General features: G+C 35.4%; 3 protein-coding genes and 1 long non-coding RNA gene across 4 annotated transcripts; 2 read left to right on the forward strand and 2 right to left on the reverse strand.

Moving 5' to 3' along the window:
- Nucleotides 1-4473: 4473 nt before the first annotated feature.
- Nucleotides 4474-8414, reverse strand: LOC120082614 (S15/NS1, RNA-binding protein). Its single transcript, XM_039037869.2, has 5 exons — nt 7296-8414; nt 6721-6803; nt 6222-6333; nt 6047-6099; nt 4474-5040 (listed from the first exon to the last, which is right to left on the reverse strand). The coding sequence occupies exons 1-5, from the start codon at nt 8269-8271 to the stop codon at nt 4897-4899; spliced, it is 1368 nt and encodes a 455-aa protein (XP_038893797.1). The 5' UTR covers nt 8272-8414; the 3' UTR covers nt 4474-4896.
- A 2136-nt stretch (nt 8415-10550) lies between these two features.
- On the reverse strand, nt 10551-15876 carry LOC120082624 (3-isopropylmalate dehydrogenase, chloroplastic-like). The gene is made up of 11 exons (XM_039037880.2): nt 15422-15876; nt 15167-15296; nt 14941-15052; nt 13500-13575; nt 13303-13391; nt 12617-12703; nt 11867-11983; nt 11648-11755; nt 11478-11531; nt 11240-11392; nt 10551-10823 (listed from the first exon to the last, which is right to left on the reverse strand). The coding sequence occupies exons 1-11, from the start codon at nt 15636-15638 to the stop codon at nt 10749-10751; spliced, it is 1218 nt and encodes a 405-aa protein (XP_038893808.1). The 5' UTR covers nt 15639-15876; the 3' UTR covers nt 10551-10748.
- A 2193-nt stretch (nt 15877-18069) lies between these two features.
- Nucleotides 18070-26210, forward strand: LOC120070186 (uncharacterized). The gene is made up of 3 exons (XR_005479809.2): nt 18070-18402; nt 19358-25450; nt 26076-26210. It is a non-coding gene; the product is annotated as an uncharacterized LOC120070186 (long non-coding RNA).
- Nucleotides 26211-43312: 17102 nt separating this feature from the next.
- LOC120080129 (putative UPF0481 protein At3g02645) lies at nt 43313-45190 on the forward strand. Its single transcript, XM_039034701.2, has one exon. It carries the CDS (start codon nt 43554-43556, stop codon nt 45159-45161), a length of 1608 nt encoding a protein of 535 aa, XP_038890629.1. The 5' UTR covers nt 43313-43553; the 3' UTR covers nt 45162-45190.
- Nucleotides 45191-72089: the final 26899 nt, after the last annotated feature.

Below are 72089 nucleotides of genomic sequence, written 5' to 3' on the forward strand. Positions count from 1 at the left end.
TTAATTGTATATTATATAATTGACACAATATATATAGATACATTATAATATAAAGTTATGTTTGAATAAGATTTATATTAAAACTATAGGTTACGAGAGAGATGTGCATTTAAATATTATTTAAATGTACAATTAATTAAATACGAGATATTTAATTTAAATATTAATTACTTAATTGGATTAATTATTTACTTTAATTAAATTAATTTAATTTTAATCAAAATTAAAGCAAGTGGAAGTTACTTTTAATTGATTTCCACTTCAAGTACTCAGAGATGGGGAAGTTTATTTTAAGGGTGTTGGTTATTGTAGAGAAGTAATTTGTTTCACTCTTTCAATAACTTTCTCACTCTCAATTCTCTCAAAAAAATTTGATAGAGAAAGTTCTATGTGAAAACTCTTCTTCACAAAACATTATTTCTTTCCTCTTTCAAAAAGTCTGTTCCTACAAATCGGTCCTTGTCAAGAGAATATCGGAGAAGATCCAATGACGGCGTCTTTATACTGTTCATGGAAGATCAGTTCTTTGAGAAATTGTAAAGATCTGAAGAAGTTTGAAGAACGGTTCTACAAAGATATGTTCCTTTTTCTCTCTAATTTCATGCTTAACTTACTATATATCGATGTATATTTCTTCTTTTATGTGTTGTGATGTTAAAACAAAATCAAAGCAAAACAATCACTCGCTTTTGTTGTGGGATTCGATCCCTTTCATAAAGGTAGCTACTAAAAGAAAATTTGTGCTAGGAAATATAGTTTCTTTCCTTTATTTTATAAGAAATCAGTTGTAGCATTGATATGGGTTTATACATCTTTTATAACCCATCTCTATTCTGCCTCCGTTAAGTTTTGGTGTTTTGGTCTAATTCATTTTGAACTTTTGAATGTATGTTGTAGTATGTTTAATTTTAATTTTATTTACATTTAGCTTCATCATAATATAACTATAGTTTTTTTTTTAATCTTTCTTGTAGGGTTCAAACTAATTGCATTTTTTCTCCAATGATTAGTTTGAGGTTCATTAGTTTAAATTCATAGTCTACTTTTTATAATCTAAATTTTGTTTAATTGTCGAGGAATAATTTGTGATCTTTTGAGTGTTATTCATTTATATGCATTTCTTTTACATGTGCATAAATATTTTTGTGGACATTATTATTTATTTGTAAGTAGCAAATTAGACTTTACCATAAAAAGTGTTAATAACAAAAGAATGTTTGCAAAAATGGAGTTTGCACAAAAAAGAAAATCATTTCATTGTACTAGTGTAAAATGTAAAGAATCAAATGTGTGTAAGGAATTTGTTATGTTTTAAGAATGAGAAAAAATTAAGCATGTATATTAATCTTTTTTTTTAAAAAAAAATGTGTAGAATTACTAATTAAAAAAATAGCAAAATAATCCTGGTAAATAGTCGCTCGGGCCTGGTCACTACGACCCCTTTTGTGAGGAGACGCCACTTCTCCCGAAGTTATGGGGCTATTTTGCCGAGTTCTTTAAAGAGAGTTGTCTCACGCCCCTAGGTATTCTCTACCTACCCACTTGTATCGATTTCGTTCCATTCTTTTTCCGAAATTCTTTCTTCAAAATCCTTCTTTTCCCTCGTATTTCCCAAGTGCGTCACTGTTCAGGGTTTGGCTTCCCTTATGTGCTGATCGCACAACTACCGAGGGGCAACAAAGGATGGAACTATTATTTCTGCCAAAAACAAAGGACCTATTTCTCATCCTAGGAGTTCGCAGGTAGTTCAACCTGTATTGGGCTTTAGTTAAGCCCACATCCATTTTAGGCGTTACTACAAAAAAAAAAAAAAAAAAAAAAAAAAAAAAAATTGAGTCTTAGCAGTGTAAAGTCGTATCTCTTTGGTTAATAAGATCAAAAAGGTGTCGGAGCTGCTACAATTAATTATTTCAGTGGGATATGCTGTCAGTACTAGAAGCCCCAACGAGGAAAATGTTAGTGGTTTCTTATTGGGTCAATAATCCAAATCCCTCTTTTTGTGCTACACTTACTCCTAAAGCAGGAAAAAGATAAGAAAGTAAAATCATATTTGTTTAGAAAAACTGCATCAGATATTCAACTCACCTCAACTTAACCCTGCACTCTAACACAAACTTTTCGACTCAAATCAACTCATCACTCCAAATACAGACATTCCAACTCAATTCAACTCAACTATGTACCCCAAATACAGATAATCTAACTTCTCATATAATAATTACCAACTCAACTTGAGCGCTAAACACCCCTTAATTCAACTCAATCCAACTTTCTCTCCCTCCAATGTGTTCAATGGCCCCACCTGTTGGCTACTATTGTTGACTACCACTGCTGCACTTCGACGACCACCTTCACACGACCAACTTTGGGGATCAACTTTGGGTTCAAACAACCATCTTCGACAACAACTCCAATGACAAACACCTATGACGATCAACGTCGACCAACTCCAAAACCACCAACTTCGTCGTTTATCTCCAACGACTAACTCAACTGATAATATACTAAAAGGAAAAAAAAAAACTAGATTGGCAAGTATTTTTAAATATAAATTTGAAATTATTAGTTTATAGTGTTTAATAATCGTCTTTTATACTAAATTGATATTTGGAGAGTTATTTGGTCATCCTTATGAACCGATTTGTCATAAACTTCTAAAAGATCAATTGTTTCTTAACAGTTCCACCACGGTCTACGAAGAAGTATCGTTTGCGTCAACTTGGTAAGACTGACTAGCATGACTATCTTAAGGAACAATATTTTTTTTTTTTGTATACATAAAAAAAACTCATTGTTGGCTATGTTTATATGTGTGTGTATTATGAACATGTAAATAGACACTTATACGAATCATATTTTTTTGTGTATGTTCAACTTGTATGTTCCATGATCGTTAAAGTATGTTGTAATTGTTTATTATATAAATAATAGTATTTTGTCTCAGTTAAATGTGGTGCAGTAATTACATGCAGAAAAGTATTAAATATATTTTTATTTATTGAGTTAACATCTTCATCGAAGTGTCAAGATTTTGGGAAAGCATGCATGGTCAAATAGTAGAATAAAAAATTAAGCAAAAAAAAAAAATGAAGAAAAACCCATAAAAAATGTGTTTTCAGATTATTAAAAAAAATTGCACCACAGATTCACAACCCAGCCCAACTTAACTATGCACCCCCACAACTATTACCACCTTAGCACCCAAAACATAAACAATTATTACATGAAGACAATTAAGACTACATTTGGTGTGTCAAAAAGCCATTTGTAAAAAATCTTAACCATTTTTGTATTTGGTAAAACAGATTTAAATTAAATCGATTAAAATCGCTTTTGAAAACTTGTTCATTTCACATTTGTTAATAGGAATTTTAAAAGCAATATTCGATTAGCTTTTAGATTCTCTTACAATCACGTAGATATATTTTTTTAAAAAATGATCTATTTTATATATTTATATATTTCTCACCTAATCAAATCTATTTTTTTTTAACTTTTCATGAGTTAAATGTATCATTTGTTTTAAAGTATACTGTATTATTTTTTAAATAATTTTTTCCTTAATATTTAAAAATTAATCTATAATAAACAAAATTTATCATACTAAACAATTATCTAAAATTTTAAATTACAAAAAAAAAAATTAAAAAAAGTTGATTGTACATCTATTTTAGCTATTATATATAAAATAGAATATTTTTGTATTTATTTACCAAACACTTCAACCTACATTTTCAAGTTTAATTTAAAATTTATCAAACACTAATATTTTACTAAAAGCACAACTGCCACCCATTATTTTAAAAACTACAATAATTCCAATAAAGCCTAAATATTATATGTAATGTTATAATCGTTATTTAATATAATTATGTATTTTAAAATTTAAAATTTGAATACAATAAAAACATTGTTTTCAAAATTTATGCAGCTTTGATCATAAAATTCGAAAACATTTTTTAAAAGTCAAATTCAGTTTGTTTACCAAACACATATCTACCAAATACAATGAATTTGTAAACATAAAACGAAATACAAATGGCAAACCAAGCAACTTTGTAATAATTAAACCATAGTAATAAATTCCATCAAAATTAGAGGTCAATTTTGATTATTCCTCTACTCATTTAAGAAATTCTATTAAAACCTACAACAATTTTCACATTAAAGACCAACCATATAGTTCTAAAGAGGAACTAAATCGATACAATTACTACAAAATTGAAAATTTAGGTCAAATTCAGTTTGTTATATCGTTACGATTTAATTGTTTTTAATGAAAAACCAAGAGGGGAATATCACTTCTTATCAATGGATGCACTGTAAAATTTAGTCAAAGATAGAAATAATATAGGATTAAATAAACAATAAAGTCGAATTACAATTTAAAAGGATTTTCAAGTAATAATCAAAGGTTAGAACATCTTCCAAACTGAAGTGAAAAATGAATTGCAAAGATAAAAAAAATCAATCTGGAAAAGAAAGGGAAGATTTAGTATAAAAAGTATAGGTAATGAAATGAAAATGGTTCAACTGCAGACTACTTTACTTTCAAATCCATTATTTGCCAGCAGGAACAGGGCAGTTCATTTTGCAGCTAAAAAGGAATGAATTCCAAAAAAAAAAAAAAAGTATTATATCAGATCAGGATTTGCTCTATTGAAATAAAACTGAAACTTCTGCACTTTCCCGTTAGCAATGAACTATCTGACATCTACAAGCTTCCAATGCCATTTTGCCTTTCATGCCAACAAGATGAAAACATCTCTCTTCATGATATGATGATATGAATGAAATAAATTTTAATATTACAGAACTCTCTCCAGCAAAACTCAGTGCAAACCTCAGGAAAGACATTTAAATGTATGCAAGAGAAGAACAGAGATCCACCTGAACTCAGGTCTTGTAATCTGGGTTGTCTCGGAGACCAAGTTTATTAAGAACCATACAGTAAGATTCCCAGTCGGTTCGTCGAAGATACTTCAGTAGCTTTTTCCTCCGTTGTACCATTGCAAGAAGACCTTTCTTAGAATGCTTATCCTGAATCATATTGACCAAATTTTCACATTAATGATTGAGGAAGATGTGACCAAAAATGGTAAAAAAGAAAACAACTTCAGAAACCATCTAAGTCAAATGGCGTGTCTGTAGTAAGCAATCATTTGATAGCACAGAAATATTAGATGCAAAAAGAATTTTGTAAATTAGTAAGGGAGAGATGTGGTTCCTAAAACCATATATGAAAATTCAATACAACATAAAATGGAATCAAGAAAAGTAACTATGATCCTAAAATGTTGGTGGAAACTTTTTTCTATTTTCAATATTCGGTGGGTCTTCTCCAATTCATTTAAGAAGAATGTCTTAACATTTATTGGTGGGTCCAGCCGTCATCAAAGTCAAAAGTTTTATAGGCTAATTCGGTGAAGGCTTTATTATCAGAGGGTTTGGTGCAATCAAAGAATTTTCCCTAATAAATGTTAAATCACCAATTGACCCATAAGTTTAAGCCAATGAGCGAAGGCAAATTTCATATGATATCATCTAACACTCCCTCACTTGTGGGCTTGAAATATGAAGACGACCAAAAAATTAGAAATCAATATTAATTGGAGTAAATAACATTACATGGTTTTGATTACAGGATCTCTTTGGTCCACTTGCTCTGATAGCATGTTAAAATCACCGATTGACCAAAAAACTTAAATTGATGGGTGAAGACAAATTTAATATCATATAATCTAACTATAAGTCTTTATTGTGGGGTGATCAATTCGATTCTTCTCTTCTGAAGGTCTCTTCATGGTGCTCTCTCTCCAAACTATCAAGATATTTGTCTTAATTGAAATACTTCTACGTTACCTTCTTAAATTAATTTTGCATTACGTATATTTTATTTCTTGGTCCCCTCATGGGGTTCTAATACTTTTGAGTCTTAGTCTCTATTCATTCTTTCAATGAAAAGTGGCTACTTGTTTCCCTTTTTTTTAATTTAAAAAAAACTTTAAATGACAAGTGGATGAAAGTAAAATATGGTTTCATTTACCTTCTTGTGCAGGACGGCAGTTAGATGATTGATTTTAGTGGTAAGTTGAGCAACTGCAGAATACACAGAGGACAAAATTAAGCATTATTTAAATCAGAGATAAAAATAAAAGGCATGTCAAAATCTTTACTATGAAAATGAAACCTCCCAGTCTCATGTCTGTCAAAATCTTTACCTTGAACTTGAGCAGATCCACAGTCTGACTCTGACATTTTAAATTCATCTCTAACTTTTGCTAACTCAATTTTCATCTTTTCGGCAGACGACATGTTATCTGGATGGAAATACTGCATGAAATTACTGGCTTGAGTAAATGACAATTCAAAGTCAAGTAGTTCAACTTTAACACGAACAAGCAGAATGAAACTGCAGCGTGAAGAATGCAACTTTAAAAATCAGGAGCTTGCTTATTTTTAAGCATTAAAGGAAAAACAATCAGGAAAACAATTACCTTAGACAATTTGAAGAACAGAACAGGCAAAAATGCATATTTTCATTACCATGAATCCAAAAGGTAAAAATGAACAAGTGTCGAGCAAGAAATGAGAGCTAGAATTGTAGCAAACAATAGGACAAGCAAATATGCGTAGTCCAGTATCCATTACTTTCGAGGGCTATGATAGTTTTAAAAGGAAAGCTAAAACTAGTCAATATTACTTAACGGAATCTCATACCTTTTCAACAAGATGTTCCTTTGGAGGTTGTAGCATATGCTTTGGTGTTCGAACTAGATGACCCAAGATATCAAGCCGCTGGACTGGGCAACCATAAATGAAACAATTTCAAACTTTCAGTGACTCTAGAAAAACTGCATCACTACCCAGAAGAGGACCAAGATAACAGTTCTAATGAATTAAGTCCAAGAGAGATGCTTCATCATGAAGATTTTGATTTTAAATTAGAAAGGGATGATTCATAGACTTACTCTACAAAACCAAATAGTACAAGCATGTGAAGATTATATTATCTCAGTCTCTCCATTTTGTAAACTCTGAATTAGAAAAATAACTAAAAACAGCCCTTAATAGTTTATATGCTCTACATAGCTTCCTTACTAAATAATGCACTTAAGATGGCTTCTATTCTTCCTTGTTAAAGTTCCAGCGTTTAAATGGGTTATTTTATTTTGCAAGATTTTTAGTCAACTTCCCCTTCCAGACTAGTTTCAATAACACAAGCAGATTTCTTTTAAAAAGTTCTAAAGAAAACTAGTTATAATTCATAATCATACACAAATTTATCGACTCACCTGTCGATTTCTTTGTCTTTTCCTCATCGGAAATCTTCATCTGAATCAAGCTCGCTCTCAAATCCTGGAATGAAATCCCCCCAATTCTCGCCTCAGTCTCCTTCTCCTCCATTGTCCTAAGCTTCACCAACCTGTCATTCAACTCCGTCAATGAAAACCAATTCTTCCCTTTTGCTTTATCTGGCCTCAGAGCTTTCAACTTGGTCCCCAATTCCCCATAGCTATACATCTTCACAAACTCCGTCTTCATTTCCTCGTTTTTCCCATCTTTTCTGTCACTCATCTCCTTCCCAAAAACCGACGCTGGTAATCTCCCTGTCCCATCCAGCACCGGCGTGGACGACGGGTCCGACGGTTTCAATTTCAAGCTGTCTTTAAACGCCGATAAAGACAATGAATCCCCAGTCTTTGGTTCATTTTTCCTCGCTCTCGGCTGCCGCAAGCTCTCCCGAATAGAATCGTATGACATCCTGAAACGGCCACCTCCCATCGAATCCGCAGGTGCATTATCATCCTCGCCCTTTCTCATCACATTTTTCTTGTAAAGCTCTTGAAATGACATACCGCGCTGCCAAGACGAAGAAGCAGAAGAGGAAGGTGTAGAACCGAGGTCGGAGGGAGGAGGCACAGACGATCGGCTGCGAAATTCAGAGAGATTCTTTCTGATTTCTTCAAGTGAAGCGGCTTTCGAAGCCGGAGAAGACGACCGATTGGGAGGAGAAGTGAATGGGGAGGAAGGCCCTCTAACAGTGGATGGAGATGAAGATTGCTGCTGCTGCTGCTGCTGCTGTTTGAAGCGGGCTTTGACATCGCTTAAGTAAGAGGAGATGGGAGATTGAGCTGAGGCAGTGGAAGTATCGGCGGTGTCGTCATTTGGATCAGATGGGGCGGAGGAATTGGTTGAGAAGAGGTGGATGAGAGAAGGATTGGTGAGACTTTTAGGGTTTTTGGGTTTGAGGCTGAGTTGAAGCGCCATTGTAAGAAAAACTGAAGAAGGTTTAGAGTGAGGTTTTGGTAGAGAAGAAGAAGCAGAAGGCGAAGGCGCCCAGGACTAGGGTTTGAGAAATGAACCTCTGAAGTTGCCCATCAAAACCGGGTCGGGTCGACCCACACCAATATTGTTATTTATAGTTTAATTTATAAATTTTTCATATTTGCGTTGGTTTGATTTCTGAATTTAAAAAGGGTATAATAAATTTTAATACTTTTCATTTTATCTCTAATAAGATTTTAAACCTTCTATGGTGTGGTGAACTATAGATCCACTTTCAGAGCTCTAACAAAAAAGAAAAAAGAAAAAAAAAAAGCACAATTTGATTTGATTAAGGAACAAATGATACTCAATCTAATTGTATTTGAAAATTACGTGGGATACACTATCTTTACAGTAATAGGTAAATTATGAATCTATCACTTTACCTTTACCGATTGACCCTAAATGATAGAGGTAAAGGTGTCAGGAAGAAAAAGATGCAAAATATTTTTACCTCAATCATAATCATATTACATTTGCAAAATACCTAAACATGTTTGCGATTGAGACCCATTATGATTAATTATAAATGGGTAAACATGGCCTCAATATAAACATGATCCTAATGTCTAATATAAGCACAAATTTATTCAACTTCGTAATCTAAAGGATTTGAAAGCTCAAGAACTAAATTTGTAATTTTAAAAATTTATAGATAAAACTAGGGTTGGCAAAAGTCCCACAGATCAGGTTCCCACTTCAATCGAGAATCCTTGGTTTGACCGAGGATGGGGTCAAATCGAGGACACAAAACGGGTCCCCACCCCCGACCTCGACCATGCCCCCACCCCCGAATATTTTATTATTATTATAATTTTAATATATATATATATATATATATATATGCACACACAGTAGCTAGCTACTGTTTTAATTCTTTTTTTATTTAACTCATTTCATAATATAATTTTCTTCAAAACTTTTTATCAAATTTACAATAAAAAAAATTAAACAATTAAATTAATAATAATAATAATAATTTATTACATAAAATATTTGAAATTGAAATATAAAATCTTAATTGATTTAAATAAAAAATAATTAAATACAAAAGTATAATCAAGGATTTTTTTCCTAGAACCCAATCCTTGAATGAGGATCCCCAATCAAGGAAGGGAATTATAAATCCACACAGGGCACTCTCTGTCCTCATCCCACCCTAGACAAAACTGACGTCAACTTCAGGGCTTCAGAACTAAATTTATAATTTAGCATTTATTTATTTATTTTCTGTTAGAGCACCTTTTTAAAATTTTTAGATTACATTACATGTTTAGTCCTTAAATTTTAATAATATGAATCTATTTGTGATAGACTTTTAATTGTGAAGTGATAATCTCATTCAAATAAAGCTATTCTAATGGGGCAAATAGACTTTTTTTTTTTTTTTTTTTTAGACCTTTAACTTAGATAAATTCAATGTTTGTTCTATTTACAGAATAGTTTAAAATTTTACTATATTTACTAATTAGTTGATTTTGCTACACATGTAACCAGACTTCTTTTATTTATTTATTTATTTATTATTATTACTATTACTATTTAGTTTAGGAATATGCAACCAGCCATTGTATATAATAGTACCTTTTAAACTTAAACAAAATTTAAGTTCTGTAAGCTACGGCAAGGGCAATGTATGAATTTCTAGAGTTAATTTTCAAAATCTGAGTATTAAAAATAAAAACCCTATTTATTTTTAAAAATTAAACCAATATCTTGTCGTATAGATTTTAAGAATGTTTTCAAAATTAAAACCAAATTAAAAAAAAAATAGTTTTCAAGAATTTGTTTTTGTTTTAAAAATTGGCTTATAATTCAAATAACATAGAAAATATGAAAATCATAAAAACTAAAAACAAAGTAGTTATCAAACCAGACCTACATAGTTATCAAATGGAACCTTTTGACTTCGGTTCATTTTGTTCCTGGATTGTTTTGATCGGTTAAAAATGAAAAAGGACAAAATTTGTAACTTAATAAATGTTGAGGAACCAGGTTGAAGATAAAAGAACAAAAATTAATCAAAGTTTAAACTAAACCAGAAAATATAAGTACCAAACTAGTATTTAAACCTTTTGTATTATATATGTATGAAGTATCTCCGACTAGCAGAATCCTGACTTGCAATCTTCATTCCTTCCTGGTTATAGTCATTCTGTCTCTGAACCTTTCTGTTTCAAATTTAGTCGATGACAATGGAAAATTGGGAAAGAGGCAGCAAATTGGCCTGACAAATAACTTGTTCTTCTGATTATCAAAAATGTCAAAATGTTTACACCCTAATATGACAGTTATTCAAAGTTCTGAGGAAAAATGAAGACCTTAAACTCAACTTTAAGAGTGAATTGAAACCGACAATTAGGGCACATTTACAAACCAACTCCAAGAGGCAAACAAAGGATCTCTTGCCCGTGTTCGACTCAAACTGCAGCAGGTGTATGGGACTCTATTGACTTTAATAGCTCCTCACCCATCTCTTTGCATCCGACTCGTTTCTGTGCAGTCAAGCAAATCATTAGAATGATGACCAAGAAGAGGGATTAAAGATAATAGTTATCAAAATTGGCAGTAAAACAGATCATACAAACAACCCCAACTATGCAATACGTTTGATCATATAAGGGATGTAGATTGAAGCCTAAGAGTTAATGAAACCAATAAAAAACCAACTCGATTTGATCAATACAAGGACAAAAACTACCTACATCATTCATTGTCTTGTCATGATATTTAATATATATTGGTTGAGGTGATTTGATTACTACTGGACAATTCAATCGTCAACTCATTTTTTCCCCGGATGTTTTGATCTTATTGATGTCAGTTAGATTAGGTATTTGCCTATACTTTTACTTGATTCAAAGAATAAAGAAAGAGAGAGCGAGAGAGATACTCGAGATAGAATACGTACACATCCAGCTGAGTATATGTCACCAGTTCTAAATCCTCTGTCTAGAGTATCCAAAACTGCAGCCTCAATTCTTTTGGCAGCATTTTCTTCACCGAGGCCATACTTAAGAAGCATAGCAGCACTGAGAACTGTTGCCAGTGGGTTTGCCTTATCCTACATATAAAACCACGTCATTTCATTGCATAAAAAAAACTTTACATCCTTATCCATATGATTTTTATCTTTTAACATCTCAAACCTGTCCAGCAATATCAGGAGCCGAACCGTGTATAGGTTCAAAAAGTCCAGGTCCCTGTACAAACGATTGATTTCATAAGAAGGGAATTGGGAAGATTTGGATCACAAGATAAATGCATAACGTATTAAAAAAAAACCAGAATAGCAATGCAAGAGAATAATTTTGACTACCGATTCACGAAGACTTGCAGATGGAAGCATCCCAATACTTCCAGTAATCATGGATGCGGCATCGGACAAAATATCACCAAATATGTTGTTCGTCAAAATTGTATCAAACTGCAAATTTCCACATTCAGTCCAAACAAAATTCAATTATCCTATCACAGGAGCTATGAGGCTTCACTTCAATAGCCCTCCTTGAAAAAACGACTACTTTTCAATGCAAACCTGTTTTGGTTCCCGAATTAGCTGCATTGCAGCATTATCAACGTACATGTGCGAGAGTTCGACATCAGGGAATTCTGCAGCTATTGCTGTCACTCTTTTCCTCCAAAGTATCGACGCCTACAAAATAGTCAGTTCCAGTGTGAGGTTTCTATATAAAACACACATGACCACTGCTTTTTACTGTTGCAGCTCTTACACTCATGGACCTTACATAACATAGTGAGCTGAAATTTACGACCATATTTAAATAAAGTAGGGAAACCCTGAACTGAATGAATCTTCAGCAAAACTTAAAAGAAATCTGGAGGTCGCAGCAACACATTCTCAAAATTCAACCTATTTCTAGCAAAATAAGGGAATGGTCAGAGGTTGTTCTCTCAAATTCCTAATAAGTTCTTCTAAGAGAGAAATAACTTTTTCAGAGGAGAGAAATGAAATAGACGAGAAGGTTAAGCCCTAATTTAAGGTTACAGAAAGACTTTCTAATTGGCACGATGAGAAAATTGCTATAATTACAGAGAAAAATAAAATTTAAACAAAGTTGACAAAGATGACCAAGAAGAAGAAAGAGGTATGATATTATCCCAAACTTCCTCCAATAACAGATTCCGTAGAACGCTCCCACCATCCTTCATTAAGTAGGAAGTGCTTGATATTGGATGACAAGGTTGTTTTTATGGATCACGATGACCACAATATCAATGAATCAAGAAAAAAAAAAAAAAGATCAAAGTTTTAACTTCTAAGCACCTCCAATACATTTGCTTTGTCTACGGAGCAAACCCTTCCTTGCCGCTTCTGAGCATTTTTAAATGCCACTCGAGCAACACGATCAATCTGTCATAGAAGACATTAACAAACTGAAACATAATCGTTCAAATAGACACAATATATAGTATATAAAATAAAAGAGGATTTTTTAGATATAGAAACAAATTAAGCATGTAATCTTAATTTCAAGAAAAATGAAATATGGAACATCTGATCTTTTTTTTTAAAAGGGAAACAAACTTTTCATATATAATGAAAAGAGACTAATGCTTGAATTACAATGAGACATAATAATCCATATAAATATACAATCAAGAAGACGAGGGAATCAGCAGTTGCACCCGGAACATCTAATCGTTCCAAGTTAAGATTTATATAAAATATCAATGTTTTTTATGCTTTAAGAAAAAAGGGGGAAAGAACAAGAGGGAAAAAAGAGGGGGGAGGGGGAGGTACAGCTTTTACATGCATGCGTGAATGAACACTTTAAAGAATGGATTCGTTAATTAGCATGAAATTGTTGAGTACGAGGCATACTGATCTGAGTATTATTTAATCATTTTATAGCAAAAGATAAGACTTGAGAGCATGTCGTATAAGGCTACAAAGTTGAATACTGTATATGCAAGTTCACAAGGAAGTGGAATTAAAAATAAATAAATTACCTCCTGTGCTGCATACACTTCAGTATTAAATCCAATTTCTTCCCCATTTTCACTGGTTTTAAAACCTCTTGGTTGCCCAAAATAAATACCTAATTCAGGTGGAAGAAATCATGGCACCTTTATTCAAAATCCCAAAATTGAGAGATGGAGGGAAATCAAGACATGCAATGTCATATCATTTGGAGGAAATTATTTACCTCCAGTGAGTTCCCTTACGACCATGAGATCAACACCTTCAGCAACCTCTCTCTTCAAAGTTGAAGCATCCACCAACTGAAGAAATAAGAAATGGAGTAATCAACAGGTAATAGAGTACCACATATAAGACTTCAACCTCATATTCACGGGTGCATCTTTATGAAATCACAGGATTGTACATGAATTTATGCATCTCAATTAAAATCGTTACAGGGAAATTCTTTCAGGTTTCATTTAGGACCCATGGAATTTGAAGGCAGGAAAACTGGGATGCTCTTTAATAAGAAATGCAAAATGCAATTTGAAGTTTCACCCACACTTCTAAACATAATGCAAACCATTGAAAGTTAATCCTGACAAGTAGACCACTGAAATTACCAGCATAATTTTCTCTATTTTTTAGATATCCATGAGCTTTCGGGTGAGCTTGCATGCACCTCAACTATTTTTCTTGGAGTACCATCTAGCCCTTTTACATTTAATTGCTAAGGTAACTCTTAAATATTAAATCTTAAGTAGGTAGTCACCATGACTGGAACCATTCCTTCTCAGCCTTTTATTATTTACATAACTTTATTGACTAATAGGCCAACCCACGGTGATTACTGCGACCATTAAGAATATATTTGATTTAACTTTTCAAGTGTTTAATTATGAAAATAAGTCATTTTAGAAAAAAAAAAATTGAAGTGTTTGGCAATCACTCAAAATAGTTTTTGAAACACTTTCAAAGTGTATTTTAAACAATTTTTTATCAAAAGAATTTAAATAAAAATTATTTTTTTAAAAAATATTTTTTTCTAGTCAATCCAAATAGGCCCTAAGTCATGCCGCATTAATTTAGAGGTCTGAATTAACATGAAACAAGGCTGTCTGTAGGGCTTCAAATAATAACTCATGGTGGTTATAAAAATATTAGGGACAGTTACAAGTATAGATATTAGACCCAAAGTATTAGCAGATATAACATAATATTAAAAAAATTGCAAATATGGACAAATTTAAATAGTCTATTAGTGATAGACCATATTATTGGTAGAAGTCTATTAGTGATAGACCATATCACTGGTAAGAATCTATCAACGAAAGATAGACAAGTCTATCGCTCTTCTATTGTTGATAGATTCAACAATGGACGATAGACTTTTCTATATTTACAATTTTTTTAAAATGACGTTATACACTTGGTTATTATTCCTACAAATGCTATCAATTGCAATTACTCTTAACTATCCTAGTTAACATGAGGCTAGTTTAAAATTAAAATGAAACACAGCTATCTATAGGCTCCAAATCAAGCAACTTTCCCGTCTTCAAATAATCCAAACACCTATTTGTTGCATCGGGGGCTTAACACGAAAATGAACCTTGGGCTTGCAATTTCTTTATAAATAGTTTGGTATGGTGGAGCCGTGGAGGGAGGATATTGTAGAAGTTTACCTGGGGAAAGACAGTTGCAGGCCGCAAATTAGCAAATACTCCAAGACCTTTCCGGAGTTGAAGCAACCCAGTCTCCGGCTTCAAATGTTTTGGATTGTCATCCCATTTGTAACTTGATAAACGAAATGAACAATGAGATTATTCAATAAACCACGTCATTTAAGTAAATAAAACAAAAGATTAAGGAAGAAATCGATGTGATAGCACAAGCTGTAAGTAAAGATACCCTCCAATTGCGCCAAATAGAATGGCATCAGATTCCTTTGCTGCTAAAAGCGTCTCATCTGGCAACGGAACCCCGGTTAAATCAAGCGCAGCTCCACCCACGGGCATCTCTTTGTAATCAAATCCAATCCCTAACGAAACGAAATCCAATCTCGTCAAAACTCAAAACGAAATGTACAATCTCACCAAAGAACTCAGTAGCGTTCCGACAAAAAAGAAAAATAAAGGGGAAGAACCAGAGATGGATTAGAGGGACCTTCAAGAGAAGCAGCGAGGTTGAGAACATCCTTGGCGACAGCGAGAACTTCCGGGCCAATGCCATCGCCGGGAAGTAAGGCGATATTATAGCGCCGGGAAGGGGAAGTTCCGGCAGAGCACCTGACTCGGAAAAGCGTCGGCGATGGCTTTGAAAGGTTGATGGATCGGGAACAAAAATTGAAAGGCTTTGTGTTGAGATGCAGAGCCGCCGCCATGGATGAAGGCAGCTGAAAGCTTGAACTGTAAAGAGTAGAATATGTGCCTTAAAATTATGCCGAAATTCGGAATGGCTATGGCTTCTCTTTTCTTATTTATTTGCTTTTGGTAAAATTTCATTCCCAAAATCGGTTTTTATTATAAATATGTTAAATTAGGTGTAATATAAAGGTTCATTGTTAGTCTATTGGTCATGTATCACTTATTTATTACGATAATCCATGTGTTTTAAATTACACATTATTTGGTGGATTCGGAAGACGTTGGGTAAAGTCATGAAAATTGGAGAAAGTCTAAGACATGTGTGTGAAATTAAAATAAAAAGGTAAATGTAATGTAGACTAGGAGTCTATCTAATTTATAGAGCAAGAGAGAGTTTCTTATGCAATTTATTTTCTTAGGCATCAATTAATTACACTGAATCTGTCAACCCCTCAACTTATTAGAAAATCTAATAGCCCAATTAGCTAAATTTGATGTTAAACCAAATTAGCCCTAATTCAATTTACAACTCTTTCTTCTTAGCCATATACAAGTTAAAATTGAATTGCATTACGAAATGATTCAATTGTTGAGACATACTACAAGTCGGAAAGCCATATCTTATAGCATTATTTATTTGAAAAAGATTATATTGGGACATACATGTATTTAGTCAGAAAAAGTCTAGACTTTACACATGCGATCCTAATATGCGCAACTAAATCAACCAATATATGCATAGGCTATAACGATTTTGCAAACAGAATTTCGATAAACTAATTTGTCAGATCAATTTATAAAAATTCCATTAAGATTCAATCAAATCATCCCAAAGAGTTCACAACAATTTAGTTAAATTAATTAGAAAACCTTAAGGAAAATAAACATAAGGTTTTTACTCAAATAAATTAGACAGGAGTTACCTCTTAACTCATATACAAATTCCAGATACACACCCAATCCATCGATTACAACCCAAAAAAAAAAAACTAACCTAAAGATACTAAATTATGAAGAAAAAGGAAGAAGAATGAAGTTTTACTTCGGCCTCCAAGATTCAACATATTTCGACCTAAAACCAAAGAGAGGTATTTATAGAAATCTTCGCAGCGTTGCAATGCTAGAAACAACATTGTAATGCTCGATAGAAGAGAGCCATGAACGTTAGGTAAAACGTTGCAACGCTAAATGTTCTGTCAAAAACTCGATACTCGATGCAGGATGATCCCTTACTCAATACTTGATGCTCGATTACTGAATAACATTTTACTCATTACTCGATGATACTCGATGGCAATTTACTCGATTACTCGTTGGTTGATTATACTTTATTATACTCGATGCCATTAATAAAAATATAGAATACTCGATAGAACTTGATGGAAAATTGGTAATTTTAACTCCTTTAAAGCCTAGATGCTCAAATCAACTCCAAATTGCTTCAAATTAACCCCGATCGGCTCCAAATCACCAATACTTTTGGTTACTCGATACCTACAAAATAGGAAAATAAACACGTAAAATTCAATAACGAGCCCAAATTAAACTAGGAATACTAGCTCTTTTTTAGAGCTATTAAACACCCCTAACTTAATTTTTGCTCGTCCCAAGCAAGCTAGGAACACACAAAATAGAGTATAAATTGATTAAACACATGCTAGCTTAATTCATAATGTTGTTACTCTAGTCTCAACAGTCAAATCGAATGAAATTTGAAATCAAGAACGAAAATCAATTATGATCAATCAATGAAGCACAAGTTCAAGAATGATTCTAAATCTATTCATGCATGAGTGAGCCTAGAGTCTTGCTAGTTAAGGCACAACCCAGAAAAGTTTTAAAAGGTCCTCATCTCGTTTTTCCCCACTCTGGTTTGGTTATCAACCACGGACATACCACACTTGCAAAAAAAAAAAAAAAAAAAAAAAGCAACACTAAGACAAAGGTGCCTAAACTCATACACACAAAACATAAATGACATTTATTTTACCTAGAGGGCTAGTTTTCACACCCAACCGCCAGGAACTTATCACTTTTTCTCACGGGCCCTAACTAGATGTGACATTCTAAATTTGTTCGTCATTTAAATTCAAATTTCGAAGGATAAATAGAATTAATGTAAAGGACGATTCAATTTAAATATTCACTCAGAGAAGAATTCTGAAATTTAAATTTGATTAAAGGAAAATTTACGACTTATGTCTAATTGTTTCAATTTTTAATTTAATTTGAAAAATCAAATTAAATTTTGAAGTTTCTGAGTTCCTCTTGAATTTTCTATAGAAGTTAATTAAATTAAATCAATTTATTGTGATTTGGTTAAAAAATATCCTTTCCAAAAAGGATCTGGATTCTAAATCCAAAAGAGAATTGGATATTTGGATTTTTTAAAAAGAAAAGGAAAGGGTTCAGGTTGCTTTAAATAAGTTAAGTTTCACTTGAGGGTTTAAAGAGAAATAAAATAAAATAAAATAAGAGAAAAGAAACGTTTTTTTTTCTTCTTTTCTCTCTCGCGCGTCCGGTCGTCACCGCATCTAAATCCAATTTCTTTTTCTTTCTTCCGATATGCAAACCCTAGCCGCTGACAAGTGTTGAAGTCGTCACCGCATCCTAGATCGCCGCAGACCCTTCGTGCCGAGCACTGATCAGCTCCGTCGCGCTAAGCCTATCCATCCGTCCCTGTCGTCACGCTCAGCCACGAACCGCGCGGCGTCGATCTCCACGCCCTATGTCGATTTCCATTTCATCATCCGACATTCTATCCGTCAACCTTCAGCAGTGGTAAGTCGCACGTCACCGCCAGTCATCGATCAGCATGGGCACCACTGCCTTGGTCCTTGCTAGAACCTTGATTTTTTTTTTTTTTTTTTTGGGTAAGATCTGTTTTCTTTAGATTTTGAGGGGTTTAATTTATCCATTTGATTTTGGGTTAAATTGGTAACCTCTTGAAAAGAGGCATCGTTCATCAAAGTAGAGACCATTCTTTTCGACGGAAAATTTTTGGAGTTTGGTAGGTTTTGGGTAAGTTGTGGTTGGTCATCCTTTGGATTTAGACCCCGAGGATTTATTTAAATCTTGGACTCACTATTTTAGGCCATAGTTGCTAAATTTGGTTAAGTCATAAGACTCATTCGAGTTTAACCAAGGGTTTTTAAGAAGATTATTTGCGTAGACTTTTGTAACCAATTTGAGGTAAGTGGTACTATTACCAATGTCTTCATGACAGGTGGCCCATATTAGATTTATAAGTAAATTAATGGACTTTAGAAGCATGGTTTTTGTCTTTATGTTGCAATTGTTGCAGGACAGTTATTTGTATTAAGAGCATGTTTGATCTTTTATGTTATGTTATGATTTGTGCGACGAGATCAATAAAATTTTGTATATGATGCATGATTAGATCAACATGGGCAACTTATTTCAAGGGACTGATGGGTCTAGACATGTCTTGACGGTGTGCCTTTAGGCCACTAGACATGCGTGAGCCAACAGGTTAATTTGCATGTTACGATTTTGTGGTTCACTTTCATGTTTATTTATATGTTTTGATGGTGTGTCATCAGGTCACTAGACATGCATGTTAAAGCAAGATAAGTTGTTCCCTTGGTTTGTCTTTCAGAAGCAGTTATAGTTGTTGACACAAACATTCTCTGTTTGTGGATGCATAGTCTGATCTCGGTAATGGGATCACTTACTGAGTATTTTATACTCACCTTTATCTTTTTATGTTTTTCAGGTAAGGGCAAGGATACTCGGGCGACTGATAAGAGGAATCTGTGACCGTACCAAAGGAACTAGGAACGCTTACACATTTGAATTTATACGTCTTCTCATGTTTTTATAGTTTTCTTTTCACAAACCTTCCTTGACTGGGTCTAAGGGTTTGTGATTTCTTTTTCAGTTAATATTTTCTTTCGTTTTTTTTAAATTTTATTTTCATATTTAAGGGGTACTCCGATTCAAGTGATTTGAAATCTTGAGTTAAAGTCTGACTAGATTCTATATTCACTTAAGTAGTAACGACCCCTTCTAGCTGTCTTAAGAAGTTGAGTTGTTACAATTGGTATTAGAGCCCATGTTTTGGGTTCTGTAGACTAACTTACTATGTAAGTTCAGGTTGTTCCTTTTGGCCAATAATGGATTCTTCGTCATCGCCAGGTATGTCCCTTATGAAAAGTATTTAGGATAATATACACTCAAATATGTAGCACTTATGACTGCATTTGATGTGTTTTACTGGTAAGAGGAGTTGTTAAAAGTTGGTTGCGAACAATTGCTAGGAAATAGTACATGTTAGGGGAAGAGGCAGTCACAGAATTACCCGAAGGGGGTGCGATCCCAAAGGGCAGAACCTGACAGTTCAAGATCAAGATCTTCATGGTGAGGATCCATAAATTCAAGATTCACCAATTCATGTCCCTCTAGTACCAGAAGATCCCTTGCCGCCTAGAGACCCCTCAGGGTCAGGGTAGCAGCAAACCCAGACATGAAGCCAAGCCCAGCACACGGCTACGCCCCTATAGACATAGGCCCCCTTAGTTGTCCCAACATAGTTCACTGATTGGGCAACTGTTATAGGGGAAGCAGTCACATCAATCGTGTTGAGTAAGATGAAGGACATGCTAGATGAGAGAATGGTCCAGTTTGTCCAGTCCCATCAGTTACCACTGTCGCAGGTTCAAATTTCGCAAGTTTAGACTCAGAACATAACTCAAAATTAGAGCATGTCAGACCTTTCATTAGAGGCTAAACATTTGCAAGATTTCGGAAAGTACAACCCCAACACCTTCAACGGGTCACTAAAGGATCCTACCAATGCAGAGTTATGGATATCAACGATTGAAACGATTTTCTGTTAATGGTGGCAGTCAGCAGAAAGGATGTTAGGTGCAAGGGGGAACCTGTGACATGGGAGCAGTTCAAGGAAAGCTTTTACGCGAAGTACTTCTCTGCCAACTTAAGGTGTACAATAAACAAAAAGAGTTCTTGAGTTGAGGCAGGGGCACATGTCGGTGGAGGAGTTTGATACCCTGTCCCGTTTTGCCTCAAAATTGGTTGCTACGGAGGCTATGAGAGTGGAAAGGTTCGTTCAAGGTCTAAAGGACAGTATACGAGGTATCGTGCGAGCCTTCAGACCAACCATTCATGCTGAAGCACTTCGCTTGGCAGTTGAGATGGATTCATAGTCAGGGGATGAACACTCTCAAGCATTTAGGCTAGGACTTTCCTTAGGTCATAAGAGGAAGGCAGATCAGATGGCTTTCGAGCTTAATCATATTAGAGGAGTCAAAGCTCAGTTAAACCACTTCGACACTTTAAGCAACAAGCCACTGAGGCGGGTATGGTAGAAAGAAGGCTAATGTGTAACTCGTGTGGGAGAAGTCATCGAGGATGATGTTTGGCGAGCACTGGGGTCTGTTTTCATTGGAAACAGGAGGGGCACTCGAGTGATAGATGCCCTAATAGAAACACGTCAGGTTACGGGAACCAGTCTGTAGGCCATAAACAAAGGAATTCGAATAGACTTCAGCAACAACAAGGTCTGTTTACTCAACCACCCAACAGGAGGCCGAGAAGTCAGGCATTGTTATAATAGGTACGCTTCCAATCTTGGGACACTTTGCATTGGTATTGTATAATTCGGGTTCATCCCATTCATTTATATCATCAATATTTGTTAAACATGTCATGTTAGAATTAGAGCCTTTGCGCTATGTGTTGTCAGTATCCACTCCGTCTGGAGAAATTATGTTAGCAAAGGAAAAGATAAAAGCATGTCAGATCGAAGTAGCGAGTCATATACTAGATGTGACTTTAATAGTCTTGGACATGCGTGATTTTGGGCATGGATTGGCTAGCTGCTAATCATGTTAGTATAGACTCCTCTTGCAAGGAGATGCTTTTTAACCTTCCCACGGAAGCTAGCTTTAAACTTAAAGGGGCGGGACCGTGGTCCTGCCCAAAGTAATTTTAGCTATGAAAGCCAAGAGGTTGCTTAACCGAGGTACCTGGAGTATCTTGGCTAGTGTTGTTGACACTAGAGAGCCTGAGGTCTCCTTAACTTTGGAGCCAATAGTAAGAGACTACCTAGATGTTTTTCTAGAGGATTTCTCAGGTCTGGCTCCGCACCAGGAGATAGATTTTGCTATAGAGCAAGGTATAAATCCTATCTCGAAAGTTCTGTACATAATGACTCTAGTAGAATTAAAGGAGCTTAAGATTTAGTTGCTAGAGTTGCTGGATAAGGATTTCATCTGCCCTAGTGCGTCATCATGGGGTGCACCAGTGCTTTTCGTGAAAAAAAAAAAAAGATGGGTCATTGTGTCTTTACATTAACTACTGGGAGTTGAATAAGGTGACTATAAAAAAATAAGTATTCACTCCCAAGATTGACGACTTGTTTGATCAATTACAAGTGGCTACAGTATTTTCCAAGATTGACCTTCAGTCAGGTTACCAACAGTTGAGGATAAAGGATAGTGATGTTCCTAAGACAACTTTTTGTTCGAGGTGTAGGCATTATGAGTTCATCTTGATGTCGTTTGGTTTGACAAATGCTCCTACAGTATTTATGGACCTGATGAATATAGTGTTCAAGAAATTCCTTGACATCTTTGTGATAGTTTTCATAGATGATATTCTGGTTTATTCCAAGACAAAGACAGAACACAAAGAGCACTTATGAAGGGTTTTAGAGACTTTGAGGGCGCATAAGTTGTATGCCAAGTTTTCCAAATGAGAGTTTTGGTTGAGGCAGATATCCTTTCTAGGGTATGTGGTTCAAAGGAAGGTGTATCTGTTGACCCCGCAAAAATTGAGGTAGTCACGAGCTGACCTCGCCCTACCACAGTCAATGAGGTGCGTAGTTTTTTGGGGTTGGCGGGCTACTATCGTCGTTTTGTGAAGGACTTTTCCCGCATAGCCAGTTGACTCGAAAAATAGCTTTCTTTATTTGGAGTAAGGCTTGTGAGGATAGTTATTAGGATCTTAAGCAAAAGTTGTTACTGCCCCAGTTTTCACTGTACCAGATGGAACAAGTGGTTTTATTATTTACAGTGATGCCTCCAAGAAAGGTTTGGGAAGCGTACTGATGTAGCAAGATAAGGTAGTTACTTATGCCTCTCGTTAGTTAAAGAACCATGAACAAAACTATCCCACACATGATTTGGAATTGGCAGCCGTGGTTTTTACCTTAAAAATCTGGAGGCACTACTTGTATGGAGAAAAGATACAGATTTTCACGGACCACAAGAGTTTAAATACTTCTTCACTCAGAATGAGTTAAACATGAGACAACGTAGGTGGTTGGAGTTGGTGAAGGACTATGATTGTGAGATTCTATACCACCCAGGGAAGGAAAAATGTAGTGGCAGATGCTTTAGGTAGGAAGGCAACCCATTCAACAGCCCTTATCACCAGAATACTCAATTATGCAAGGACCTGGAGCAGACCGAGATTGTAGTGGTGGTGGGGGAGGTCACTGCACAGTTGGCATAATTATCGGTGCAATTAAGTTTGAGACAGAGAATTATCGATGCATAACCTGGTTGAAATAATGCGACAGGTGAAGTCAGGGAAGGGTTGAGTTTTCTATGTCCGCAGATAATGGTCTTACTTTTCGGAGACGCTTGTGTGTACCAGCGAAGGGTGACCTCAAGAACGATATGTTATTGGAGGCTCATAATTCCCTATTTTCGATACATCTTGGCAGTACCAAAATGTACCAGGACCTAAAACGTTGTTACTAGTGGAATGACATGAAAAGGGAGATAACAGAGTTTGTCAGTAAGTACTTAGTGTGTCAGCAGGTGAAGGCCTTGAAACAAAAGTTAGCAGGCTTGTTGCAACCTTTGAGTGTTCCAGAATGGAAGTGGGAGAGTGTGTCGATGGACTTCATTGTAGGGTTGTTGCGAATCGCGAAGGGTTTTACAGTGATTTGGGTTGTAGTAGACAGATTCACTAAGCTAGCACGTTTCCTTTCAGGGAAGTTTATTTTTTTTTGGTAAGTAAGTGGGCGCAGTTATACAAGAAAGAGGTAGTGAGGTTGCATGGAGTGCCTGTGTTCATTGTGTCGGACAGAGACCCTTGCTTTACATCTAATTTTTGGAAGAGTCTCCAAGTAGCGTTGGGTACTTGTTTGGATTTTAGTACAACCTTTCACCCACAGACGGATGGTTAGACAGAGTGTCTAAACCAAATGTTGGAGGATATGTTACATGCTTATGCGTTAGATTTTCCGGGGAGTTGGGACTTTCACCTGCATTTGATGAAGTTTGTTTATAATAATAGTTATCAGGCTACCATTGGCACGTCGCTGTTTGAGGCCTTTTATGGGAAGAGATGCAGGTCGCCCGTGTGCTGGGATGAGGTAGGTGCACGGAAGTTGCTAGGACCTGAGTTAGTATAGACCACGAATAAGGCAATAGAAAAGATCAGAGCACGTATGCAAACAACTCAAAGCAACAAAAAAGTTACGCCGATGTTAGGTGTAAAGACTAGAGTTTAAAAACTGGTGACAAAGTGTTTTTGAAGGTGGCACCCATGAAAGGTGTTATGAGATTTGGAAGAAAAGGAAGCTAAGTCCACAATTTATTGGGCCTTTCAAGATCTTGGAACGGATTAGGCCTGTGGCTTATTGGTTAGTAATGCCACCGTCTCTCTCCGTAGTTCATAATATTTTTCAGCCTCCATGTTAAGAAAGTATATAGTAGATCGGTCTCATGTAGTGGATTATGAGCCATTGCAGTTGAACGAGAACTTAAGTTATGAGGAGAGGCCTGTTCGAATTCTTTCCATGGAGGTGAAGACTTTATGCAACAGGAATATAGCTCTTGTGAAGGTTTTGTGGTAAAATCACCAATTCGAGGAGACTACATAGGAGCGAGAGGAGGAGATGAGAATCCAATACCCTAAGCTTTTTCAAGAATGAACTTTCGAGGACGAAAGTTTCTTAAGAAGGGAAGAATGTGACATTCCAAATTTGTTCGTCATTTAAAATTTGTATTTTGTGGTAATTGCGAATATTTTAAATCTTGGAGGATAAATTGAATTACTGTAAAGGACGATTCAAATTAAATATTTTCTCAGAGAAGAATTCTGAAATTTAAATTTGATTAAAGGAAATTTTGTGACTTGTGTCTAATTGTTTCAATTTTTAATTTATTTTGAAAAATCGAATTAAAATTTGAAGTTTCGAGTTCGTCTTGTATTCTCTGGAGAAGTTAATTAAATTAAATCAATTTATTGTGATAATTGGTTTAAAATATCCTTTCCAAAAAGGATATGAGATTCTAAATCCAAAAGGAATTTGGATATTTGGATTTTTGAGAAAGAAAAGAAAAGGGTTTAAGTTTATTTAAATAGGTTAAGTCTTACTTGAGTGTTAAAGAAATTTTTTTTAAAAAAAAAACAAAGGAAAAGAGAAAAGAAAAGTTTTTTTTTTTCTTCTTTTCTCTCTTGCACGCCAGGTCGTCCCCCCCCCCCCTTTCGTTTTATTTTTCTTTCTTCCGGTACGCAAACCCTAGCCACCGCCAAGTGTTGAAACTGTCGCCGCGTCCCAGATCACCGCAGACCCTTCGTGCCGAGCACCAGTCAACTCCACCGCGCCCCTTGTCCGCGTCAAGCCCATCCATCCGTCCCTGTCGTCGCGTTCAGCCACAAACCACATGCCGCCGATCTGCACGCCCTGCGCCAATTTTCGTTTCGTCAGCCGACGTTCTGTCCGTCAAGCTTCAGCAGTGATAAGTCGCACGTCGCTACCAGTCGCCGATCAGGGTTGCCGCCACTGCCTTGGTCGTCCTTGTCTAAAACCTTGAATTTTTTTCTTTTGGTAAGATGTATTTTCTTTGAATTTTGAGGAGTTTAATTTATCCATTTGATTTTGGTTTAAATTGGTAACTTCTCTTTTGGTTTGAAACTTAGATTCAAGATTTAAGAAATTTAGATGCCGTTCATTGAAGTAGAAACCATTCTTTTCGACGAAATTTTTTTAGAGTTTGGTAAGTTTTGGTTAAGTTGTGGTTGGTTATCCTTTGGATTTAGATCCCAAGGATTTATTTAAATATTGGATTCACTATTTTAGGCTATAGTTGCTAAACTAAACTTGTGGTTAATGTCATATGATTAATTCGAGTTTATCCAAGGGTTTTTAAGAGATTATTTGCGTGGACTTTTGTAACCAATTTGAGGTAAGTCGTACTATTACCAATGTCTTCATGCCAGACAACACAGATTTGATTTATCAAAATCAAATAAATTAATGGACTTTAGGAGCATGATTTTTATCTTTGTGTTACACTTGTTGCATGACAGTTATGAGTATTAAGAGCATGTTTGATCTTTCATATTATGTGATGATCTGTGCGGCGGGATCAGTATTGAAATTTTGTATATTATGCATGATTAGATTAGCAGGGGCAATTTACTGTCTCACTTTGATGCATGTTTTATTTCAGGAGACTGACGGGTCTAGTCTCATGTCTTGACTGTTGGGGATGATGCCCTAAACTCTTGTTGGGTCATGTAGTTTGTAAATATTGTATTGAACAAACACTTGTGATGTAAATGATATTTTTCTTCATTTTTGTCTATGGAACATTGGATGTTTTAATTGCTTTACCACAAACCAATAAATTAAGATCCCTCGTTGTCGTTGTAACTTAAGCATGATATAGGTGGATCATGTCTTAAGTGATAACCATGATCTATAATATATGGATATATGAGGGAAACTTTATCCTGGTAATGCTATGGATGCGACCCGCTTTGTAGAATAGTCACAAGTGGTGTGACTTGCTACAGATGGTCTGATCCTATTATTCATGTGGAGACATGCGAGCGGGAGCGTTCTATACAAAAGAGTTTGTATAAGACTGAACCATGAAGTGTTATAGTCTCGTTATATAACACCGTTCATGAGAAAGACTTCACGTCACTAGGATAACCATAGATAACATGACCTCAATCCTCAGTGAGTTGGGAATCCTCAGTGAGTTGGGAACTTCTGCCTTTGAGGGTGGTCCTTTGATTTGCATGGGTGCGAGTGGCCAGATCATCGACTCAAACCTACCACTTTGGGGATTTATTTGATTTAGGAGCTAGGAACTCAGCTACCTAAGATGGAATTCAATCTTTCCTTAAAGTAGGGGTAAGTAGATAGATTGCTCCCTTAAGGACTGATTTTGGAACTTGAACGATGTGGTGCCACACACCTTCTCATGGCCCGAGAGGTGTTCACATATAGTAGGACTATGTTGTATTGTTCATTAGAGGAATCAGTGGTACTTAAGGAGTTAGATGTAACTACAAATGTAAAACGGTAAATTGACCCAGTTGTACTTACGAGCATTTGTGAAAGGTTATCGTACTGTTGATTGGTTATATCCGATGAACACATAAATATATCTGTGGTGAAAATAGTGCAACTGTCGATATTTAGTGGAATGTTTGATAGTTAACGAATAGTGTATCTTGTGGCTAAAGAGTTTAGTTAGCTATTCACATACCGTTGGAGCTTTGAGCCATAGGTCTATAAGGTCCCATTGGTAGCCCAATGGATTCAAGTTGAGAATCAGCCCAATGGATTCAAGTTGAGAATCAGTTTTTGGGTAAGTTTGAAGTGTTCAAATTGACAAGAGAGAGTTCGATTATATATGATATGCTTGAACTGGTCAATTATATATGATATAGTTTACATGATGTATAAGATACATTAATTGGAGGAAAATGATATAAATATGATTTATATCCAGTGGAGGAGAAAAAGACTATAGTTCATATGTTGCATATGATATAATATTAAACCATAGGTTATAAATATAATAAGATTATATATATATGTTTTTTTAATTTAAACGATTATGGGATAATTGTTGCTGGTTTTTTCTCCGTAACCGAATGAGATAATGGGAGGTTGCATTCAGTTTTTGTAACTGAAGGATAAAATGAAAATTGTTTTCATTTTGCAAAGATATCAAACATTCGCTCACCGTTTGAGTACACTGCCCATTGCCTAGCAAATCAAGAGCATACATGACAGCTCAAAGTTTACTAAACAATCGTGTACACACGCGCATTTACTAGACGGTTGCATAGAATTTCCTAAACGATCGTCTAGCTTTTTCTAAGCGATCACGCGTCCGAGCGTTTTACTAAACAATCGTCTATACGATCAGCCCTAGTTTACTACACGATCGTGTACTTCTACCTAGACGATCAAGCATCTATCTATACGATAGACCTCAGATTTCTCCCACTTGCTTGGTTGTAGTAAAAGATCGTTCCTTCCTCCTTCCCTCTACCAAATCCATCAGAGCCCACGCCTCATAGATTTTCACTCCGAGAATACTGAGGGTTCTAAATGGTGGTGCCTTCCTTGCTGCCTTGTTCGTGAGGAGTCCGTTCATGGGTAGACGATAGCGAGATTTGGTGGACGATAAGATTGATGATCTCAGCGACAACGAGATTGGCTGGAGTGACGAGAGGAGATTGAAAGGAGAAGAAAAGTTCTTCAACTGGTATGTATCTTGCTTTTTTGTTGTTTAAAGTTTCAAAGAATGTCGTAATTTGTTGATAATGCATAACTTGTATGTTTGATTGTGAATGTGGTAATTTTGTCACAATGAGTTTGGGATGATCTTGCTTCTGCTCAAAGGTACCCTTTGATAAGAGTTCCTTCATTGACGGTGTGCCTTCAGGCCACTAGACATGCCTGAGCCGACGAGTTCATTTGGATGTTATGATTTTGTGAATTGATAGGTTCACTTTCATGTTTATTTCTATGTTTTGACGGTGTGCCATCAGGCCACTAGGCATGCATGTCAAGGCAAGATAAGTTGTTCCCTTGGTTTGTCTTTCAGAAGTAGTTATAATTGTTTGACCCACTAGCCCAAACATTCTCTGCTTATGGATGTATAGCTTGATCCCGGTAATGGGATCACTTACTGAGTATTTTATACTCACCCTTTATTTTTATATATTTTTCAGATAAGGGCAAGGATACTTGGGTGACTAACAAGAGGAATTTGTGACAGTGCCAAAGGAACTAGGAACGCTTCCGCATTTGAATTTATATGTTATTTTATGTTTTTATAGTTTTCTTTTCACAAACCTTCCTTGACTAGATTTAGGGGTTAGAGATTTCTTTTTCGATTCATATTTTCTTTCATTTTTTAAAAATTTTATTTTCATGTTTAAGGGGTACCCCGATTCAAGTGATTTGAAATCTTGAGTTAAAGTCTGACTAGATTTTGTATTCACTTAAGCTGTCCAAGATTATGTTATATATATATATATATATCAATGTAAACATTTATGCATGCATGTAGTAACAACCTCTTCTAGCTGTCTTAAGAAGTCGGGTTGTTACACTAGACACGACGAAGGTAGTTCGTTTCACCTCTATCCATGCACACATACACACTATTTTTTTGCAAGCATGCTAGCATATGCTTCATTTTTTTTAATGCTTTTTTCTATATATTTTTTTATCAGAATTGCAACTAATTTACTTTTCTTTATTTTTATCTTTTTTCTTTCTCCCTCTCTCTCTTTTATTTATAGTAGGCCCTATTTTATCCACTTTGTCTAGTTTTGCTCTAAAACAAGCATAGTTACTCCTAAGTCAAAGGTGGACCTTTTCGGGGTGACAACAGAAGTACAAACCAGATATCCCAATTCTGAGCAAGCAAGACTTTAATTTCGCAAAACAATAACTTAAAGATGCATGAGAGATAATAATTTTTTTAAAAAAATTAGGCTAAATTTATGATCATGCTTTCCTATCGTTCTTTCATGCAAATTTTATTACAGGAAGAGTGCGTCATAAACTATCAAGATAACAACAGAGCAAATGGTAAGCAAGACAATTAAGCACATAACATACTACCCAACGGGTACCCCATCCCCAACATAAAATAATACATTGCTCCGAAGTATTCAAGTAAAGCTCAAAAGGAATAAAAACAAGGGAACAGAAAACCTCCCCTGATAACAATGCAACACACGGGATGGTGGTGGTAGTAGGCTCGCCTTCTAAAAAGATGCTCTCTCCTTTAGGTCATCTCTACAGGAAAAAAAAAAAAAAAAAAAAAGAAACCTAATCTAAAAGACAAATAAAGAAAGCAATAAAATTTTCACATTTTTAACATCGATTGCTTGATGCGACCTGTCTTTTATTAAGGCACAAAGAAATTCTCGTATTTCTCTGGTCATTTCTTGGATGAGTCGATATAGCCCGGTAAGGCTATAAGGTTCTTCATCTTTTGAAGAGAACCAAAGATGTCGAATTTGGTATTTTTAATTTTATTTGAAAAAAGGAAAAAGAAAAATCAAAAGATACTAAGTTCTAAAGGGAAAGGAAGAAGAATGAAGTTTTACTTTGGCATCCATGATTCAACATATTTGGACCTAAAATCAATGAGAGGTATTTATAGAAAAATCTTCCTAGCGTTGCAACACTAGAAACAACGTTGCAATGCTCGACAGAGGAGGGCCACAAGCGTCAGGGAAAACGTTGAAACCTTGAGCGTTCTGTAAAAAACTCGATACTTGATGTAGGATGATTCCCTACTCGATACTTGATGCTCGATTTCTCGATTACTTGACAGGCTTTTACTCGATAATACTCGATGGCAATTTATTCGATTACTCGATGGTTGATTGTACTCGATTATGCTTGATGCCACAAATAAAAATATAAATACTCGATGGAACTCGATGGTAACTTGGTAATTTCAACTCCTTTGAAGCCCAAATGCTCAAATCAACTCCAAAATTGATTCAAATTAACCCCGATCGACTCCAAATCGTCAATTCTACCTTTTAATTGCTCAATACCTACAAAATAGGGAAATAAACACGTAAAACTCAATAACGAGCCCGAATTAAGCTAGGAATAATAGCTCTTTTTTAGAGCTATCACTCCCCTATCAGACAAGTCCCCAAAATAGTAGGCTTGTTGAGTCTGTGATTTGACCACTCTCGCTTATACAAATCAAAGGACCGCCTTTATAGGCTGGAGTTCACAACTCACTCAGGATTCAGGTCATGTTAACTATGGTCATCCTGGTGAAATATAAGTCTCTATTGTGAATGACATTATATAATGAGACTAAACATTTCATGATGCGGTCTTATACAAACTTTCTTGTATATAATATCCTTGTTCACTTGTCTTCATATGAATGATCAAGATCAGATCATTTGTAGCACTTTAGAAGAATTGTAACACTACAAAGCGGGTCATACTCGTAGTGTCACCAGGATATGGTATCTAGCCTTATCCATCTACTATAGACTATTTAGGTTATCACTCAAATATGATCCACCTGTATGTCTCTACATACATGTTTAAGCTACAAAGATAACTTGGATGTTAGTTTATTGGTTTGTGGTTAATGCAACTAATTTTAAAATAAAACATCACATATTTTATTACATAAATAAAATGCTTGTACATTAGAATTATAAACTATGGGATCTTACGAAATTTAAGACATTAACCCCAACAATAACTATGTCATGGGCACTTGATGCAAAAATCCACATAGATGCTATGAATCTTGGAGAGACGATTAAAGAAGAAAATACGACATCCAGTCAAGACAAAGCAAAAGTTATGATTTTCCTTCGTCATTATCTCCACGGAGGATTGACAATGGAGTATCTTACAATAAAAGATCCCCATATCTTATATGAAAATTTGAAAGAAAGGTATGATCATCAAAAAACAGTTATTCTTCCTAAAGCTCGTTATGAGTGGATGCACTTGAGGCTACAAGATATCAAATCAGTAAGTAATTACAACTCCACATTATTTAAAATTAGTTCGAAATTGTTTTTATGTGGAGAAAATTATTGATGTTGATATGTTAGAGAACACATTTTCTACATTTCATGTCTCGAATATGCTCATGCAGCAGCAATATTGAGAGAAATATTTTAAACAATATTCTGAACTAATTTCATGTCTTCTTGTGGCCGAACAAAGTAATCAGTTATTGACGAAAAAACATGAATCTCGACTAACTAAAACGACATCATTCCCTGAAGGGAATGCTGTGAATTTTAATAATAATCGTAGTCGAGGTCGAGGTCGTGGTCATGGCCGAAGTCTTGATCGTGGCAGAGGAAGAAATTATTATTATTTTCATGGTGGTCGTTCTAATTATTCAAATTTTAAAAAAACCACACAAAATTATGATCACAAAGGAAAAGCTCCACAAGATAAGAGTTCAAAAAGTGTTGAAAATAAATGCTTCCGTTGTGGAATGATTGGGCATTGGTCACGTACCTATCGTACGTTAAAACACTTGGTTGATCTCTATCAAAGCATCATTGAAGGAAAAAGAGAAAAATGTGGAAGTAAATTTTGCATACCAAGATAATGACATATTTAACCCATCCCATATGATAAATTTGGATATGATGGACTTCTTTGAATCTCCTGAAGAGAAAATTGGCAGAATTGATGAAACATCGAGTATTTCCTTTGATTTTGAAAATATCTAAACTTAGTGTTGTTTTTTTTTTTTCACCTCTATGTTTTTTTCCCCTTTTAATAGATGTTAACCTTTGTATATTCCAAATGTTGTTTTTCTTATTATAATTATTTTCTTTTAATGAAGAAACCTAGATCATTTTCATATTTTAGGTGACTAAAAAATGAGTAAAGAAGATATATTTCTGACAAACAGTGCAACTATAAATATAATACTTACATGTAGAAAATATTTTTTCAAACTGACAATGCCGAAAGCAAAAGTCAATACAATATCGGGTTCTGTAAACCTAATTGAAGGGTTGGAAAAGAAAATATTATTTTGCCTAGAGGAACACAATTTACAATTGACAGTACATTGTTCTTTAGTCAATCAAAGAGAAATCTACTTAGTTTTAAAGATATACGTTGCAATGTTTATCATATTGAGACTAATAGTACAAATAATATGGAATATCTTTATATCATATCTACTGTCTCATATGAAAAACATATACTAGAAGAGTTTTCTGCTTGATTTTATGGATTATATTATACTCATATACGAGTAATTGAAACATGTGCAACAATAAACCTAAAGTTCTTGAATCTAGACATATTTACAATTTGGCATGACATATTAGGTTATCTAAAGTCTATAATGATGAGAATAATTATTGAGAGTTCAAATGGGAATCTATTGAAAAGCCAAAAGATTCTTCAATCTAATGAACTATCAAGTGATGCTTGCTCTTGAGGAAAATTGATAATTAAACCATCACTAGATAAAGTGGGGATTGAATCACCTACATTTTTAGAACAAATTCATGGTGATATATGTGAACCTATTAACCCACTAAAAGGACCATTTAGATATGTTACGGTATTAATAGATATATTCAACAGATGGTCATATGTGTGCTTATTATCAAGTCGAAATCTTGCATTTTCAAGATTACTTGTTCAAATAATTAAGTTAAGAGCACAATTTCTCAATTATACAATTAAAACCATTCATCTTGATAATGCTGGTGAGTTTATATTCCAAGTTTTTTATAATTATTGTATGTCAATTGGAATAAGTGTTGAACATCTCGTAGCTCATGTTTATACACAAAATGGTTTAGCAAAATCATTCCTAAAATGTTTGCAGTTAATTGCTAGACCATTGTTTATGAGAACTAAGCTTCCTTTATCTGTATGGGGACATGCTATTTTTCATACAACGTCACTTGTATGCATTAGGTCAGTATCTTATCATAAGTACTCGTCATTACAATTAGATTATGGCCATGTACCAAATATTTCCTACATGAGAATTTTTGGATGTGCAATATATGTTCCAATTGCTCCACCACAAACGTACTAAGATGGGTCCTCAAAGGAGGTTAGAAATATTGTTAGACATGTTTCTCTATCAATTATTAAACATCTTGAACCCCTGATGGGTGATGTATTTACTGCACGATTTGCTGATTGTCATTTTAATGAGACAAAATTTTCAATATTAGGGGGAGGAATTAAAAAGTTGGAAAAAGAGAAGGAATGTATCGTTATTGTCTCATTTAGATCCTCGTACAGATCAATGTGAACTTGAAGTTCAAAAGATAATTCATTTGCAAAATATAGCAAATCAGTTGCCAGATGTTTTTATAAATGCAAAGAAAGTAACTCACATATACCAGCTACAAATGTTCCATTGAAAATTGATATCTCAACATAGCAAGTTATCACTAATAAGTTTGGAACATGCCAAAAGCGTGGTAGATCAGGGGGTTCCAAAGATAAAAATCCTTGTAAAAGAAAAATAATTAATAGTCAAGAAGACTTGGAGGAGGATGTAAATACTCATAAAGTAATTCATGACATGACTAATGAGAAAGGTGGAATACATAAAGATAATAATGAGATTTCAATAAATTATTTCATGACAAGAAAAAGATGGAACCGAACTCATGTAGTTATTGACAACATTTTTGTGTAGAATGTTGCTTTTGATATAATATTTGAAAATGACGATTTTGAACTAAAATCTGTTGAAAAATATCGACATAGAAAAGATTGGCTTCAGTAGAAAGAAGAAATGGAGGCAGAATTAAACTCACTTTCAAAACGTCGGGTTTTTTTGACTAGTATATGATTCATATTAATACTATAGACTAGATGAGAGAATATAAACTATAGGTTATATCATATGCGATATAATAAACTATAGGTTATATTATATGCGATATAATAAATTATAGTTTATATGTTATATGAAATATAATATATAGTTTGAATTTAATTATATTAAATTGGTTTAATATAATTTAGTTTTGTATTTTTAATTCAAAAATTAATAACTCCGTTCTCTTAGTTAAGTGATAGGCAGAGGAGTAAGGATGGTGGGAATCCAATTATTGATTTTCACGTGAAAAAACATTTTTTTTTTTTTACAAAATATATCTCCATCTTCTTCATCAATTCCTCGACATTTTTTCTCTCAAATTCACTTTTTCTTTCACCAAAATTAACTCAGGAGTCCATCAAACTCTCTATGATTCTCACCTTGAGAATAACAAGGTAGTGTTGTGGTAGTGTCCTTGCACATACTTGTATAATTTAGGGCAAGTGAGAGATGTGTAATGGGTATATGAAGACCCTAATTTATTGTATTTATTTACAGTTCCCATTGTCTTGGATAGTGATATTATGTACATCCCACTAACTAGAGTTTTAGTTCAAATGGGAGTTTGTTGGGTTTTATGCCTTAAAACTCATAGATAATAAATGTAATTGATTGATCGTCATCAATAAAGAGTTATCAATGTTATTTCAATAAATGTTATTGATTGTGTTACGTTATCAATAAAGAGTTATTGATATCATTTCATCAATAAAGAGTAATTGATATTACTTCAATAAATGTTATTGATATTGTTGTATTCTATTTTGTCATGATAACCCTAAATCCAATAAATTAATATCTAAGGCTAGTCTTGAACAGTATGTGGCGAGATACATGGATCAATGTTCAAGATATAGCCAAAGGATTTATAGTATAGTGATAAAGTTGGGTACCTTATCCTAGTGATACTGGATATGACCCATGTTAGATTTGATACAAATGCAATGATCCAATGCGTTCATATAAGTGACATACGAGTGGGGTATCCTATGTAATGAGTTTGCATAAGACTGGACCACGAAGTAATAACTACTAGATTAACATTGTGACTAGTTAGGTTTCTATTTCAATAAGATGACCTCGACAACTTAGTATTAATCCTGAGTATATTATGAATTCTTGTTCATAAGGGGTTGTCTTTTGACTTGTATAGGTGAGAGTGGCCAGTTTGCTGACTCAATAAGCCTACCATTTTGAAGATAAGACGAAATGGGGAACTGGGAACATAATAATACAAGATGAAATCACTCATTCCTGACTTTAGGGTAAGTAAATGAGTGTTCCCTTAAGTGGTATCTCCAGGACTTGAACAAAGGACCCTACCCTTTCGTTAGCCCAAAAGAGTTTCTGTTTAATGGTTGGACCATAAATAAGTTGTTCGTTAGAGGAACACTGGTATTTAAGGATACAGAGGTAACCCAAAGGCAAAAAGGTAATTTGACCCAATTGATGTTATGAATACTCGTGAATGACTAACTTGTTGTTATTGGTTTATATCCGTGGACACAAAAATATATCTGCAGCGAGAAGAGTGTAGTTGTGGGTCTTTAGTAGAGTGTCCACAGTTAACGAATATTGTTTAATCTAGTTAATGAGTTTAATCAATTAGGTTTAGCAATTAATCTCATATCGTTGGAGCTTCTAATCCGTAGGTCCATCAAGTCCCCTTGTTAGCTCACTAAAGGATATTAATGAGGAATGATTTGAATTACTCAAATCAATTGAGGAAATTATATATTAATGTGATTAATATATAATTAATTCTATTAATACGATGATATATAATTAATATAGATGTGATCTATCTAAGATTGGTATTTTTGAATGAGATTCAAATATTAGATTTATATGAATTAGATTTCTAAAGAGATGTATACATATAAATATGTGATATTTATATGTTAATTAACTCTATTAAATATGATTTAATATAGTTATTTAATTGATTAAGAAATGACAAAGAGATGAGAGGATATAAATATATGATGTTTATATATATATATTAATTAACTATACATATTAAATTAGATTTAATATGTGGTTATTTAATTAATGTGTCAATTAATTAAATAAGGTGTTATTTAATTAGTTGACATCAAGGGTAAAAAGGGAAATATTTGGAGAATGGGTAAAAGCCTTCTCCATATAAATTCTCCTTATTAGCTCATTTAGGGAAAGCAATTTCATTTGGAGAGAAATGTTGTTTTGGTGAAAAAAACCCTAACCTCCACAAATTAATATCTCTATACTTTCTCTACCTTTTCCTCTTTTAAGGGTTGGAGACCACTTATCCAACTCTTAGAATTCCTAGAGAATAATATCAAGGTAATCTTGTGGTAGTGTCGGTGATCGTTGAGAAGATGTTAGTGTGGAGAAAAAGAGGAATTTCAAGAGGCTTGAGAGTTTACAAAAATAAGAACCGTTCTTCCCTTTTGTTATTCTTCTTTAATGCATGCTTAACATAATGTTTATCCTATTACTATTCTTTTTAGTTCAGTTTTTGTTTCTTATAAAATGGAAAATCGAATGCAAGGCAATCCCAATGCTTCCGCTCAGGATTCGATATCCCCCACAACTACCTCTTGTACCTTAATTACTACTAATCTTCTAATGAACAACTTATTTATCATTTAATCATAAACTAAGTCATTCTCGGATCAATGAGATGGTGGAGCCCGATGTTCAAGTCTTGAACTTAGTATTCAAAGGAACTACTCATCTATTGCCCTTTGAGAAGGACTGAGTTTCATATTGTAAGATTATGTACCCTTCTCCATCCAAATGGAGGCTTATTGAATTGGCTACAATGACCAGCCTCACTCATGCAAATCAAATAACAAACCCTTATAGTCAAGAGTTCATCATTCAATCAGGTGGCATACAATCATTTTATAAAATATTAATCTTTTCAATTAAAAAATCTGTACAGAGAGATAAAATGTTTTGCAATCCAATTTTTTTAAAACTTATCATATATGTCTCCATTTTTTTTCCCACAAAAGTATTGTAATTAAAATATGGGATGGGGAATCGAACCTCAGACTTCGAGGTCGATAGTACGAGCATTATGCCTCCATTTGAGCTACTCTTATTGGCTATATATCTCTACATGACAAACGATTTGGATAAAATTAATTGTAACAATTATAAAAAGGATCATATTCATAGTGTCACCAAGTTAAGACATTGTATCTTATCTATTTTTCACCATTTAGCTAGGTTATTTATTTAAACATGATTCACTCGTATGTCACTTGTTAAACAAAACATAAGTCTAGGTATCTCGTTAAACAAAACATAAGTCTAGGAAAGTCCTAAATAGCTTTCAATACATCATCAACAATAAAGAAAACATCTATGTCCCAAAAGAAAAGATTGTAGTATATCAATCACGATCAGGTGGGTGTGGGTACACGATCAAGTATTGATTTGTTGTGTTATGTTTGTACTTCTCAAAATAGAAGAAATTATGAAGTGTTAATGTTAAAGGAATAATAATAACGAGGTGTTAAATAAAATGACGACTTCTATTAGTCACAAAATTTAAATAAATAAGTGGATGTCAACTAAGAATAGTTTGCTGAGTAAAAAAAATGTAAAATTGATCTCTCTCTCCCTCTTTTTTGAGTCCAACAGTGCACAAAATGAAAGAATTCAAACTTTTGGCTGCAATTTAAATTTTGTTTTATATTTTCAGATTCATTGAGTTCAGCGAATATGTGTTTGATTGGTAGTCTGAATTTTATTTTAAAAAATTGGTTCCAAATTCTACGATGGAAACAATGCAAATTCTGAAAACAACTATTTTTAATGTATCCAGATTTTGAATTTAAAATTTTAAAATACAAAATTATATATTAAAAATGGTAAAAAGAAAAATAACACGAATATATTATTTCATATTATAGACTCAATAATTTTTGTTAAATTAAACTATGTAATATATTACATATTATATGATATTACGAAATAATAATTATATAAAAATTTTAGAAAAAAATACTTTTTAGTCCCTGAGTTGTTATGAATAGATGCAATTGATCTCTGAAATTTAATTTGACCATTTTACTCCATAAGTTTTCAAGGATAGATTTAAAAAATCTCTATTCACTAATACAATTATTAAAACTGGCAAATTTGTCCAAGTAGACTTATTTGGACAATACGGCTTGCTTATCGAGATTGATATATTATTATTTATTTTTAAGCTTTATTTACAAATATTTTCTTTAAAAAAAAAAAAAAAATCACTAAGTTGTTATACCTTATATTATACACGCATTTTATTTTATTCCATAATTTCGTCCATCTTCTTAATAAGATTTTTCAAGCATTACTTTTTGTTCTTAATCAACTCTTTAATTCTGCAAATTAATCAGAATTTTTCATATAGTTCCAATGAAAAATAGCATCTAAGAAAAAAAATAATTGTAAACTTATAAGAAATCAAAGGTGAATGAGGTAAAAAAAAAAAGAAAAAAAGAAGAAGCACTTACCTCTAAGTGGATGATCGAAAGACTGAAAAAATTAATTTTAGTGGTTGAAGTTAGGGGTGGACAGCAAAACCGCTTAAACCGAATCGATTTACAAAATCGAACCAAACCAAACCGATTTATAAGTAAAATCGAAAAAATCGGTTCGATGTGATTCGTTGGAATGTTAAAACCGAATTTAAATGGTTCGGTTTGGTTCCAAGTTTGAAAATCGGTTTCTAAACCGAACCGAATCGTTTGAATATAAATATATAAAATTATATATATATATAATATTAATAAAAAAAGTTTCCTTTCTTCTTCAGTAGTTCCAGGCTTTCTTTCGCTTTCGTTTCTTTAGAGTTTGTGGCCGCCGCTCTTCAGTCTTCGTCTTCACTCTTCATTTCAGCTTCAGTTTGAGTTTGAGTTCGAGTCTTCGTCTTCCAGTTCGAAATCGAGGTTTCATCTTCTCACAGTCCTCAACCGATTCCATCTCTTTGTCCTTTTTTATCTCCGATTCCATTTCTTCATCTTCAGCCGATTCCATCTCTTCGTCTTCCCCAATCTTCACTCATTAGTTCTCCTTCTCCCTCGGGCCTTGACGTCGACTGTCTTGACAGAAGATTCCACCCATTTTGTTCGCTGGTCGGCATCGGGCATTTAGGTAAAAAAAAAAAAAAAGAGAAATCGATCCTCAGTTTGGTTCGAATCGCACAAATGGTGCGGTTCGGTTTACTATATAAATAATATCGTTTTGGTTCGGTTTGGGTCAAACCGAACCGATTTCACCCTTAGTTGAAGCCTTTTCGGTGGTGGATGGATAGAATGCTTCTTCAATCTTTTGCATGGGTTGTTTATGAAGTTTGCAAGCATATTGATAAGGGCTTATAACTATTTTTTATTCTAAAAAAATTAGTTAATAAAATTTTATAAATGATCCTCACGCTATGTAAGCAAGCCATGTCAGCAGCTAAAAAGTTGATTTGGACGGACAATCCATTAATTGTAATGGTTCGGTTACTGAAGATATACTTTTTAAATCTATTCTTGAAAACTCAGAGTCTAAAATGACCCATTTGAAATTTCATGAACCAATTACATATATTTCTAAAAAGATTAAAATGGTATTTTCTCCAAAATTTTACTATAAAATAAGTTTATAAATGAATTAGTAATTGTTTATATTCAACCTGTATGTAGTGAGTAACTAAATATATTTTCAAACACATTTTGAAAAAGTATTTAAATTGGAATTTAATTTTTTAATGTGCTACCAAACATATATATGAAAACGTGATATATAACTCTGTTTTCTTTGAATATCTTATTTTTAAAATTCAGTTTTTAAATTGACTATTGAACAAACCCTGACTTTTTAGTCAATAATATTTTATGTCAAATTGAATTATCTTCATGTGGGTAAATTGATATCACTTTTAAATGTTAGGAACTTTAAAACCTTTTAAATGTAGAACAATCCAGGAGTTTTGTTTGGTAACTCATGTTTCTTGTTTTCAATTTGTTAGAAGCATTTTCAAAAGGTTGTAAAACAGTTTTATTTTCAAAACATAAATAAAAACGTGTGATTCTGATTTTATAAAATGTATGATAAATACCTAAAGAAAATCTCCTTAAAAAACTAACATCTTTATCTAAAAACTAATTTATAGTAAAAAAAATAACGCTTTTATTATTGTTGTTATTATTATTATTTTTTAATTTTAAGTACAATTACACTTTATAAAATGTATGATAAATACTTAAAAAAATCTCATAAGATACTAACATCTTTATCTAAAAACTAATTTATAGTAAAAAAAAATAATAATAACGCTTTTATTATTGTTGTTATTATTATTATTTTTAATTTTGAGTACAATTACACTTTTATTGAAAGTTTAGAAAGTTAGAATCAAGAAATTATAAAAAACTATATATAGTTTTTTCGATTAAAGAAGAAAAAAAAAAAAAACAAAAATACATTTTTTTTGTCTTAAGTTTTTTTCTCCTAATTTTTATTTGGTCCTTATTTTCCAAAATGTTGCACTTTTACCATTTGAAATTTTATTTTGATTTAGTTTTATGTTGCAAATGTACACTTTTACCTTTGAGGTTTCACTAAATATGCACTAATTTACAACGATTATTGAGTTGGGAGATTTAACATTAATGTATATTAAATAAAAGAATGTAATCTCATTGAGAAATTGAGGGTGCTCAATTCGATTGCATTTGAAATTTATATAGGATCCACTAGCCGTTGTATGTTACGTTACTGTTATTACCATTATATATATGGTTAATGTTACAGTATTAGAATTATGAAGGTGTTATATTTTTTTGTGAATGTTCTAGAACTCATAATTCGTGTTAAACATTCTATTTATCAATAATAATGACTTGTTGATTTTGCATCTTATTATGAAAATCTAATAAACATATCATTGGCTATAGTCTGAATACGGTAACTTTATGTAGTGACATAAACAGGATCAAGTTAACAGTATATAGCTTAAATGGTCTAGTAAGTATATGGATGAAATTAGATATCTCATTCTGCTAACACTATTGGATACGACCAACTATGTAGTTGAGAAATTGTAAAATGCTACAAACGATGTGATCCACAGATCATTCATGTTGAGACATGTTAATGGGGGTTTCCTATGCAATGTGTTTGCATATAGACTGAACCACGAAAATAGTCACTTTTCTTTATAATGACTGTTTACGGTTAAAACTAACTATTTCATTTATCAAATAACCTAGGTTAACTCGATCTTAATCTTAAGCTAGCTATGAACTCCTGTTTGTTCGGGATTATCTTTTGATCTGCAAACGGTGAGAGTAGTCCAACAATACTGCTCAATAAGCTTCCCATTTTGGGATAAAACCGGATGAATAGCTGGGGACATAGCCTTGCAAGCTGGAATTCACTCTTACCCGATTTAGGGTTAGTAGATAGGTTGTTCTCCTAAGTATTGATTCCAGGTATTGAACAATCGAGGCCCTGCCTTCTCATGATAGATAAAGAATTTGATTCATAGGGATTATAAATCAGAATTGTTCATTAAAAGGTCAGTGGGAATTTAAGGAACAAGATGTATTCATAAGGGTAAAACGGTTATTTTGACCCAGCTGTGATTACGAACAACCTGTGAAAGATCGACTTACTGATTATGGGTATAAAGTGGACATAATATATCTACAGTGAGAGGATTTCAACTATGAGATATAGTGGAGTGTCCCATTAGTTAACGAATAGGAGTTAAATCGAACTAATGAGTTTAGCGGATTAAACTCGAATTGTTGGAGCCCATGATCTGTAGGTCAGCGAGATCCCCCTACTAGCTCGTAAATGGTTAAGCTTTAGAGTAGTTTGAGAAATTAATCTGAAACGTTCAAATTAAAAATTAGACGGAACAGAAGAATATATATATTTAAATATGATTTAAATATATGAAGATGGTTTTTTATGCAAAAATTAATTTAATATTTGATATTAAATTAATTAATATGTTTTAATTAATCTTAGAAAATTAAATTTTCAGTTTTAAAATAAACAAAGGTCTTAAAATCAAAATTTTGGTTTTAAGATAAATTGAAAAATTGGAAAACATGCACAAAATGGTTTTTCATGGTTTTCCATTATCATCTTCTTCATGCTCACACAAAACCCACTTCCTCTTCTTCATTAACTCCAAGCATGAGCTGCAAGGTATGCACATTTCTTCTTTGCATGTTCATCTGCAATAAATAAAGGAGAATGGAGTGATTTAGAGGGATGGATTCTACAGAAATTTTGAGAAAAAATTTTGGTTGAAGAAGAGTTCTTCAAAACTGAGTACTGTGAGCTTCTCCTTCGTTTTACATTGCTTCAAGCTGTTCTTGAGTCTCACAACTCGGTCTAAAGTTCCAAGAGGATAGTGGAGAAGATCTTGGGGTGGTTCACGGTGATCTATGAAGAAAACTATTGCTATTTGATCGAGATCTTGAAGAGTTCTACAAAAGTATGATATAAAACCCTCTTATTTAGATGAGCATGCTTTAGTTTCTGCCAAAATTAGTGAATTTGAATGCTTATGGATCATTGATACTTCCATTGCTTGTTATTACACTCTTACAATATTAATTATTACCGTTATCTTTAAGGAAGTAACATTAACAGTAAATACGACAGATTTGTAATTTTAAATAAATAGGATAACACAACAATCCAATTACATATGCAATCCAGACTAACAATTGATCTATTAATGAAATTTCATTATGATGGCACCTTTTTTTATTACGAATTGGTAAACGTGACCTTAATCAATTGTGATTTTTCTTAAATAAATTAAAAGATACCGCCATAGTGAGATTGACACATTGATATTGGCATGACTTGTATGCCAAGAGGTTCAATCCTCCAGCTCAACCATCGTTGTACTAAAAAAATGAATTAATAGATATTAATACTAAAGATTGAAAATAAGTGTTTGGTGAAAACCTAAAACTAAAAATGTAAATTTTAAAACTTATGACCAAATTGAAATAAAAATCAAACCTAATACAATTAGAATATTCTGAAATTTAAAAATTAAATTGAAATTATATTCAAAAGTTCAATAAATATGAAATATTTTAATATTAAAAAAAAAAAAAGAATAATAATGAGGAATTTAACCTTATCAAATAAATTTAAATTCTAATTAAACGGTTCTTCTGCAAACTCCCTCCTCACTTTAATGCCAGAAAACAGAACGCAAATCCATCACAGAAACCAAACCTTCTTCACCATCATGGAACAACGCTTCCTGTGCACTCGACAATGGCGTCCAATTCTTCTTCTTCCACCTTTGACGAGCTCAAATGGGTTATTCAAATTCGTCGGACCCTCGAAGAAGAACTCGACGACGACGACGACGGGATTCCAATAGCAATCTTCAAGGTCCCTAAATTGTTAATGGCGTCCGATCCACATTCCTACACTCCACAACTAGTTGCGTTGGGTCCTTACCATTGTTGGCGTCCGGAGCTCCATGAGATGGACAGATGCAAGCTCTCTGCCGCAAAAAGGGCTAAGAAATTCAGTCCTACAAGCCTCCAATTTCATGATCTCGTTGAACAATTGTCGAAGCTCGAGCAGAAGATTCGAGCGTGTTACCATGGTTACTTGGATCTTAACGGCGAAACTTTAGCTTGGATGATGGCCATTGACGCCTCTTTCTTGCTCGAGTTTCTCCATGTCTACGCCGGAGAATTGAAGATTCTCCGGCGAGTTTCTTCGGGAATGTCGCATTTGATGGATTACGCTGGGACGAAGCCGACACATAACGCCGTTCTCAGAGATACAATCATGCTCGAAAATCAGATTCCATTGTTCGTATTGAGGAAGATGATGGAATTTCAATTCGAATCCTCTGAACAATCTGATGAGATTTTGCTCTCTATGATGATCGGTTTATTCACAGAGCTTTCTCCATTCAACACCACGGATGGGATTCCAGAGATTCAAATTTCAGATTGCGCTCATTTGCTGGACTTTTTATACCAAATGATCACTCCTAAATCGAAAGGACCATCAGAAATTATCGAAATCCCTAATGAAATCGAACAATCTCCCCAAATTTTACACAGATCCAAGCAATTCCTCAAACGCCTAATTAGATTCACAAAGCGAGCGATGCAATCTCAACATATGAAGACGATCACGCGGCTGCCATGGACGATTCTCTACACGATCCCTCCATTCACAATCTTAAAACAACCCGCTGAGATTCTATTCTTCAAAGAGCAACAAGAAGCCAAGGAAGAAACAGAATCTCAAAACCCTAATTCAAATCCGAACGCGAATAGACCGCCATTAACGGAAGAAATAACAATACCTTCAGTTTCGGAGCTCTTCAGAGCCGGAATCCGCTTCTCGCCCTCCCATGGCGGAATCTCGACGATCACCTTCAACGCCAAAACCGGAACACTGTACCTTCCAACGGCGAGACTAGACGTGAACACACAAGCAACACTGAGAAACCTAGTAGCATACGAAGCGTCAAGCGGAATAGGGGCGCTGGTTTTGACAAGATACACAGAATTGATGAACGGAATCGTGGATTCCGACGAGGATTTGAGATTGCTAAGAGAAGGAGGAGTGATTGTGAACCATCTGAAGAGCGATGAAGAGGGTGCAGCGATGTGGAATGGGATGAGCAAATCGATCAGATTGAGCAGAGTATTGGAGTTGGACAAGGTGATTGAAGAGGTGAATGAGTATTACAACGGATTGTGGAGAGTGAAAATGGGAAGATTCGTGAAGGAATATATTTACAGTTCTTGGCCATTGCTTGCTTTAATGGCAGTCGCTTGGTTTCTGTTCTTCATCGCTTTGCAAGCCTTTTGCTCTCTGTTTGGTAGGTTGCTTTCGCGCCCTTCCTCCTAAGCGTTCTTGAAACTATTGGGTTAAATTGCAATTTGGTCCTCCTTTTATTGAAATATTCAATTTCATCCCTATCATTTTATTTCTATTTTGGTCCTCGCGGCTTTTTGTAGTTTCATATCTATGGAGTTAGGCCAAGCATTGATTTTTTTTCCCCTCTCAAATAACATGTGAGGTATTAGAATATATGAACCTTCGATTTTAAGAGAAATAATCCACGATACTTACTTTGAGTATTTGACACTATTTATATGAATGTCTTGTCTATTTTTTTTGAATATAAATTATTTTTTAATTTAGACTATAAACTTTCAATTTCATAAAAAAAGTGTTATTTTATGTAGTCTAATTCTTAATTTTTTTTTCACTGATGTTAACAAAAAAAAAAAAGTGTAAAAACATTCCTAAGTTAGTTAATTAATTTCAATGAAATAATCTTTTGACAAGTTTGGGCAATTCCCAAATTACCTGATGAATAATTTTGTTAAAACTCATAAATTTCAATCAATAATTTTCCTCGAATGTTGTTTTTCTCTAAACATATATAAATTTCATATTATATGTTTTATAATTCTTTGAATGCGTAAGAACGAGCTTTTTAAAGTGTGGGTTTTGCATGAAGAAACTGTAACATATTGTTCGCACGAGGTTTCCTGAGAGACGTATTTCGTGGAGTTGAGCTTGAGTTGGTGTTGGTGTTGATGCTGATTTGATGCGATGTGGTTCGATCTCTAGTACTCGATCCTCTAGTTCTCTCTTGGTTGAGTGGATGTGCTTGACTTGAAGAAGAAAGGCACCGAACGTTCTTGAAGTAGAAGTCTTAGAAGAGTCTTTATGTCTTCAAGGGTCTTTTGTCTTCTAGGAGTGTAATTTCAGGAGTCTTGGGAGTCTTTTACTTGTTATTGAATTATCTCTGTGTTCTCTGAATGCAGAATTGCTGACATTTTGGAATGAAAAGAACTATTTTATTTATAGAGCTCTTTGATGGACTTCATGGGCTTAGATATGGTCTTTGGGCCCAATTAATTGGATTTGGGCCTGACCCTTGAGCCCTATTAATTGAACTTGGGCCTAACCTTTGGACCCTATTAATTGGACTAGGGCATGACCTTTGGGCGCTATTAATTGGATTTGGGCCTATTTGGACATTTTAGGCCCAAATTAAGCCTATGTTTAGGCATAACTAGACCAATGTCCAAATTATAATGTCAAATTGGATGAAATTAATTTTACTCAACCCAATGTTCGTGGGAACACGTGACGTCATCAGAATTCATCTTCAATTTCAATTTGGGACACATATCTGTTGGGATTGGTGTCATAATTCTCCTGGCGCCTCGTAGTTTGTAAACTTTGTACATATTGTTATAAATATAATATGGGTTATTTTATTTTGCATTTACTCATATCCAATAAACAAAGCTCCATGGTTATTGTATGAAAACTTAAGCATGTATATGAGATATACAAGTGGATCATGCCGTAAGTGGTAACCTAAAAAGGTTTGTAGTATAAGGATTAAAGAGGGATACCTGATCCTTATGACACTATGGATATGACCCACTTTGTAGAGGTTTACAAGTGTTGTGAACTACTACAGATGGTTGATCATGACCATTCATGTAGAGGCATGTGAGCGAGGGTATCCTATACAAAGAGTTTGTATAAGACCGAACCACAAGATGACTAGTCTGTTTATATAACATCGTCGATACTTGAATCTTACATCTCACCTAAACGACCATAGGTGACATGACCTTAATCCCGAGTGTTTTGGGAACTCCTGCTTTTGAGGACGGTCCTTTGATTAGTATGGGTGAAAATGGCCAGATTGCTAACTCATTAAGCTTACCTTTTTGGGGTTTTGTCTGATTGGGGAACTGAGAACTCAGTTACACAAGATGAAATTCACTCCTTCCTCGAAGCAGGGGTAAGTAGATAGATAGTTAAGGAGTTAGATGTAACTATAGGGGAAAAATAGTAAATTGGCCTAGCTGTACTTATGAGCGATCTGTGAAGGGTTATCACACTGTTGATTGGTTGATATGGACACAAAATATATCTATAGTAAGAAAAGTGCAACTATCGGGTCTTTAGTGGAGTGTTTGATAGTTAACAGATGATGGAGAGTCAGGTTATCTGATATTCCAAATTACAGATCTAAATTGAACGCATTTTCAGTCGTGGTGGGTTTCTGCATTTGTGGATGAATATGATGAACGTTTCAGGTTTAAATTGCCTTTTTATTAATGCTTTCAGTATTACAAAGTGTTAATTGTAAGGGCCCCTGTGTTTTTGGGCGAAATTAACTTTGCAATCGAGTCTGTAATTCGAAAAATTCGAGTTCGTCGAGTCGTTCGTGATGAAGCTTCCACGCATGGCGATGCAGTTCTCAATGAAGAAGAAGACCAAGCGTTGGCGGATCGTGTAGCCTCAGGTAAACGATAGTTTGGATTTAATCGATGGTTTAGCTAATGCTAAGCGATGAGGTAAATCGTTGACCATATCGCGTGGCATTGGTTGCGCGATCGCGTAGGAACTAGAGATAGACATCGTAGTGGGAGCATGCGATGCTCGTCGTTTAGTAGAAGGCACGTGCTAGACGATCGTGTAATTAGCAAGCTTCATCGTTTATTTTTTACCTATGCGATCGCGCGTATGCGATACGGAGACGCTAGCTAAGTGATCGCTTAGGCGATGGTGCTTCACAGCATCGTAGTCACTTAGACGATCGCGAAAGGCGGCCGTTTTGCGAAGCACGCTAAGCGTCGTGTACTTCAGGCTTCATCGCTTAGTAAAGGTACACGATCGTGTAGTAATAACTAAACGATGTTTGGATTTTTCTAGATGATCGTATAGTAAATGCTAGACGATCGTTCAACTTTGGAGCACTGGTAAGCGATAGAACAAAGTGTTTGTTTTATCGTGTAGACGATCGCGGGGTGCTTAGTACACGATGGATGGTTGGAGAAGCGATGCTTTGCTGAGCGGTTAAAGACTCGGTTCGCCTGTTTGAACCGGTGACTCCTTGTCTTTGTAATAGTTAGCTTTTTTTTTTTTTTTTTTTTTTTTTTTTGTATTTTTAAGGCAGTTTTACCCAGTTCATCAACTTTTATTGCTTATACATGTGATGTATGGTACTTATATGCCAAAGTGTTTGTCATATAGTTTAAACCCACCTTAGGTTGTGCAATTATTCATGCATCATGTATTATAAATGTTATAATCAAGCGTGAAAAAATTACTTGAAAGCATGCACATGCATCATGAAATATAAGAGTTGTATTTTGCATGCAGTGAGCATTATCATGCATCATCCTTTTATTATAAATAGTATAGTCTAAGGGTGAATGGAAGCATATTTTGCTTGTTTCATTGTTGTTTTGTATAAGTGTTATATAAAAGAAGTAGCAATGAATGGACAATGCATTAAGCATGACACTTAGGCTGTTTATAATTGTTATGAATGCCTTGCATGTGCTAGCTTCACATTGTGGTGGTTGTTTCCGTTTATAAGTGTTATAAAGGAAATTAGACCTAAAACCAGTAATTCAAAGTTGCATACGGACTTAGGTTGAACTCAAGTTTTTTAAAAGGATTTTAAAATTGGATTTAGATAGACCTAAGTTCAAATGGTTCTAAAGTGTTTAGTAACCTAGATTAATTTTTTAAAATCGGTTTAATAGGATTAAATTGGTTGAAATAAAAGATTAAATTTGTTGTAAACCTATCTATAAGGGACCTTTTGTCTAAGGTGTGTTCTGGCTAGGCTGGGGTTCTTAAGTTGATGGAAACGTAACACCCCTACTTGGGAAGCTACCTGGAAAGATGAATTAGATAGATTTTCAACAAGCATGCGACGTTTTGGTTAAAAACTTGATTAAAGAGTTTAATGGATGATAATTAAAATTTTTTCACTATCCAAGGTAAATATTACTCTTGGGAAAACCTAAAAGTCACTTAGTTAAAATCCTTAGCCGTGTTTTTTCTAAGTAAGCTAAACCCTAGGTTATAAAATACTCAGTGGATAGAAGAGGCGTATCAGATATGTCTATGATTCCACTCATGTTTCTCCCTGTATGTTCACACCATGAGAATCATGCTTGGCATGGAGATGCCCAGGATGCATCCCCCTTTGGATGGTGTTTGCATGAGTCAATCAAGGTGAACGGAGAGAGTGTTTATAGTAAGTGGGTGAAGGGTGTATGTCAACACGTCCTATGGTCTCTGTCATTGGTTAACACTGTGAGATCATTTTGTACGCCCTCGTGTCACCTTCGAAGCATCCCCCTTCGGATGGGTTTTATGCAGTTGGTCAATATCAAGATGAACTCCAGAAATGGATAAGGTCGCTTTAGGTTTTGCCCCAATCAGATTTTTTCCTTTGGATTGGCCTTTTAGGACGGACCTCTAGGGCTTAAAATGGCGGGTCACACTTACGGGAGATTGTTAAGTAAGTTAATGATCTCTTGGCCAAATCAATGATGGCTAGTCGTTATAGGAACAAGAGTTGTTATGGTATTAATGACTGGTTGAGAATTTCTCAATTCAGAAGAGAGATGACTGACCTCCCTTCGACGACTTTTGACCTAAACCTTTGAAGTGTTATTGCGAAACTAGATATCACACGGGGTTTATGTTAGTTTTGCTAAAATCTTATTGGATATTGTTTTGTTTTACAACAGGTATTTGCTTAAAACTTAATGTAGGTCAATGTATTTTTCTTTTCAGCAACTCGTTAGTATTTCCATTTAAAGCTTTTAAAAATGATCGATTATTTACAGTGGAAAGAATCATGTGAAACGAATTTCGTGGCAAACGACCTCCATTCCACTACTCTCCAAAAAAGGAGACAAGACAGTAAATGTGATTTATTGGTCTTGGAGACGTGTTTGGTAGAGAATGATGATTATGCCTGAATCCTTGATTCAGGTGTTACCAATCATGTCAGTTTCTTTTACTAAGGATTTACTTCCTGGAAAACGTTGCCACAGGGAGAGATGAATCTTCGAGTCGGTACTGGTGAGGTTATTTTAGCTGTTGCTGTAGGCAGGCTGAAATTATTTGTTGACAAGAAATGTTATCTATTACTGGATAATGTTTTTGTAGTTCCTCATATTAAGAGGAACTTAATCTCCGTTTCTTGTCTCATTGAACAAGGCTACATTGTCTCCTTTTCTGAGAATAAAGTGTTTATTTTCAAGAATGGAATGGAGATTGGTTATGGTTCAATGGAAAATAACTTATACGCACTAAGGTCGTTAGTCATAAAAGCCTTGTTTAACACTGAAATGTTCAATACGACAACAACAGCTAAAAGACCAAAGGTTTTTCCAAAGGAAAACGCCCATCTTTGGCATCTAAAGTTAGGTCACATTAACCTCAATAGGATTGAGAAGTTAGTGCAAAGAGGACTTCTAAAGAGTTTAGAAGAAAACTCCTTGTCGGTATGTGAATCGTGCCTCGAAGGTAAGATGACCAAATGACCTTTTACTGGAAAAGGTTACAGAGCCAAGGAAACCTTGGAGCTTGTACATTCAGACCTCTGTAGTCCGGTGAATGTTAGAGCTCAAGGTGGGTATGAATATTTCATCTCTTTCATAGATGATTATTCTAGGTTTGGGTATCTCTTCCTAATGCAACGTAAGTCTGAAGTCCTTGACAAGTTCAAGGAGTATAAGGCTAAAGTTGAAAACTTGTTAGGTAAGAAGATAAAAACACTACGATCTGATCGTGGTGGAGAGTATATGGACCTCCAATTTCAGAACTATATGATCGAACATAGGATTGCATCCCAACTCTCGGCCCTTGGTACACTTCAGCATAATGGTGTATCAGAAAGGAGAAACAGAACCCTGTTGAACATGGTTCGGTCTATGATGAGTTATGCTCATCTTCCAGACCGTTTTGGGGTTATGCAGTGCAGACTGCATGTTATATCCTGAACAACGTTCCCCTCGAAAAGTGTTTCTGAAACACCTTTTGAGTTATGGAGAGGCCGTAAAGGTAGTTTACGCCACTTCAGGATTTGGGGCTATCTGGCACATGTGCTAACGACTAATCCAAAGAAGTTGGAACCGCGTTCGAAGGTTTGTCTCTTTGTAGGCTACCCCAAGGAAACGAGAGAAGGATACTTCTATGATCCGAGTGAGAACAAAGTGTTTGTTTCCACTAATACTATCTTCTTGGAAGAAAATCACATGAGGGATCATAAGCCACAAAATAAGCTCGTTTTACATGAGATCTCTAGTGAGACTGAGACTGCTGAGGGTTCAACAAGAGTTGTTGAACAGGTCGACAGATTAACAAGAGTTGTTAAGGTCGGAACGCCTAGTCAACTAGCTCAAGGTTGAGATTGTCTCGACGTAGTGGGGGGGTTATAAATAGGTTTAACTGAAGCCCATAATGTCATTAAGAATGATGGGGTTGAGGATCCTTGTCTTTTAAGTAAGTAATGGAAGATGTTGACAAAGATGAATGGGTTAAGGCCATGAACAAGGAAATGGAGTCTATGTACTTCAATAACGTCTGGGAGCTTGTTGATCTACCTGATAGGGTAAGTCCTATTGGGTGTAAGTGGATCTTTAAGCGAAAGAGAGGTGTAGATGGAAAGATGCAAACCTTTAAGGTTAGACTCGTGGCAAAGAGTTATACCCAGGTTGAGGGAGTTGACTATGAGGAAAATTTCTCACCTATTGTCATGTTGAAGTCTATCAGGATTCTCCTGTCCATAGCCATATTTTATGATTATGAAATATGGAAAATGGACGTCAAGACTGTCTTTCTTAATGGTAATCTTGAGGAGACCATCTATATGACTCAATCAGAAGGGTTCATAGTTCCAGATCAAGAGCAAAGAGTTTGCAAGCTTAATAGGTCCATTTATGGGCTGAAACAAGCATCTAGATCTTGGAACATCAAATTTGACACTGCTGTCAAGTCGTTTGGCTTTGACCAGAACGTTGATGAGCCTTGTGTTTACAAGAAGATCATCAACAGCTCAGTGGCTTTCCTGGTACTGTATGTGGATGATATCCTACTCATTGGGAATGATGTAGGGTATCTGACTGACATTAAGAGTTGGCTAGCTGCCCAGTTCCAAATGAAAGATTTGAGTGAGGCACAGTATGTTCTCGGGATCCAGATCATTCGGGATCGCAATAATAAACGGTTAACCCCATTTCAGGCATCATACATTGATCAAATGTTGATCAGGTACAGGATGCAGGATTCCAAGAGGGGTTAGTTACCCTTCAGGCATGGAATTGTTCTGTTTAAGGATCAATGTCCTAAGACACCTCAAGAGGTTGAGGAGATGAGACAGATTCCCTATGCTTCTGCTGTAGGAAGCTTGATGTATGTAATGTTGTGTGCAAGAACCAACATTTTCTATGTAGTAGAGATTGTTAGTCGGTATCAGTCCAATCCAGGATTTGATCACTAGACGGCGGTCAAGACGATCCTCAAGTATCTTTGGAGAACGAAGGACTAGATGCTTGTGTATGGAGATAAGGATATGATCTTTAGAGCATACGACATTGCTAATCCTTTTACAAAGGCCCTCACGACTAAAGTGTTCGTGGGTCACCTGGAGAGTCTAGGTCTGCGGGACATGCGACATCTTGTCTAGGGTAAGTGGGAGATGATACTGGGGTATGCTCTAGTTTATTGTATATTGTACATTTTCATATTGTTTTGTACATTAGTCTCCCGAGTCATTAGGACAAGTGGGAGATTGTTGGGATTGGTGTCCTAATTGTCCCAGAGTCTCGTTGTTTTGTAAAGATACAGACTGTGCAATTTATAAAATAAGTGTTATTTAATTCTGGCATTTACTCATATCCAATAAATAAAACTCCTTGGTTATCTTATGTGAACTTAAGCATGTATATGTGATATACAAGTGGATCATGCCTTAAGTGATAACCTAAATAGGTCTGTAATATAAGGATTAAGATGGGATAACTGATCCTGGTGACACTACGGATACGACCCACTTTGTAGAGGTTTGCAAGTGTTGTAAACTACTACAGATGGTAGATCTTGACCATTCATGTGAAAACGTGCGAGCGGGGGTGTCCTATACAAAGAGTTTGTATAAGACCTGGATCACAAAATGACTAGACTCTATATATAACGTCGTTGATACTAGAGACTTACATCTCACCTAAACAACCATAGGTGACACGACCTCAATCTTGAGTGTTTTGGGAACTCCTGCCTTTGAGGGCGGTTCTTTGATTAGTTTGAGTGAGAGTGGAAAGATTGCCAACTCAACATGCCTACCTTTTTGGGGACTTGTCTAATCTGGAAGCTGGAAACTCGATCCACAAGATAGAATTCACTCATTTCCCGAAGCAGGGAAAAATAGAGAGATTGCTCGCTTAAGGGCTGATTCTGGGGCTTGAACATAGTGGTCATAGCTTCTCTTTGGAAGAGAAGACTCATTCATAGTAGGACTATGATTTATGTTCATTAGTGGGAACAGTGGTACTTAAGGAGACAAATGTAACTATAGGGGCATAACGGTTATTGGCCCAACTATACTTAAGAGCGATCTAAGAAGGGTTGTTGCACTTCTGATTGGTTAAGATGGACACATAATATATCTGTGGTAAGGAGAGTTCAACTGTCGGTATTTAGTTGAGTGCCTGGCAGTTAATGGATGATAGATCCCATGACTAAAGAGTTTAGTCAGTTATTCACGTACCATTGGAGCTTCGAGCTACAGGTCCATGAGGTCCCCTTGGTAGCTCAATGGATTCAGTTGAGGATCAGTTCTTGGTGTTAATTTGAAATGTTCAAATTGACAAGAGGTATTTTGATTATATATGATATAATCGATTTGATGTATGTGATACATCTAGCAGAGAATTGACATACATCATATTTACATTAAGTACCATGGAATAGAAAAAGAACTATGGTTTATATGTTTCATGAGATGAAATATTAAAACTATAGATTATAAATATAGTATGATAAGTTGGTTATCATTTATGTTTATAATAATATTAATTATTGGATAATTAATTCTTTTTCTTTTAAATAACCAAAGTAATGGGTAGTTATTGAATCATGGTAACCATGAGTTTAAAAGGAAAATGGTTTTCCTATTTTGAAAAAGAAGGTTTTACAAAATATTGAAAAAGTTTTGAGTTCTCTCCGTGTAAAAGAAATTCACATAGTCATCAAGTAAATTCGGATTTACTAAATGACACCTAGACGAGCTAAACGATCGTGCAAAGGCGAGCTAAAACATCATGCAGTATTTACTAAACGATCACATAGTTTTGCTAGACGATCACTGGCCCAAGGTAAGCGATCATGTAGTGTCTGTAGGCGACAGATCGAGCTAAACGATGAGCTAAACGATCGCATAGCTTTTGCTATACGATCGCTTAGTTTTATCTAAACAATTGAGCATCGACCTATACAATAGGTCTCCGCCATCTCCACTTGCTCAGTCGTGTACGTGATCGGTGTTTCCTCCGTTTGCCTTATACCAAGTCCGAACAGATTTCACCCTCTGGATTCTCACACCGAGAATACCAAGGTAGCCTTGTTGGTGGTGTCAGACTCAACTCGACACCATCGAGGTTTTCTGGAGCTCGTTCGTGGTGTTGTAGAGGTTATTCACTGTTGCGGAGGAGTTTGTGACTGAGGCGATCGTTGAGGAGTTTGTGACCGAGCGCGAAGTGTTCGTGCAGTGTTGCGGTTGTGTAGATCGGGCTTTAGAGGCTGCTGTTGTTCGAGTGTTCGTGCGCAACGGAGCGTGGAAATGCTTCTACCATTGTGCGTAGAGTTTGATCTCTTTATGGATTTGTATTGTTCATGCTATAATTTCTACATTTGAATTGTATAACCGTTTGTTTTGAAGTCGATTGTAAATATATGTTCATTCATGATATTAATTTGGATACTCTTGTTCCGCTGCTCATGGAAATCTCATATCCGATTTCCTTCAAGATCCTGTGACTAAAGAGTTTATTCAGTTATTCACGTACCGTTGGAGCTTCAAGCTACAGGTCCATAAGGTCCCCTTGGCAGCTCAATGGATTCAAGTTGAGAATCAATTCTTGGTGTTAGTTTGAAATGTTCAAATTGACAAGAGAAAATTCGATTATATATAATATAATCGGTGTGATGTATGAGATACATCAAGTAGAGGATTAATGTAAATATGATTTACATTAAGTACCATAAAATAGAAAAAGAACTATGGTTTATTTGTTTCATGACATGAAATATTAAAACTTCAGGTTATAAATATAATATAGTTCACTCAACTGGTCGTAGCTAAATGATCGCATGACATTGTCTATACGATAGACTGCCATCTTCTACATGATTGAGCACATCGTCTATACAATAGACTGTGTCATCTCCCACTTGCTTAATTGTCTACACGATTGTTGTTCCTCCAGTCTCTTCCTCTAAACGAGATCATACAGAGCCTACAACTCCTAGCTTCTCACACCGAGAATACCAATGTAACCATTGTGGTGGAGTCTTCACTCAACTCGATTGATATCGAGGTTCTGGAGGCTGATCGTTGGGTTCATGTTGTTCGTGTGGTGTTTGATGTGGATCGTGTTATTGTACCGATTGTTGTATTCGAGCATTCATGTATTGCTGTCTTGGAGACTTATCGAGCATTTGTGATCGAGGGAGTTTAAAGAATAGTTCTTCAAAGGTACGCATACGCTATTTCTTGACTCTCTATGTAAGCATGCTATAATTTCTAGTTGTTGCATGACTTTTCAGTTTCCGTTTCTTGAAGAATTATAATTTCTAATTGTATATGTTCAATATCGAATGGAATTTGGAACGATCCTTCTGCTGCTCATGAAAATCCTCATGTCTGGTTTTCTTCAGTCGACTCTTAGTGGTCCCAAATTTGATGATTTTGGCATTTCGTTGTTAATTTAATAAGTGACGTGGAAATCCATGATTGGTCCAAAATTTCTCCTCCAACAAATGCCTCGAGATTTATGCACAGATGTGGGTGGGTGAATCTCAAAAAAGATAAAGTCGACATCAAGATGCAAGTAATTTGGTCTTGACTTCGATGCTCCTAATTTAATTAAACCGTGAATTTAGTGTATAAGTTTAACTAAAATTTGTAATAAAGGACAACAAAAATTTTAATTTAAGAAAAATCTCAACCTTTATCTCAGACTTAATTTGGTTTGGAGAGATAAAACATAAAAATTCTTCTCAAATTTTTAAAAAGAAAAATTCTGGTTTCATCCCAAATTAATTTGATTTAGAGAAGAAACTTAAAAATTTTGATTTTAAAATGAAATACAAGTTTCATCGCTAATTTAATTTGATTTGGAGGTTAAAACTTAAAAACTTGGTTCTAAGAAAGAAATTTGGGATATGGCCAAATTTACAAAGGAAAAAACTTTGAGCTTTGTCCCCAATTTTATTTGATTTGGAGATAAAACTCTGACATTTGGAATGAAAAATGGAAATTCAAGTTTGACCCCCAATTTAATTTGATTTGGGGATGAAAACTAAAAAAAAAAAAAAAAAAAAAATTGAATTTATAAAATGAAAAATCAAGTTTCATCCCCACCTTAATTTGATCTGGAGATGAAACTTAATTAGAGAAAAAGGTTTGGTACATGACCAACAGTTTTAGAAAAAGGAGGGGAGGAAAAATAATTAAAGATAAGATTTGGGGCTTGAAATAAAATTTTTAACCAAATAAAATCTCGTTTTAACCAAATCTAAGATTTTCTGATTTGATTAGGGCTTCAGTGGAGTCCTATAAATAGGACTCAAAGACTTTTGCAATCTCATCCCAATCAATTAAAGGTAGAAGGAAAAAAAAAAACTTCTTCCCATTTGTTCCCATTTTTTTATTTTTTTTTAACTCCTGAGCCGCCGAGCCGCCAACCCTTCTGTTCAGACGAGCCGAGCCACGATCTTGAGCCGCCAACCGTGAGTTCGAGTCGCCAACCCCTTTGTTCAGACGAGTCGAGTCGTGAGCCCTTCTCCTCTTCACTGCGTGCGTTGGCCAACCCTTGATGCCGTCCGGTCATGCCGCATCTTGTGCTGCAATCGCCGTCCGCCACTTACCGTGCCGCCGAGTTCCTCGCCGGCCATCAGGGGAAGTGGGAGGCGACCCTAGGGTTTCCTCCTGTCTGCCCCCCTCATTTCCCTTTTATTATTATTATTATTATTATTATTATTATTATTATTATTATTATTATTATTATTATTATTGTATATATATTGTTGGGGTTGGTGTCTTAATTCTCCCGAAGTCTCGTAATTTGTAAATTGTACACATTGTTATGAATAAAATAAGAGTGATTTTATTTGGCATTTACTCATATCCAATAAACAAAGCTCAATGGTTATGGTATGTAAACTTAAACATGTATATGAGATATACAATTGGATCATGCCTTAAGTGATAACCTAAAAAGGTCTGTAGTATAAGGATTAAAGAGGGATATCTGATCTTTGTGACACTATGGATACAACCTACTTTGTAGAGGTTTACAAATGTTGTGAACTACTACAGATGGTTGATCTTGACCATTCATGTGAAGACATGCGAGCGGGGGTGTCCTTCAAAGAGTTTGTATAAGACCAGACCATGAGATGACTAGTCTCTTTATATAACGCCGTTGATACTTAAGACTTACATCTCACCTAAACGACCATAGGTGACATGAACTCAATCTTGAATGTTTTGGGAACTCCTGCCTTTGAGGGCAGTCCTTTGATTAGTATGGGTGAGAGTGGCCTGATTGCCAACTCAACATACCTACCTTTTTGGGGATTTGTCTGATTTGGGAGGTTGGAATTCATTTCTTCCTCGAAGCAGGGGTAAGTAGATAGATTGCCCCCTTAAGGGCTGATTTCGGGTCTTGAACATAGTGGCCATAACTTCTCTTTGGAAGAGAGGACTTAGTCATCGTAGGGTCATGAGTTATGTTCATTAGAGGGATCAGTGGTACTTAAGAAGTTAGATATAACTACAGGGGCATAACAGTTACTGGCCCAACTGTACTTATGAGTGATCTGTGAAGGGTTATCACATTGTTGATTGGTTGATATGGACACAAAATATATCTGTAGTAAGGAGTGTAAAGCTGTCGACCTTTAGTGGAGTGCCTGACAGTTAACAGATGGTGGACTCGTGACTAAAGAATTTAGTCAATTATTCACGTACTGTTGGAGCTTTAAGCTACAGGTTCATAAGGTCCCCTTGGTAGCTCAATGGATTCAAGTTGAAAATCAGTTCTTGTTGTTGATTTGAAATGTTCAAATTGACAAGAAGAAATTCGATTATATATGATATGATTGGTTTGACGTTCAAGATACATCAAGTGGAGGATTAATGTAAATGAGATTTATATTAAGAACCATGAACTAGAAAAAGAACTATAGTTTATATGTTCCATGAGATGAAATATTAAAACTATAGGTTATAAATATAATATGGTAAGTTGGTTATCATATATATTTATAATAATATTAATTATTGGATAATTATATCGTTTTCTCTAATAACCAATTGAGTGGGAGGTTATTGGTGGTTTTCATGGTAACTGTGAAATAAAAGGAAAAATGTTTTCTAAATTTAGTAGATTTGAGAGAGTTGCTATTCTCGGCAAGTACTCATGGAAAGACTATTAAGTGAATTGGATTCACTAAATGATAGCTGAAGAGCGACTAAACGATCGTGGAGTGACACTACATGATAGTTCACTCAACTGGTCGTAGTTAAACGATCGCGGAGCATTTGCTAAACGATTGGGCATTCATCTATGCGATAGATTTTTATCATCTCCCATTTGCTCAATCATTTACACGATTGTTATTCTTCCGGTCTCTTCCTCTAACTAAGTCCACATAGAGCCCACATTTCTAGATTCTCACACCGAGAATACCAAGGTAGCCATTGTTGTGGTGTCTTACTTAACTCGACTGAGTTCGAGGTTTGGAGGCCGTTCGTTGGGTTCGTGATCTTGGAGATTGTTGAGTTCGTGTTTGCTGATTGATCGTGCTATGCTGCGGTCGCTGTGTTTGAGCGTTTGTGTGTTGATGTCTTGGAGACTGAATGAGCATTCATGATCGAAGGTGTTTTAAAATGAGACTTCAAAGGTATGATGTGCTATCCTTTGATCTTATTGTAAAACATGCTGTAATTTCGTTTTGTGCAAGACTGGTTAGTTTCCGTTTCTTGACTGTAATTATTTATGTTCAATTTCGAATGGAATTTGAAACGATCATTCCGCTGCTCATGGAAATCCTCATGTCTGATTTCTTTCAATTGGTATCAGAGCCAGGTTGTTATGATATTCCAAATTTCATTTCTGTTTTGAACTTCTTCTACAGTCGTGGTGGGTTTTCTATAGTTGTGTTTAAATGTTAAAAGCATTTGTGGATGATGTTGATGAATTTTTACGGGTTAATTGCCTCTATTTAAAGCTTTCTTTAAATTACAAAGTGTTAATTTGTATGGGCCTCTGTGTTTTTGGGCATTATTAACATGCAACCAAGTCTGTAATTCAAAATGTTTGTGTTTGTCGAGTCATTCGTGATGAAGTTTCGAAGCATAGAGATGTAGTTCTCAGCGAAGAAGAAGACTAAGAGTTAGTCGTATCATGTAGCCTCAGGCAAATGATCATTGAGATTTGGCTAAATGATCGTGTAGATTTTTTTATGCGATTGTGTAATATTTACTAAATGTTCGTTTAGCTAATGCTAAATGATGGTGTAAAGGGTTTACTCTATCACATAGTGTTAGTTGCCCGATCGCGTGTGCTGGAGGTAAACGATCGAGTGGGAGCATTTGATGCTCATTGTTTAATAAAGACGTGTGCACTAAACGATCGTGTAATTAGCGTACCTCATCGCATAGTTATTGATTACACGATCACGTGGTATACAATACTTAGGTGCTCGCTCTGCGATCGTTTAGACGATTGTGCTTCACCGTATCGTTGTCGTTTAGACAATCGTTTACGGTTTGCATTGTGCATTGCGCGCTGCACAATCGCGTACCTCATGCATCATCACATAGTAAAAGGTACACAATCGTTGCTAAATGATCGTTTAGATTTGGAAGCGTTGGTAAACGATTAAGTAAAGCATTTACACTTTCGTGTAGATGATTGCTTGGGTTTTGGTACATGATCAGTGGAGTCGTTGACTTCGACCGAACGGTTCAAGACCCCTTTCGCCTGTTTGAACCAATGACTCTTTGCTTTTGTAATATTTAGCTTTAGTTTTTAGGATTTGAGGCAATTTATCCCGGTTCATCAACTTTTGCTAAATATACATGAGATGTATGTGGTTTATATGGCATAGTGTATGACATATAGATTTGAAACCCACCTTAGGTTGTGCAATTATTCATGCATCATGTATTATAAGTGTTATAATATGTCATGATGAAATTATAAGAAAGCATGTGCATGCATCATGAAATATAAGAGTTATATTTATGCATGCAGTAAGCATATTCATGCATCATCTTTATATTATAAGCATTATAGTATAAGGGTGAATTGAAGCATGTTTTGCTTGGTTCATTGCTTGTTTATATAAGAGTTATATAAGAGGTATCAATGAATGAACAATGCATGAAGCATGATTCTTAGGCTGTTTGTAAGCATTACGAATTACTTGTATGTGTTTGCTTTGCATTGTGAATGGTTTTGGTTGTTTCATTTATAAGTGTTATAATATAAATTAGAACTAAAATCGATAAGAAAGAGTTGCATGCGAACTTAGGGTAAACTCATGTTTTAAAAGGGTTTTAAAATTGGATTGAGATAGACCTAAGTTCAAGGTTTTAATGGGATTAGCAACCTAAGTTTTTATCTTTTTAAATCGATTTAATAGGATTAAATTGATTGGCATGAAAGATTAAAATTGTATTAAATCTATCTATAAGAGACCTTTTGTCTAAGGTGGGTTCTGTCTAGGATGGGGTACTTAAGCTGATGGAAACAGAATACCCCTACCTGGGAACCTACTTAGAAAGGTGAATTAGATAGATTTTCTGTAAGTATGCGATAGTTGGTCAAAGACTTCATTAAATAGTTTAATTGGTGATGATCAAAAGTTGTTTAAACTATCCAAGGTAAATGTTACTCTTGGGCAAACCTAAAAAGTCAATTAGTTAAAATTCTTGGCCATGTTTTTTCTAAGTAAACTAAACCCTATGTTATAAAATACTCAGTGGGAGGAAGGGATTTATCTGATATGTCAATGATTCCACTCACGTTTCTCCCTGTATGTTCATGCCGTGAGATTCATGCTTGGCCTCGGGTGCCCTAGAAGCATCTCCCTTCGGATGGTGTTTGCCTGAGTCAATATCAAGGTGGACGGAGAGAGTGTTTATAGTAAGTGCGTGAAGGGTATGTGTCAACACATCCTACGGTCTCTGTCATTGGTTCGCACCGTGAGATCATTCTTGTAGTCCCTCGTGGCGCCCTGCGAGTGTCCCCTTTCGGATGGGTTTTGTGCAGTTGCTCAATATCAAGGTGAAGTCTAGAAATGGATAGGGGCACTTTAGTTTTTGTCCCAATCATACTTTTTCCCTTCGGATTGGCTGCTTGGGGTGGAACTCCAAGGCCTAAAATGACGGGTCAAACTTACGAAAAATTGTTAAGTAAGTTAATGATTTCTTGACCAAATCAATGATGGCTAGTCATTATAGGAGCAAGAGTTGTTCTAGTATTAATGACTGGTTGAGAATGTCTCAATTCAGAGGAGGGACAAATTGACCACCCTTTGGCAGCTTTTGTCCTAAACCTTTGGAGCGTTATTGTGAAACTAGATGTCACACGGGGTTCGTGTTAGTTTTACTAAATTGTATTGGAAGTTGTTTGTTTTTTCAATGAGTATTTGCTTAAAACCTAACGTAGGTCAATGTGTTTTTTTTTTCAGCAACATATTTGATTTTCCGTTAATTGCCTCTAGTTTGATCAATTACATACAGTGGAAAGAGTTTTGTAAAACGTATTTCGTGGTAAATGACCTCGAGTTTGTCATGGTTGAGGATTGTCCTCAAATCCCGACCCTTGATGCACCGCGAAGTGTTTGTAATTCATATGAGGTGTGGATGAAGGCTATTTCATTGGCCCGACTTCACATATTGGCTAGCATACCTGATGCTTTGGCCAAAAGGGTTGAGAACATGATCATTGCACATGAGATCATGAACTCGTTGCAAAATTTGTTTGAGTGTTAGTTCTTACTTTTTGAGTACAGAAGGACAAATGACAAAGACACCAGTAGTGTTAGTTCCCAAGTTAAACTCCAGGAAGAGAAAGCAAGTGTTGCTAACTCTATTGAAGTTCATAGAAAAGAAGTGTTCTTTGAAATGGAACTTGGAGCTTATTTAGGTTCTGATACTGATGCCACTACTTTCCAAAAGAGGAGGATGTCTAAAGACAATAAATATGATTTATTGGTCTTGGAGACATGTTTGGTAGAGAATGATGATTCTGCCTGGATCCTTGATTCATGTGTTATTAATCACGTTAGTTTCTCTTACCAAGGATTTAGTTCCTGACAAACATTACACAGGGAGAGATGACTCTTCGAGTCGGTATTGGTGAGGTTGTTTCAGTTGTTACTGTAGGCAGGCTGAAGTTATTTTTGGACAAGAAACGTTCTCTGTTATTGGATAATGTTTTTGTAATTCCTCATATCAAGAGGAACTTAATCTCGGTTTCTTGTCTCCTTGAACTATTGGGATTGGTATCCTAATTCTCCCGAAGTCTCATTATTTGTAATTATACACATTATTTATGAATAAAATAAGTGTTATTTCATTCCGGCATTTGCTGATATCCAATAAACAAAATTCCATGGTTATCTTATGTAAACTTAAGCATGTTTATGAGATATACAAGTGGATCATGCCTTAAGTGATAACCTCAATAGGTCTGTAATATAAGGATTAAGGTGGGATACCTGATCCTGGTGACATTACGGATACGGACCGCTTTGTAGGGGTTTACAAGTATTGTAAACTACTACAGATGGTAGATCCTGACCATTCATACGGAGACATACGAGCAGGGGTGTCCTATACAAAGAGTTTGTATAAGACTAGACCACGTGATGACTAGTTTTTGTATATAATGTCGTTGATACTAGAGACTTACATCTCACTTAAACGACCATAGATGACATGACTTTAATCCTAGTGTTTTGAGAACTCTTGCTTTTGAGGGCGGTCCTTTGATTAATATGGGTGAAAGTGGCCAGATTGCCAACTCAACATGCTTATCTTTTTGGGGACTTGTTTGATTTGGGAGCTGGAAACTCAATTACACAAGATGGAATTCACTCCTTCTCCGAAGCAGGGGTAAGTAGATAGATTGCTCCTTTAAGGCTGATTCCGGGGCTTGAACATAGTGACCACATGTAACTCCCTACATTTTTTTTTATTATTAATGTAATTTCAGTAATTTTTATTATTTGAGGACATTTTTTTTTTTGGAATTTTGGACTTCAAATGTAATTGTGGGAAATTCACGTTGAAATTATTCAATTTGAAAAAAAATTAATGGCAGGAACTAATTTCATTTCTGGGAAAGAAAGAAAGTTAATAAAATAAAGTGGAATAAGGAAAAGGTTAAAATAAATTTTATTTTATTTCCTTTTTAATTATTATTATTATTATTATTATGATTATGATTATTATTATTATTATTTAAAAAAAAACAAATTCTTTTCTCTTCTCCCTCAGGTCCGTGCCCCCTCTCGAATTTTCCCTACTCGCCGCAGAACTCGTCCACATCCTTCTCAACCCATCGCCTAGACCGTCGCCGCCCGAGCCCACTATCTGATAATGGACAGAAATGCACGTTATTACAGTGCTAAGTTATTAAACAATGTAGGTTTGCATTGATAAGATGTATAAGATTGCGTCCAAAAAAGCATTAAGTTTATAACATTGCGGTCGCATGCGTCCATCAGATAAAAACAGTTAACTTTTGAATTTTTGTGCAGAATATGCGTTGACGCAAAGCGTAATATGCGATCACAAGAAGGCAACGGTCGAGCGTAGTGTTACCGTAAAGCTTTTCGATGATTTGTGCTCGCAAATATCTGCTCAAGAAGGATTGCCGCAACTTGGTGGGCGCATCTGGGTGAAAAGCATAATAAATCATGATGGGACAGAAAACTGATGATGATTGAGTCCGAATTAAGTTGGCAAGCCGCTAACAAACTACTGTAGCAAGTACACCCAACTTTTTGGTGACAAATATTCGGCGCAACAGACAGAGAATTAATGCCAACTCATCAGTGCAATCATAAGAAAGAAGATGCCTTTCACCCCGAAGCTCTATAAATATCGAGAGCAACCTTCAGTAAAGAAGTTCGAATAGTTAGAGAATTTTTCCTAAAAAAGAAACAGCTTTGTTCATAGTTTTCTTTTTTATTTAGAAGGTGGAGCGAGAGAAGAGAAGTGACCGGAAGATCACTTTGGTCAGCTCGAGAGAGAACCCAAAGGCGTGAAAAATAGAGAGAGGGCCAACTCTCGCGAGAGCGAGACTATCTTTTGAACAGAGTAGAAAAGACATCGTAAAAGCATTGGGAAGCAAGAGATTGCTATCAGGCTCTTTATTCTCATTTTGCATTGTTATTTTGTATTTCAACTCTTTATCTATAAAATGGAACTTGCTATTCTACATCTGTTCACTCTCTTAAAAGCACGCATGAGTAACTAACTTTATCGAATGGGTTGAGAAGAACTAAGTTAACATGACCTAGGATCTTCATCGCATGCGATTATCTTGTCTTATGCTGCGCCCAACACCCCTTTAGAACTACTCGAGAGAGAGTCTATAGAAAAAACCTAAGACTTGAGAGAGCTAGGTTAGAATCTAGACTCAAGAGACCAAGATTAGATCTGCATAAGCAGGAGATAGGGACTTAGAGATAAGTTCTGTTTGCCAATATGCATCACATGCACCCTAGAGATAGGTTATGATATTATGTGGTCGCCTTATTTTTGTATGTGTCATTTATCATCGCATAAATAAGAATAGAGGCTTATGTGTAGGTCCTATAGACTCAACGCATATATTGCATGCATTCTAGTACTAGAAGCCGTAACATTTACGTTGAGAGATTATTTGCTATTGTATGTGTGTTGCATGATCGCATAACATGAACGCATCCTAGGAAGTGTTAGTTGAACCCCTTCTCAACCTGTTCCTGCCATATTCATTGCATCTTCCGCATTATCAACTCTTTTCGTAACTCTGCCACATACATTTATTTTACACCGCAAACAATAACCTAAAACAACTATTTGATTCATTGGCTATCGCAAAGTCTTCTTGAAAATTATCACCGCATACTGTTTTCCTTAATCCGTAAGTTCGACCCTGGACTTACCAGGAAACTCAGTAGGGTTTACACTTGGATTCTGCTGAGAAAACTAGTCGCTCAACGCATTTCCATCACCGCATTTCATTTCATAATTTCATCTTATAAAATAACGCATCAGTAGTCGGTCACCACCACTGCTCGCCGTCGATCTTGACCAGCCAGCCAATTCCTCATCCAGCGTCGCTCGCCCCTCCGTGCGCCGATCTCATCAGTCGGTCAAAGTAGTGTCCATTCTGTTCTGCCGAAAGCCGAGAGCCCAGATCTGAAGGTGTCTTCATCCGTTCTATTCCCTCGAGAGCCAAAAGCCTAGCTCTAAAGGCATCTTCGTCCATTTGCATCGTCGGATCTCATCTCTGCTACTGTCAGCCACGTTGTCAGTCGTTTCGTCGTCTGTCTCCATTATTCATCTTTGGTTGGGTGAGTTATGGTGTTTGTAAAGGTATCTTAGAGGTATTTTGTATACCCACTTTTGATTTTCTCCAAGTTGTTAACACCCACTAAATTTCAAATTTCAGTTTCAAAGGACTTGGGCCTTGTGAATCGCTGTCCATCAAGATTTATGATCAATCGGTAAGTTTAGCAAGAGTTTTGTTAATTTTTTGGGTTGCCTTTTGGTTTAGTGTGGGTTTAGTGTTTGGTTGGGTTCTAGATTTGGATTGAGCACCCTCAATTTGGCTTGTTTCTGCATTAAATTTTGTGTTCGTGGTTCGAGTGAAGTGTCAATTTGGGCAAACCTTTGGGTAAGTGTTTGGATGTATTGGTATGAATTTGTGATTTGGGCTACATTTTATTCTTGGAATTAAATTCTGATGTTTGCTTTAGGTTCAATTCAAGGTTCTTTTTAGGTAAGGAGAAGAACAAATTTTTTGGGATTGAGCTCGAACTCTCAAGTAAGTAATCTTACTACTAGAACTGCCCACGGGTCAGACATTAGATATATGTTAGCATAATAGATGAATATCAGGACAGAACGATAGCATGATAAACGGATAATATAGTATGACCGATATACGTTCTTGTATGAGAATCTGAAAGATTTATTTGTGCAGGAAGAGAATTGCATGCTAGTAAGAGGTGATACTTGATAACTGAGGGTGTATTTGATATGGGGATATAGAGGCATATATGCATGTTGTATAGCCATGATGTTGAGGTGTATATGTATGTTATAAAACCATATTGTGATAATTGTGATGTTGAGACTGTGATAGTGTCTTTATTGATTAGTTAGATGCCTACTGGATATTGTGTTTCCTTCGGGATTCACCAGATATCGTGTTTCCTTCGAGATTCACCAGATATTGTGTTTCTTTCGAGATTGACCAAATTATGTTTCCTTCGGGAATCACCAAATATTGTGTTTCCTTCGGGATCCACCAGATTGTGTTTCCTTCGAGATCTACCAGATTGTTTTTCCTTCGAAATTCACCAGATATTGTGTTTCCTTCGGGATTCACCAGATCTTGTGTTTCCTTCGGGATTAACCAGAGGTTGTGTTTCCTTCGGGATTCACCAGAGCCGGTGGGCATACTTAACTACAGTAGGATAAAAATAAGTTTTTCATGTATGTATGTGTCCTATGAGGACTAGAGCAGTTTTTATATTCCACCAGGGGTAAGCATCTAGAGGACATAGATGCCTAGCCTGATCCCAGTAGTGGAGTTACTTACTGAGTATTTTATACTCACCCTTTCTCATGTTTAAGTTTCAGGTAAGAGCAAGGACGCACTGGCGAATGACAAGAGGAATCCTTGAACGAGCCACTGGGACCAGTTTTATGCTTCCGCTCAAGATATTTAAATTTCTTTCCATGTTTTTCAACTTTCAATTTGATGTTTGAAACTTACTATTAAGATTTTTTTCAGACCTATTTATTATCATTTATGATTTATGGGTACTCTATCGTCTGTTTTTAATATCTAAATTTAGTAAAGGTCTTTTGAGTTCTACTTATTTATTTAGCATTTATTTCACTATAAAAGGATGTCATTTTAAGTTCCATTCATGCATGTGTTTAGTATCAGTCTAACTTGAGTCCTAGGGGATTGGGTCGTTACACCACAGCTTCTCTTTAGAAGAGAGGACTTAGTCATAGTAGGACTATGACTTATGTTCATTAGAGGGATTGGTGGTACTTAAGGAGTTAGATGTAACTACAGGGACATAACGGTTATTGGCTGAGCTGTACTTACGAGCGATCTTTGAAGGGTTGTCGCACTGTTGTTTGGTTAAGATGGACACATAATATATCTATAATAAAGAGAGTTTAGCTATCGGTCTTTAGTGGAGTGTCTGGTAGTTAACGGATGGTGGATCCTTTGACTAAAGATTTTAGTCAGTTATTCAAGTACCGTTGGAGCTTCGAGCTACAGGTCCATAAGGTCCCCTTGGTAGCTCAATGGATTCAAGTTGAGGATTAGTTCTTAGTATTGATTTGAAATGTTTAAATTGACAAGAGGTATTTCGATTATATATAATATGATTGGTGTGGTGTATGAGTTACATCAAGTGGAGGGTTAATGTAAATGAGATTTACATTAAGTGCCATGAAATAGAAAAAGTGCTATGGTTTGTATGTTTCATGAGATGAAATATTAGAACTGTAGGTTATAAATATAGTATGGTAAGTTTGTTATCATTTATATTTATAATAATATTAATTATTGGATAATTATCTCTTTTTCTCTAATAACCAATTGAGTGTGAGTTTATTGGTGGTTTCATAGTAACCGTAAGATAAAAGAAAAAAATATTTTCCTAATTTTAGTAAGATTTGCAAAGTTGTTAATTTGAGAATTCCAATCTCGGAAAGTTCTCATAGATTAGTTATCAAGTAAATCAGATTTACTAAACGACAACTTGGAGAGAGTAGACGATCGTGGAGTGTTCTTACACGATAGACACTCAGCTAGATGAAGAGGTAGACGATCGTATAGCTTTTGTTAAATGATTGGGCATCAACCTATACAATAGGCTTTATCTTCTCCCACTTGCTCAATCGTTTACACGATTTTTCTTCCTCCAGTTTCTCGCCTCTAACCAAGTTCTCACAGAGTCCACACTCTGGATTCTCACACCGAGAATACTGAGGTAACCTATTTGGTGGTGTCATACTCAACTCAACACAGTCGAGATTCTTTGGAGGCCGATCGTGGTGTTCGGGACCTTGGTGATCGCTTTTTTCGAGTTCGCTGTGATTGTGTAGTGTAGCAATCGTGTTGTACGAAAGTTCGTGTGTTACTGTATTGTTGTGATCGAGCGTTCGTGATTAGGGGTGTGGAAGATGAGTCTTCAAAGGTATGTTAAGTTCTTCCCTTGATCGTTTAGAAAAGCATGCCCTAATTTCGATTTATGCATAACCATATTATTTCCATTTGTGACTGAAATTGTGTATGTTCATATATGATTGAAATTTGGAAAGATCCTTCTGCTGCTCATGAAAATCCTCATGTCTGATTTCCTTCAATTGGTATCAGAACTAGGTTGTTATGATATTCCAAATTTCACTTTTGTTTTGAACTTCTTTTACAGTCGTGGTGGGTTTTTCTCATTTGTGTTTAATTGTTAAATGCTTTTGTGGATAGCGTTGATGAATGTTTACAAGTATAATTGCCTTTATTTAAAGCTTTTTTTCAATTACAAAGTGTTAATTTGTAAGGGCCCCTATGTTTTTGGGTGTAATTAACATGCAATCGAGTCTGTAATTCAAAGTGTTTGAGTTAGTCGAGTTGTTCGTGATGAAGTTTCGAAGCATGAAGTCTAGGGCAAGTGGGAGATGATACTGGGGTATAGTGTATGCCCTAGTTTATTGTATATTGTACTTGTATTTATCTTGTATTGTACATTAGTCCCCCGAGGCATTAGGACAAGTGGGAGATTGTTGGGATTGGCATCCTAATTCTCCCGGAGTCTCGTAGTTTGTAAACTTTACACATTATTATTTATAAAATAAGAGTTATTTTATTTTGCATTTACTCATATCCAATAAACAAAGCTCCGATCTATGAGATATACATGTATATGAGATATACAAGTGGATCATGCCTTAAGTGATAACTTAAAAAGATCTGTAGTATAAGGATTAAGGAGGGATACCTGATCTTGGTGACACTATGAATACGACCCGCTTTGTAGAGGTTTACAAGTGTTGTGAACTACTACAGATCCTGACAATTCATATGGAGACATGCGAGCAGGGGTGTCCTATACAAAGAGTTTTATAAGACCGGACCACGAGATGACTAGTCTCTTTATATAACGCCATTGATACTTGAGACTTACATCTTACCTAAACGACCATAGGTGACATGACCTCAATCCTGAGTTTTTTGGGAACTATGGCCTTTGAAGGCGGTTCTTTGATTAGTAGGGGTGAGAGTGGCTAGATTGTCAACACAACATGCCTACCTTTTTAGGGATTTGTCTGATTTGGGATCTGGGAACTCAGTTACACAAGATGGAATTCACTCCTTCCCTGAAGCAAGGGTAAGTAGATAGATTGCTCCTTTAAGGGCTGATTCCAGGGTCTTGAACATTGTGGCCACAACTTCTCTTAGGAAGAGAGGACTTACTCATAGTAGGACTATGACTTATGTTCATTAGAGGGATCGATGGTACTTAAGGAGTTAGATGTAACTACAGGGGCATAACGATTATTGGTCCAACTATACTTACGAGCGATCTGTGAAGGGTTATCACGCTGTTGATTGGTTGATATGGACACAAAATATATCTGTAGTAAGAAGAGTGCAACTGTTGGTCTTTAGTGGAGTGCCTGATAGTTAATGGATGATGGATCCCATGACTAAAGATTTTAGTCAGTTATTCGTGTACCGTTAGAGCTTCAAGCTACAGGTCCATAAGGTCCCTTTGGTAGCTCAATGGATTTAAGTTGAGAATCAGTTCTTGGTGTTGATTTGAAATGTTCAAATTGACAAGAGAAAATTTGATTATTTATGATATGAACGGTGGGATGTATGAGATACATCAAGTTGAGGATTAATGTAAATGAAATTTACATTAAGAACCATGAAATAGAAAAAGAACTATATTTTATTTGTTTCATGAGATGAAATATTAAAACCATTGGTTATAAATGTAATATGGTAAGTTGGTTATCATATATATTTATAATAATATTAATTATTGGATCATTATATCTTTTTCTCTAATAACTAATTGAGTGGGAGGTTATTAGTAGTTTTCATGGTAACCGTGAGATAAAAGGAAAAATGTTTTCCTAAATTAGTAGATTTGAGTGTGTTGTGATTCTCAGCAAGTACTCACGGAAAGACTATAAAGTGCATTGGATTCACTAAACGATAGCTGAAGAGAGACTAAACGATCGTGGAGTGACACTACATGATAGTTCACTCAGCTCGTTGTAGCTAAACGATCGCGGAGCATTTACTATACGATTGCGGAGCATTTGCTAAACGATTGGGCATTCGTCTATGCGATAGATTTTTTGTCATCTCCCATGCTCAATTTGGTCTCTTTCATTAACCAAGTCCACATAGAGCCCACACTTCTGGATTCTCACACTGAGAAAACCAAGGTATCCATTGTGGTGGTTTATTACTTAACTCGACTAAGTTCGAGGTTTGGTGGCCGTTCATTGGGTTCGTGATTTTGGAGATTGTTGAGTTCGTATTTGTTGATTGATTGTGCTTTGTTATGGTCGTTGTGTTCGAGCATCCGTGCTGCTGTCTTGGAGATTGATGACAAAAATTAGTGAATACAATTGTGCGATGCATGTCTTAAGTTATGCGTTAATTCTCATGCATCGGTGGTCATGTGTTAGAATGAAAATATGCATTACTCTTATATGCGATAACCATGCATTCCTATCACAAGTTTTCTTGTGTTTATGCCAAGTATAATGCAAAAGCAATTTTCTTGGGTGATCCGAGGTCGAACTCAGGGACTTGGAAGTATGAATGAGAGGTAGAGACACGACAACTTTTGACGCGTAGTAAAGTGCACGGAAAATAGATAAAATGTGAGGATGTCTTCATCGCAACACTAAGCTTGACCGCAGGGGCAACCTCAGCCAACGCAAGCTATGCGATCATGCTACACAAACTTGAGCCTATTTCTAGGACACATGCGATGTATATACGAAGTGTCGAGAGGCCTTATTCCTAAGTCTCTATTCCTGCTCATGTGCTCTAACACATAAACAAGATGATCGCATACCACCGTATCCTACTTCTTGGACGCATGCAATATCCTTTCCGTAAGGTGCATACGCTGTGTAATAGCAAACAGAGTTTATCTCTAAGTTCCCCATTCTTGATTATGTGATCCAATCCGCTCTCCCGAGACTTAGATTTGGTTTTTGGAGTACTCTTCCAAGTATGTCTAAATGATGAATGATGCACTCATAAGACAAGGTAATCGCATAAACCTGGCTGACGTAAGATTGTTCCTATCTCTAGGAACACTTGCTTACATTGCTTAATGTGACCAACCACTTACCCAGGGCAGTTAGTTGTTACTGACTTTACTCATAGACAAGCGTTGTGTCTGCCTATAAAC

Source organism: Benincasa hispida, chromosome 1 (assembly GCF_027475165.1).
Source record: "Benincasa hispida cultivar pf3 chromosome 1, pf3_genome.v1.1, whole genome shotgun sequence".
NCBI classification, from domain to species: domain Eukaryota; kingdom Viridiplantae; phylum Streptophyta; class Magnoliopsida; order Cucurbitales; family Cucurbitaceae; genus Benincasa; species Benincasa hispida.

Excerpts from the sequence above, each read along its gene's own strand:
- LOC120082614 (XM_039037869.2), bottom strand. The coding sequence starts at position 8,271 with ATGGCGCTTCAACTCAGCCTCAAACCCAAAAACCCTAAAAGTCTCACC. Across the intron at positions 6,100-6,221 it reads TGGATCTGCTCAAGTTCAAG|TTGCTCAACTTACCACTAAA; the intron begins GTAAAGATTTTG and ends TGTATTCTGCAG. Across the intron at positions 5,041-6,046 it reads CTGCCGTCCTGCACAAGAAG|GATAAGCATTCTAAGAAAGG; the intron begins GTAAATGAAACC and ends AATATGATTCAG.
- LOC120082624 (XM_039037880.2), bottom strand. The coding sequence starts at position 15,638 with ATGGCGGCGGCTCTGCATCTCAACACAAAGCCTTTCAATTTTTGTTCC. Across the intron at positions 12,704-13,302 it reads AAGTGTATGCAGCACAGGAG|ATTGATCGTGTTGCTCGAGT; the intron begins GTAATTTATTTA and ends CTTCTATGACAG. Across the intron at positions 11,393-11,477 it reads CTCCTGATATTGCTGGACAG|GATAAGGCAAACCCACTGGC; the intron begins GTTTGAGATGTT and ends TTTTATATGTAG.
- LOC120080129 (XM_039034701.2), top strand. The coding sequence starts at position 43,554 with ATGGCGTCCAATTCTTCTTCTTCCACCTTTGACGAGCTCAAATGGGTT.